At 38.4% G+C, this 64,012-nt stretch overlaps 1 protein-coding gene across 6 annotated transcripts; it reads right to left on the reverse strand.

The window, feature by feature from the left end:
* Window positions 1-11,717: 11,717 nt before the first annotated feature.
* SLC39A12 (solute carrier family 39 (zinc transporter), member 12) lies at window positions 11,718-46,788 on the reverse strand. 6 transcript variants are annotated; one of them, XM_014945777.1, is made up of 13 exons: window positions 46,646-46,788; window positions 45,179-45,531; window positions 40,980-41,261; window positions 38,310-38,517; window positions 34,983-35,185; window positions 30,174-30,345; window positions 27,444-27,616; window positions 26,012-26,164; window positions 24,616-24,723; window positions 22,250-22,313; window positions 18,898-19,056; window positions 17,319-17,506; window positions 11,718-12,191 (listed from the first exon to the last, which is right to left on the reverse strand). In XM_014945777.1, the coding sequence occupies exons 2-13, from the start codon at window positions 45,446-45,448 to the stop codon at window positions 12,063-12,065; spliced, it is 2,109 nt and encodes a 702-aa protein (XP_014801263.1). In that variant the 5' UTR covers window positions 45,449-45,531; window positions 46,646-46,788; the 3' UTR covers window positions 11,718-12,062. The 6 variants fall into 6 exon arrangements, with proteins under 6 accessions (XP_014801263.1, XP_014801241.1, XP_014801247.1 ...); XM_014945755.1 differs by lacking the exon at window positions 24,616-24,723 and having other exon boundaries at window positions 45,136-45,288; window positions 45,413-45,531; window positions 46,646-46,673; XM_014945761.1 differs by lacking the exon at window positions 24,616-24,723 and having other exon boundaries at window positions 45,179-45,288; window positions 45,413-45,531; window positions 46,646-46,672.
* Between the last annotated feature and the right edge of the window lie 17,224 nt (window positions 46,789-64,012).

Raw genomic sequence — 64,012 nt, forward strand, 5'->3', positions numbered from 1 at the left:
CCCTGGAACAGGCTGCCCAGGGAGGTTGTGGAGTCCCCTTCTTTGGAGATTTTCAAAACCCGCCTGGATGCAGTCCTGAGTAACATGCTCTAGCTCTAGGCAATCCTGCTTCAGCAGGGGAGTTGGACTAGATGATCTCTATGGTCCCTTCCAACTCTAGAAATTCAGTGAAATTCAGTGAAATTCAGTGAAAGCAAAGAAGGAATATGATTTGCAGGTGGCACAAAACTGGGAGAAGGGGGAGAAAGCAAAGAAGGAATATTATTTGCAGGTGGCACAAAACTGGGAGAAGGGTGCCTGGGGATTGTGCTGTCATCCAGAGGGACCTCGACAGGCCAGAGAAATGGGCAAACAGGAATCTCATGAAGTTCAACAAACGTAAATATGAAGTTCTACCCCTGGGGAGGTGTAACCCCACACACCAGTACAGGCTGGGGACCAGCTGGAAAGCGGTCCCTTCCAACTCTAGAAATTCAGTGAAATTCAGTGAAATTCAGTGAAAGCAAAGAAGGAATATGATTTGCAGGTGGCACAAAACTGGGAGAAGGGCCCGATGTGCCTGGGGATTGTGCTGTCATCCAGAGGGACCTCGACAGGCCAGAGAAATGGGCAAACAGGAATCTCATGAAGTTCAACAAACGTAAATATGAAGTTCTACCCCTGGGGAGGTGTAACCCCACACACCAGTACAGGCTGGGGACCAGCTGGAAAGCAGCTTTGCAGAAAAGGCTCTGGAAAGGCTGGTGGACAAGTTGGACGTGAGCCAGCAACGTGTCCTTGAGGCAAAAAAAAGATGAAAAGGCTCCTGGGCTGCATTAGGCAGAGCACTGCCAGCAGGCTGAGGGAGGGGATCCTTCCCCTCAGCTCTGGTGAGACGTGTCTGGAGCGCTAGGTCCAGTGCTGGGCTCCCCAGGACAAGAGCCACAGGGACATAATAAGTCAGTGAAGATTCACAAAGATGGTTGTTAAGGGTTTGGGGCATTTGCTGCACAAGGAGAAGTTGAGAGAGCTAGGAGTGTTCAGCCTGGAGAAGGCATCTCAAGGCATCAAAGGCATCTGATCTATGAGTATGGATACCTGAAGTAAAAGAGTGAAGAAGATGGAGACAGACTCTTCTCAGTGGTATCTAGCAATAGGACAAGAGGTGATGTGCACAAATTGAAATACAAGAAATCCTACTTAAACATAAGAAAAAACTTTTTTTATTGTGAGAGTGACCAAGCACTGGCACTGGTTGCCCAGAGAGGTTGTGAAGTGTCTGTGCTTGGACGTTTTCAAAACCTAGCTGGAACATGGCCTTGGGCAACCTTCTCTAGCTGAGCCTGCTCTGAGTAAGGGTGCTTGGACTAGACAATCTCCAGAGGTGCCTTCCCACCTCAACTCTTCTGTGAATCTGTTACTCTCCAGCCTGGTGACCAGTTTATCACTTGAGGACTCTAGTCTTTGCTCCAAGGACTGTTTCTGTATTTACACTTTATAGGCTCTGGAGAAAATGCATGAGAAATCTCTGGAATTTGGGCTAGCTGCTTCTGGACTAGCTTTTGGGTATTCTGATTTGCCATGCTGGTTTATAAAATTTGGCAGTACAACCTCCTTCAGACAATCTCTAAAAGAGAAGAGTGACCATGTTCAGATCTTTGAAAAATCAGGTGTGTGTTCTCAGGAGAGAATTAGATCCAGTTCTCTAAATCCAGACAAAAGATTGTCCCTTCCAATCTCAAAGGCCTCTCAGCTGTAGAGAGAAGGGCTAGATCAAGATATTTTTGCCTTTTGCATTAGCCATCCCTGGAAATGGCTGATTTCCGTACAGGGTATCTGGGGCTTTTAGCTGAAAATTCTATTATCTTCTACTGTCCTTGTGCTCTCTTCCAAATTCTAGTGCAGAGATAAAACCGTGACCCTAAGGAAGTATCTTTTAATATATCTAACCTCTGATAGACAAATTGACAAACTTACCAAGCCCGAGGGGTTACTTGAAGCACCCAGAGATGCTGCTTAAAACTCTTGGGAAATCCCTGGGTTTTGAGTTTTCCACCAAATTCTTGTAGAAGCCTTTCCATTTTCTTGCCTTCTGCATCAACTGATGGGATAATGTGATAGACGAGGCATGGAAAAATCTCATTTGGGAAGGAACTCTCTTCTTCATTAGATTTTCCCTGAGAGAGCCTGATCAATTATTTTCTCATTTAAGTAGGTAAGATGAAGCACTGTATAATTAGAGTGAGAAGAGAGAAAATAGTAGATGACTGTGTAGCCATCAGGCAGAGTTAAACAGAAGCATAATGTTGCCAGAACTGTTTCGTTGTCACTGATGGTTATTATCTAGCAGCCACAAAAATATCAAACATTACTTCTTTCCTGTCATTGCATGGAGTTCTGTCCTGTCTTATTTGCCTTACTTTATAGAGCTAAAAATCACAAGGACCCATTCACACGATAAGGCGCAGTACCACATCGTTTAGGGGTTTACTTTCCACTCTTCTCTTTTCCCTTGGAGCAGATTAATTATGGTAGAAGAATTTGCATCAGCCTATCTGTCACCAGAAAGCAATAACATAAGGCAGCCAGAACTGTAGGGTGGACTTACTGGAAGTGTATTACATGATGAGGTTAAACTTAACAAATTGAATTTGCTTCTATTTTGTTAAAAATCAGTTCCACACTGGATTAGCTAAGGAAACGTCATTGTGGTGACTGAAGGATGCAAACCAGATATAGGTTTGTTGAGTATGTTTGTAAAAGAGATGTTTATATCTCAGATTTTAAATAGACATAGGGGATAAATGAACACGCAATGTGTTTTTCATCAAACACACTGCCTAGGAACTTTCAGTGCTTGAGAAACAGTGCTGGGTTTCAGATGATCTCCTTATCATGTAGGATCTCAGGAACAGAGGCACTGTGCAGACTTGGGCTTTTTGTTAAAAAGAATGCAAAAGCCTGTGCTTTCTTTTGTGTAAAATAGCATAAAGCAGAAATTATTGCTTCACTGGTATAAAACTAACCTGAGGCTTCAGAAGTGGCGTGTGCATTTACATGATGCAAAGGAGGTCTCGCTAGTTATAAGAGCATGAGAGAGCAAAGTCTGAATCTAACATCTGACACTGCTTTGTGAACATAAATATAGTGAACGTGAACGTCCCTTCTGCCAAGGCCGTCTGTTTGTTACCATGTGAATCACCAACTTTGCTGGGGAACGAGCTTGACAATTATTCGTCAGACGTGGCCATTTCTGAAGTCAAGTAGGACACAAAATAAGTAGGACACAAATGCAGAAGAGAGGAAGGGCCCTTTTTACTCTTCAAACAGTCATTTTGAACCTACAAAAAAGAACTGGAAATGTAGGTTTGTTTTTACTGTCTTGAATCTGGGACATGTTTTGTGTTGTGAATTCTGGAGGAAGGGGGAAAGGTATGAAATATGTCTTATATGACACAGAGAGGGGAGAATCAAAAACAGCACTTGTTAAGGCTTTGGTTTACATTCACACTGGAACTGGAAACAGCAAGAACATATTCAAGTTCATTAGTAACTTCCTCAAGTAATGAGGAATTTTCAGTTTATATTGCCAAATTCAAATAACTCTCCGATATTAGAAGCTGTTTTTCTGTGTCTTCATATGTAACAGTAGTAGGCTGTAAAAATGAAAGTGGTGAGCAATTGTTTTACTGAGAGTTTGCAAAAGATGAGGCACACGCCCCGTGTCAGCTCCTGTGGCTCAGCTGGGAACCAGTAACTTCAAAAAAGAGCAATTGAAGACGTGTAAGACATCCAGTCGCTTACAGTCTGGTGCAAATTGACCACTCAACACCAGTGCTGGTATTTGCACCGTGCCATTTAAATCTTTTGTTGTTTGGTTTTGGTTTGGTTTTCTCATTGGGTTTTCTTTTTGTTGTTGTTTTCTTGAAAGATGGAGTATGCTTTCTGATATCAACAAAAAGTGGGTAAGAACCGCGCTTGCTCTAGTTATGCTTCCTTAGAATTCAGAGCATCCTTTCTGAGGTCCCTCTTGCTCATGATCCAACATATGCTATAATTATGAAATGTCTGGAAAAAGATCGTCTGACAAATTAGTTTATCTCCACCAATACTGAAACTTAATACATAGCAGAAATTATATTGGGGAAGAAATAAAGGGAGCAGAAGGGAAGGAAACAAAACCTCCCACTTCACTCAAGTGAAGTACATTATAATTCGAAAAAAACACTGCAATCTGACCTAAGAATTTTGATGGCATATTAAAATATTACATGCTAGAAAAGAATTTACAACAAATAGTTATGTGCTTTCTTAGTCCACCCTAATAGTGCCAGGAACACTATGGCAGACAGTCAGCTACTCTGCTGTCTAGACAAATGGCATATTCTTGCTAATTGCAAGTACAAAAAGCCAAATTAAAAAGTGGGTTTTATGGTAGTAGGAAATTATAGAAAATGGACGATGCTCTCATAAGCTTTTTTCCTTCTCATTACTTGAGATTAAGTTGAAATCCTGCACACAAAACTATACTGATTTCATCAACTATGAATATGTGTTTTCCAAAATATATGGCTGTGAACATATGGATCATATTTTCAATGCATGTCTCAAGCTTAAGAGTTATTAAAAGTCATCTGTTTGGTAATATTTAAACTATTTCCAGTGTTAAAGCTCAACTTCTTAGACATGGTATTTTCCAGCAACATTTGCAGAGAATTGCATGGGGTTTGTATTTACCAATGAGAATGAACTACAACGAGGAGAGGGTAATATATTTACATATTTGGTTTTGTTTTGGCATTTAGACAGCTATCTACAAGAACCTTCTCCTGGACACTTCCTTGTCTGGCTTTCCTGTTATTTATCTGTTTTGCCCTGTTCGTCTGGAAGTGGAAAGGGAGCTGCTCTGCATTCGTGCAGGATGATGAATCATTGTGCAATTTAGAGCACATTGTCACTTGTATTCATTTCTTTACCAAATTACAGAAGAAACCTTATTCTGCACTGCATCTTTTCCTCCGAAGCCTTAATCAAAGTGCACAAAAAAATGATCATCAGTGATGTCCTGGAGTTTGACAGACTCATTCTAATACTCACGGGACTCCTCATGTAGATGGAAAAGAATTGCATCCATGGCTATAGCTCAGCTGTGGGTGATGTGTTTTCTGAATGTTGCTCTGCTGTTCTGGGCATACTAAACCACCAGATGTGTACTGTCCACTTATGCCTTTCTAAAGTTGCTGATAATTACAGCTACTCATTACTGAGCTGCTGTAACATGTATATAGATGACGTTTGTATAGTTAAGAAGTGCAATACCCCCCACTTATGGATGGGGATGGCAACCATAAGGTTGGTGTGCTCCTACTCTGGAGTTCATACTAAAGCTTTGCACATCAATATGAAGTCCTAAAATGAGGACACGCTAACAGTTGCTAGTGATAAAACCACCCAAGACCACACCAACACACTTCAGCATGGAATACCAAAGAATGAGTTGCATTTGCATTCAGTGCTCACAGCAGTGTCTCTCAAATTTGAAGAGTCAAAGTGCTAGTACCACCGTTCAGATAATAGTATCTCTTTCTGTGTGGTTCTCAGTGAAACTTCCATTGCTCTGCTGCCCTTTCTGAAAATCAGAAGGCACAAACAGTTGCAACACATCGCTCCAAAAGCATCAGTGTGGATGGTGGAGGAGAACAGGTAAGAGCCCATGCCATATAGGTTATGATATTTGCACGGTGCAGACAAGCAGGTGGCAGGACAATACTAAAAAGTCCTTGCCAGAAAAGTCAGAAGGTTTTGATGTGAGGTGGTGCACTGGTGGATGCCATTATCTGGAATGCAATGACGGGGACACCAGGGATACTCTGAAACAATTGTCAGCCCTGAGATATGGCTGCTGCTCGCCCACCATGGACCCTGGTGAGGACAGGCTGGGCAGCCACCCCACAGACCAGTGCAGACATTGTCCTGGTGCCTTTCCTGCAGTATGAGGTGGGAGTCCATGGAGAGACAGCAGACTTTGGTGTGGAGATGGACTGGAGTGTGCCATAACAATTGACTAGTCTGTTCCCCTCTGCGTATCTCTTATCTCTCTGGGGCAGGTCAAGTTAGTTGAGGATGATGGAGGGCTCCCAAGCCAGCTTCTGTGGGACAAAATGATGTAATATATAGACACGTCTACAGTACTAGGTAGTACTAGGTAGTGCTAGGTAGTACTAGGTTGGTTGGCATTATCCTGGGCCAATACGTAAATGGCTGCTTGGCAGATTTAGGTTGCCAGGTAATCCTCCTGTGTTTAATGCTCTCTGGCAACGTCAGAGCTGGAAGGACTGTCACACCACGCTCCATTTGGGTGCCCTGTGGCTCTAATGTGGAGGTGGACCATCCTGGTCATGACACAGGACTTGTCCTTTATTTATGAGAGTATCATGGAAGGTTCCTCTGCAGAGAAGTGGCATTCCCGTGGGTCACCCTGGCTCCTGGGGTCCTGTGGATTATTGCCCTGTGGGAGCCCACACTCACAGGGTTATCAGCCAGATCATTTCCACCATATCCTTCACATCCAAAGCCAAGACAACTTGAACAGCCTGAGACTTTGCCCTGAAGTGAGTTCCTGCAGGACGATACAGAGACAGCCATAAAACATTTTGATTCTCCTGCTACCGCTGTGGAAGCGCTGCACTGAAAGGTGCCCCTCTGGGGTCCCCCTGCCTGCTCTGTCTCCTCTCACCTCTGCCAAATGTGGGATCATGCGATTCTCTGCAGTTCCTGCATCCCTCCCCACCAGGATGCTCCTCTGTGCTGGTGCTGGTGGGGCTGGGCAGGGACTTCAGCGCGAGCAGGAGTCCGCCCGTTGTGCTCAGCCCTGTTATCGGAGACATAAAAGGAAGAAGGCACTTCTTACACTCTCCTACGTGACCCAGAGCAACAGCTCCACATGGGGATTTTTTTTTTTGTTGTTGTTCCTTTGGGGAGAGCGGTGGGTCTCGTAAAGGTGGGGTTAGCAAAATAAACTGCAGGACTTTTTGTTTTGATTAAAGCCATTGTGTAATTACTGCTTGTATTCGCTGTAGTCACATTCCTATGGCTACACTCCCAATAGAAGGCAGCTGATTTTTAAGATAAGAAGAAGACTTGACAAAAGGTTACAGTAAAGCAAGAAAAGCTAACAACATTGATAAAGTATGCCCTTATTATAAAACTATCATCCCTAACCCTCACATTGATATAAACCCCATTTTGGTTTCGAGCTGCAGGCTAAAAATTGTTACCATGATAATATGCTTTCTCAAATGCAACGGCAAAGTGAAAGAAAAACAATCCAAATATACATCTCAAAACTAACCATGTTTTCTTATACGAAAAAGGCATTTTTTTGTCTCTGGAGAAATGCCACATAAAATGCAGTGAAGGAATAGAAGGCAGTATTTAAAACATGCAGATGAGCTCCAGAAACTTCTAAGGGCATTAGCATAGCTGGCTGCCAGGAAGGTACTATTTATCTTCGGAGTCACTGGGTAATGTGTAACATATACAGAAAAGAGAGGCACAAGGTCAGCTCTCCTATGCTTAGGAGCCTTGGTAGTTTGGAATTGGAAGTATTTTTTATGAGGCGCTCTGCCATTTAACTTCCAGGAAAAAATACTCCACCAAACAAATTCTTTCAACCTTTCCTTTTCTCTCCCATTTTCTGTGTAGGAAAGCAGTATATTTTCTAATTTTTTTCATCTTGAGAGTGCCTGAAAACTAAGAATAGATGAAAGAGAGAAATACTAACCAGCTTCTTCCAGAAAAATTCCTGTATCTATAGATTCATATATTTTAGGGTTTCAAAGGAACATTATGATTATCTAGTCAGAACTGCCTGACAGGCTGTAAAACCTCACCAAGTAATCTCTCCATCGAGCACATAACATCTGTTTGAGTAATTGCATACCTCTTAGAGAGATACCCAGTCATGATTTAAGGACTGCAAGTGATGAAGTTCTGCAGCCCTTACTCAGGGTTTGACTCAATGAAAACATTGGCATATTATGTTCTCTGTCTGTTAGGGTTGGAGGAACAGAAAGAAATACCTGGCTTTAAATAGAGCCTTGTTTGAAATCTGTATGAATAAACTCTACAGAATTTAAAACAAACAAGAAGAGAATGCATCAGAAGAATACTTGTGCACCACCACCTCTTCTGTAAGGATGCGTGTTCTTCTATCCTTTTCATTGGTCTCTTCAGAAAACACTGACAAAACAGATGAATCCTGCAGCTGGATCTCGTTGGGTTTACACTGATTCAGTTTTCTAATTCAGTGCCCTATAGGACTAGTTTTCTGTATGAGGCGTTTCTCCTAATATACAGAGTAGTCTTGTTTTATGTGTGATAATGCTCCACCTTCAGTGACTTTTTTAAGATATTAATGTCAAGAGAATTACAGCAGAGGCACCAACTTCAATTGGTGAGACAAGTTCTCCCACAGGTGCCATAGGAATTCAAGCTTCCGTACACTAACGGGATTTAGAGGTATTAGAAAGCAGCCCTGAGGAAAGGGACTTGGGGGTGCTGGTGGATGAGAAGCAGGACATGAGCAGGCAGTGTGCAGCTGCAGCCCAGAAGGCCAATCCCATCCTGGGCTGCATCAAAAGATACGTTGCCAGCAGGTCCAGAGAGGGGATTCTGCCACTTTACTCTGCTCTGGTGAGACCTCACCTGGAGTATTGTGTGCAGGTCTGGAGCCCTCAATATAAGAAGGACATGGACCTGATGGAGCGGGTCCAGAGGAGGGCCACAAGGATGATCAGGGGGATGGAGCACCTCTGCTACGAGGACAGGCTGAGGGAGCTGGGGTTGTTCAGCCTGGAGAAGAGGAGGCTCTGGGGAGACCTAATAGCGGCCTTCCAGTGCCTGAGGGGGCCTACAGGAAGGCTGGGGAGAACCTGTTTACAAAGGCCTGCAGTGACAGGACGAGGGGCAATGGCTTCAAGCTGGAGGGGAACAGATTTAGACTGGAGATGAGGAGAGGGTTCTTCACTGTGAGGGTGGTGGAGCACTGGAACAGGTTGCCCAGGGAGGTGGTTGAGGCCCCATCCCTGGAGATATTCAAGGTGAGACTCGACGAGGCCCTGGACAACCTGGTCTAGTTGGGGGTGTCCCTGCTGACTGCGGGGGGGTCGGACTAGATGGCCTTTGGAGGTCCCTTCCAGCCTGGGCAATTCTATGATTCTATGATTCTATGACTTCAGGTTTTCAGTCCTGACACCAGGGCTGAATGGTGACTGCCCTGCTCCCTCACTGACAAACCCCACAAAAGCACCTGAGCTCTCTGGCAGAAACAAGGACTAACCAACATTCTGATCAACATATTTGTGCCTGCGGTGGAAGCTGTATAAATATATTCGGTTGTTAAATGCGATCAAGAATCCTGACAAATACATATAGCCAAAAGATGGCATTTTTGGAACAGATGCGGGTGCAATATGTTCACAGATCACGTCAGGACGTGAACCTATGCTTGTACACAACTTTAAAGCACACACTGCCAGAAATCACTTGCCCTCTTTCAGACGCATTCACAAATAGCAAAAAAAAAATATTTCAGAATACAATAATATTGCCAAAACATGATCATGTTGGTAATCTTGCTTTCTGCCATAGTGAACATTAAGCATACATAAACACTCAAACTACAGTAGCTCTGCTCTTTGAAATAACAAATGTTCCCAATGTTCAGCTGCACCATCTGATACAATAGATTTTGCTTACGTCCCGTGGTGTCCTGCTATTGCTTGAATTGACTGTCACAGCTGAAGGTCATGGAGTGACTCGGTGCCAAAACAAACAGATGATGTGCTGGGAAGCCACTTTTTAAAAAAATCTTACCTTACTAAAAGCAAGCACAAACTCCTGAAAAATGTAAACTTTGAAAAGAGAAGCATCAGTGGTGGCTTCTCAGCTCATCCTTCAAAGTTAAACCAACAGAAAAAGCAGTCATAATATTTGCACCTAGATAAAACAAGCTGGGATTTTGCCGTGGGACTTAAAACAGCTCAGTTCATTTCCCCAGTCGGAGAGAGACTTCCTGTGTAACCTTGAATAAATTGTTTGGGACAAGGTTTCTGGAGGTATGGAAATGCCTAGATACACATTTAGATGTGCATTGGGGTATTTGGTATAGATTCTCAGAACTAACAAGTGCTGAAAATGAGTGCATATCTACTTTTAAAATTATCTTCAATTTTTTTTTCCTAAGGGTAACCTGTGGATGACTAAGGGTCCGTAAGCCCGTAATCTGTGCTTTTATATACAATGAGAATCAGAATTATTTTCACTTGAAATTTTGATGATAAGGGAGCACGGTGTCCATGAAGCCTTTGGGAACTGACAGTGCTCTGTTTCCCTCTGCAATGTGAGAATAGTTGTACCTTCAGTAGGAACTGGAGACAAATACAAAGAGAAGGCACACTGTGAGACAATCATACCATGTCATCATGGAGCCACATTTCTAGCTTGAGTTATTTTGATGATAAAGGAGCACAGTGTCCATGAAGCCTTTGGGAACTGACAGTGCTCTGTTTCCCTCTGCAATGTGAGAATAGTTGTACCTTCAGTAGGAACTGGAGACAAATACAAAGAGAAGGCACACTGTGAGACAATCATACCATGTCATCATGGAGCCACATTTCTAGCTTGAGTTAAGACAAGGAAAAAAAATCCACTTGGTGAATAAAGAATATATGTTGTTCTGTAAGTTGTTCTCCTTAATAAATATATGTTGTTCTGTAAGTTGTTCTCCTTATTTCCACAGGTCATCAGAGGAGGGAGAAAGAATGCATCTCAATTCTCATACAAAAATATAAATTAGGTAGGGGGCAGTCCTTGCACCAAAAATTGATAGAGTGCAAGTAGCAGAAATGGCACAGTTGAGTGTTGTTTGGGACCTCCTGGAAGTTGCTCAGCACCTCAGAATCAGGGCAGAATTTGTGTATTTGTTTCAGGCTTGATTCTGCAATACTAAATTAAATGAGTCATCTCAACTTATGGTGAAATCCCTTGAAATCAGGAGGACTAATTACACGAAAATCACTGAAGATAGAAGGAGTTGGAGCGGGGCCCTCAGGGAGCCCAGCTACATGCACTTTAGACTATTGGAAAAGCTCTTTCCACAACGCACACCTCCTGTGTATGAATAAGCTAATTGCTGACAGGAAGGGACTACTGGTGTTTATTAAACACGATGGCTCAGAAGCAACATCTGGCTCGAGGAGCCCCTTGATTTGAGGAGCCTGGAAGGGTTATCAGGGAAAAATAATTGAAACATATTTCTTGTAATAATTCATCATAGCATTTGCTATGAGCAACCATCAGAGGTGTGATAATGCAGAAAGTTGTTACTCTGACAGTTCCCCCAGTCCAACGCTTGCTGTCACAGGCTCCATCACATGTATGAGAAATTACTTGCAGTTGGAAAAGGCCATTCTCAGAATTCTAGATCATAAACTTCAATATTTACACTTGTCAGTTTTTTTACCTGCCACCGTGGACCAGTAAGATACGACTGTTGAGGATCTTTATGTTGACAAAGTAGATAATGCAGATATTATAACGAGATTGCTGTATGTCATTTAACACTTTAGTTTTGCTATACCTTTTAGTTTTATAGAAATACATTTATGCTTTGTACTAAGAGGCAACAAACTTTTTTTGCTTCAAACTATTCAGCTGTAGTTAGTCCACTTTAATTATTGCATATAAAAGTGTTTTATTATTTTATTCAATCAGACTGGCAGAGATCACTTAGAGCATTCAACTAGAACAGTCTCAGTAAAAACTAATCAAAAGCTCCTGTGAGTTTGAGCATGGGATCTGGTAAACTCAGTAACAAATAAAACATAATTCTAAACATTCATGTTTACAAAAAAAAAATTACAAAATCTGAACAATAAGTTAATAAAGTGAAATAGTTATCTACTGTTCAGATATAAAAATCCCAGCAACTTAATTTATATATCACTATAGCAGACATGACAAAATTGTGAATAATGCTATCCACTGTCATAAGTGACACTTCGAGATTTCCAACAGAAAACTTATATTTTAATTTTCTGTTCGTATATAGCCAAAAGTAAGAGGCAAAGCCAGCCTAATAGTAATCCAAGGTTCTGTAGGAGAAACATCAACCAGGGTCGCCGTGTCTGAATATGAGTCATTTCAGGAAGCTAAAAAAAGAGTAAGACACCAGAATGAGAGCCAGATATATCCATCTCTGGAAAAAAAAGTCTTATGGGAAAACAAGACCAACTTCATTAAAAAAGACTTTAAAAATGCTCAGTTTCTGGATATAGCTATTAATCTGTACTATGTTCTGTACATTGTAACAACACATATCTTGACAGGGAAATATTTAAATTAATCAAATTCTGCTCATTTTGCTTCTCTTACTAGCACCGATGAGAATTATAAATAAGATTCCAGAATTTTTTAACTTCTCAGTAGTTTTTAGTAATTTTATACAGCTGTCTGTAAGGAAATGCTTAGTTAGTAAAATTAGTGATTCCTCTTTGTGGGAATAAACTGGTTTGAGGTTTTTTGTTTCAGTACTATATATAGGGTCAATTTTGCTCTTACTGAAATAACTGGCAACACTCCTATTTACTCGGGCTTTAGTAAACATACAAGTAGAAAACAGGATTTTTAAAATATGCTTGAAAAAATATGCCTAGTATTTTTCTCTGTGAGTTTTAAATCAAGTAAAGGAGCAGCAGCTGTTCATAATCATATTAAAAGCTACTTACTTTGACCTTCCACCCTACACGGCCTCTTTTATCAAAGTTTTAAATAAAAGGTATGCCTCCCCAGACCCTGTGAAAATGATGCCTCAGGCTCAGAATCTCTTGGTATTTATGCTTTGTGTATTACAGACAGCAGGGGAGCCGGTAACGACCACTGATACTCTCACATCAACTTTGAAAATAACTATAGAGCAATGGCCTGGTACTGACCTTGGATTTTGGTTGGGCTTTTTTGTCTGGTTTTTTGTGAACTTCAAAACTCTCCCATCACGTTTCCTTCCTGCCCCACTGCCAGCCTGCGCTTGAGCGAAGCTATTTATTTCCTCTGCTCCTTTAGAGCCTCCTCGCAGGAGCTGTAACAGCATCAGCCACTGGGAGACAGTGGAGTGGTGCCGACCAAGGAGGCCACCAGGGTCTGTTTACATCTCTTTGCTATGCTTGTCCTTCCCCCTGTTAAAAGGGGGGTCTCTGGGTCTGCTGCTCCTGCGCTCCTCTTTCTCTGGAAGTTGGCACAGGCCCAACAGAAAACTGTGGTGAAAAAATCTGACTCGGCTCTGAAGTTTTGCGTAAAAATAACAGGCAAACCCAACGGCCCTGGGCCTTCGTAACAACTAGGCAGTGGTTTAAGTTACGGTATAAAATTTGTGCCTTAAACACAAATTAAACATAACTACGTGAGTTTCTAAGGATCATCAGAAACATTTAATCTAAAGCCAATGTAAACACCCCCGAGTTCTGATGTAAATCAAAATCTGAACTGACAGCTTGTAAGTGTTCAGAGCACGCGGCTTTTGTTTTGTACATAAGTAAAAACTGTTAATTAAGACCTAGGCCTAAATCCAGGGTTCCACTCTAGACCGTTGCTATTTCTACCTTATCCTTATAATCAGTCTATTTTGTCCTCTTCCCCAGTGCACGAGCGAACAAGTTCTCTAAACAGAAGACTTTTCCCCTTTCACTGCAAAAGCTAGTATTTTCTCTTACTGGTATTAGTGCCAATTTGTAAGTTACACACATACACAGTATGTTCCTAAGGGAGTTTTAAAAAGGAATTCTCAGCAGTTAGTACCCTTCCCGTGTCTGGTGCAGATCTCTGTTCCCTCCACCCAGCCCATGTGCATGTTATCAAGCACACAGACCATTTCTGTAGCCTTACCAGCTATTCTCGTTTCTCTCTTTGGAAATAAAAGCTGATTGCTGAGACAGCATCAGCTATGGTTCCCCAACGCTCTCTGAACTCCCCTATACTCAAATGTGTGTGGAACAGCAGAGAAAAGCTTGTTGTTTGGGAAGTACAAGCCTATTCAACTGGCAGATGCAAAACATTTCCCAAATTAAGAGAAGTCAGCACCACAGCAAAGCTGTTGGATGCCATCACACTCACTAACACTTGAAGTCCCTTTGAGGCAAAAGAGTTACTGTTAATCAAGGGACTAATCTATTCCCACTTCAGCTCATGTTTTCATCGTGAGCACACAAAAGATACAAAGAATTAGGAAGCAGGATGCTGAAAGAAGGCATGAGGGGTTCTCAACAAGGTGCTGGCTAAATAGGAGTTCTGCTAAGCTGGGTCATATATGGCATGACTGCTGCACTGCAACAGCCCAGTAAGTCACTTTAAATGTACTCCGTTATCTCCAAAATCACAAAGATTTTTAGGGTTAGTTGGAGGAGCTGTCAGTTAGTTACCCCAGGAGTGGCTGGCTAGCTCCTATTTCTTGATATCCTATTGTCTTTCTTGCTTCTGTCTCTTTCCTTTCAAATTAGCCAGTAAGTCTTTCTGGTCAGGAACCATATAAAGCAATAGGATCTGCCTAATCACTCAGAAATGACATCCCAGTCCTTGTTTAATACAATGCATGTGATTTCATAAACATTTATCCATAATGATACTCATGGCTACTCATTTAAGAGGCTGATGATATAGGATTTTCAAGTCTGTTCCCCAAGAGGAAAAGGGACATGTTTTGTCAAAGAAACAGTTCATTAGGATGTGAGTTGGTCTGTTCCATTCCATATAATGGTGTCTCAAGTTTCAAATCAGGTTAAAGGTATGTTAAATAAAAGGTATATTATTAATGAAAGGATCTTTGGAAACAGTGTGAGGTTATGATTATACTTTGACCTCTAAACAGATATCAAGTACAAAATAATATCTCACTATTTTGCTCATAAAATGCTACTTTTCAGGGGATTTAATTTTGGCTAAATAACTAAACCCACAATATTACAGGTTTTACTCATTTTTTGAATCAACAAAAAATTTATGTTGCAATATTATATCTGTGCATACACATTTGCAAGACAAAATACTGCTCCCTTTCACCTTCCCCAGTTACCGGGAAGATGAAATTTTGCGGAATTCCTCAGTGAAAAATTATGAAAGATATAAATTATTTTATCATTCGTTCTTTTCCTCAGACTTTTAAAATTATTAGCCTACCCTGCTTGCTAATGGAGCTAGTATGCCATTTTTAGAGATGAAAAACCTTTAATTAACCACAGAAGTAGTTTTGTACAACCTTGACTGTGGCGGCAGCCTCACTGTGCTGTCCTGCCAACGAACCTCCACCTCATACTCCTCAATGTTCCTCGAGGCAGAAACCAGTGAGGATGTTAGGTCTTATTTAACTGCTGCTCTCTTATTTATCTGCTGCTCTGACAAGCGCAGGAATATGTGGAAGCCCATAAAACAAATACTGAAAATTGTAGTTAAGCTTTGTACACCATTAAGTATTTGTACCTAATTGGCAGGAACACTGTTTGTAGATGAGAATGCGGCAGAGAATAAAAGTTCTTTCTGTGCAGAAAACTGAAAAATGCATAAAGCATGGCTGGTTTTCATTTGAGATGTACTGCACAAACATATGAAACTTTTCAGATCTACAGATTCCTGCAGTGCTACAGGGATATTTTTTAAATAAAATAATCCCTGTGATATTCAACACTTGTACTTCTGACAGATATAGGTGAGCAACCCAATGGCAATTCTTTTGACAAAATGCAGAGAAAGACTCTGACTGGAATCCCTATTGATAAAAGGAAAGTGAGAGAAATAAGATCCCCTCCCTCTCCCTTCTTTCTTCTCTTGACATCAAGATTATGGTGAAAAGCTGAGAACAAGGGCATACATGTCCCTGTCTCTGCCTGGAACTGTGCCATCTCTCAGGATTTACAGCTGACACATTGCTTGGAAGACTCAGGGAAAAACATGGTGAGGTTCTGGAAGCTCGTGGATCCCTGATGGATGTTGATCCTAAACTGAATCAGAAATACTCCTAAATCATCCTTAGCCACATTAGTAAAACCATACCTATTGAGTAGGTAGGCAGCTTCACTTCCTAATTTCTCTGTGTCAGAAAAAGATGCAACTTAGTACACGGTGTTCTTGCCTCTTATTTACCGCTTCAGTCAGGACTGTTGACACATCCACAATCCTTAGGGAGTTTCCTCATAAGCTCTTAGGAGCACTTTATGTTCATTTTACTTTTGTTACAGTAGCAAAAATAAATAGACTAAAATACAACTTAAGATCTAAGGTCAATTGTTACAACTAGATTGTCAAACAGGTTATAATACATATTGGGTTTCAAGTATTATGCTTGAAGCTGGTAAATGCTATCTCAGGCACGAGGTGGGGGGTGGTAGTGAACACAACAGAGAGACAGCCAGCCTTGGGAAAAACACACTAATAATTTATGAAGGGACAGACCACTTTTTTTTTCCCCACTTCTTGATCTAATCACTTGAAATATTCTATCTTTGTTCACAAGCAACTTTACATTAATACACGTTGGTTAAAGAGCCATCTGATACTTAAAATTAGCTGGCAAGTTAATTAAGTTCTGCATTGTTACAAGTGTAAAAATTAGCCAGCTCTTCAATAAATGATGTGGGCTGAGGGGTTCTTGCACAGTTCTTAGACCTTCCTTCTAGTGTATATCTTCACACTTTATTTTTCTGTACTCAGATAATTGCTATTGAACTGGAAGTATGAAAAATGTTGGGCAAAAATGAAAAGGTTGAGGCAATCTGATGGTTTTTGAATTGCTTAGGAGCTCATCGAAACCCTTCTGAGAAAGAAAGGCTGGCCAGGAAGAACATAGGATAAGGATCTTGCATTTTAGTTCAGAAACAGCAAATACATGTTGGAACCATGTGTGAAAAATAGATAAAGAAGCAAGGAGTAAAAAAAAAAAAAAGTAACCAACGTCAAGATTTAAAAAAACCTGGCAGGATCAAATGTTTGTTTACATCATAATAAGTAACTTTCAATTCTAGAAATGCATTGTTTACCTTTCCCCCTCTAAAAGTCCTTTATGCCTTTCTCGTATGTTGCCCTCTTAATAGCCTTTATTTCACCCTTTTATAAGTAATTACACCTGTTATAACAGTGACACCTTACAAAATCAGACTATTGTTCTAAGCACCCTACACACACGGGATAGATGACATGCTTTTTCCCACCAAGTTAATCCATCTGCATTTGTCTGATGCTCATCTGTGATGTGGCTATGTTAAAAGGAAAATATTACAACAGACTGAAGTTCTCACCATTTCTGCTAAAGACAAATACAAGAACATTCCAGCTGTAACAGTAAAAATCCAGTTTTGAATGCAAGGATCAGTTGATACAGAAAGGCCAATATAAAGTCCTAAGAATGCTGTTAGTGCACTTATAAAATTCATCAAAATTGCAGTCTTCGTGGGGAGCCCTGTACTTAGCAGCACAGCAAAATCTCCTGCGTAGAGAAAAAGACAGAAAATTTATGATGTAGCTGATAAATGTATTCGTAAGACTCTTGGTAATAAAACATGAAGGAAAATAGTAAGATATACACAAAGATAGTGAATGATGGAGGCTGCCCTTGGATTTCTGTAGAATTAGTTATAAACTCATCCTGTGAGAAAAAACATAGCCAAAACCCCCATATTGACTTGTATTTGTTTAGCTGTTCCTAAAGATAGCATACAGTATACAGGAGTGGCTTTCTGTTAGTTCTCGATGTTCTGTGACATTTCCAACTTGGATACACGCAAAAGTGAAGTCACATGCTTTCCCAGAGTTTCTAAATCTTTCTCGATTGGGAACTTGCCAGTTCAAATCATGTGAGGATATTTGCAGCATGGTCTTTGAGTGTTTCACAGGTGCTGTAAGGCAGAAAAACCTATGCCAGTCTGATTCTGGTTTAATTGCACTGATTGCAGACCTAATTGATTTTGGTGAATTGTACATCAGAATTGCATCACAGATTTTTCTTCTAAAATAAAGTATTTCATAACAGGTCCATAGTAAAAATACTTTGAAAATTCTTCTCTGTGAGTGTAGAAATGCTCCTTTGAGACTGGGGCACTACTGACCCAGAATGAAGAAGGTCTGTTGTTGGAGTTAGCTGTTCAGGATTTGGGTAATTTCTTTGCTATGCAAACAAGAGCTACTGGTTCTACAGCAATTCCCCATCCCACCTTTTTTGGGGGGAAGTTTTCTACAGAGACAGCACATGAAATCTCCAGTCATTTAAGAATAGAAATGAGAATCCGCAGTTCTCATCTCAAATTTGCCAGCACGTATATGTTACAAAATGTCAGGAACAAATTCATCCACACTGAAAGATTTACCACAAGGAGATAAATGAGGACAATGTTCAACTGAACTCTCTTCCTGTCCTACCTGCTAGTAAAACGGGTTGTGTATCTTCTTTTATTGTCTTTTTATTCTTGATTAGCAGCAGGAATGAAGGTAGCATGAGGAATACATTGTTAAACAGCTCTACTGCATATTAAAACTCTGGGATAGCCCATGGTGTCAGGCCCACATGGTTCTTGCTCAGAGCTTACTATTTCTTGTTCTGTGTACAATGAGAATAAAGGGCCACTCTGACCTGATGACATTTGCAGATGGAGATGGTGAGATGGGACGGTACCCAATATAGAGGGCAGAAGCCCCACCTCCTTTTTGTGAAGGGGAAAGAGAAGAATACAGTTTCTTTATATATCCATCTCACACATCAATGTTATAGTTCCTGATGCTATAAGCAAAAAGAATTCCCACTAAAATCATGCAGGAAATAATTCTTTGGAAAACCTGGAACCACAAAGCCAATCAAGAAAAATACACATATATATTTCTTACCCATTTCATGAGGAATTTCATGGCATAAAATAGCAATAGTCGTTGTCACACCTGTTTCTGTTGAGGACGAGAATGCTGCTCCCATTACCAAGCCGTCAGCAAAATTGTGAAGACTGTCACCGACCAGAACCATTATTGCTAACAAGCTAATTTTCTTACCTAGGAAAAAACAAGCAACTAAGAAGAAAAGCCCAGAAATTCTAACACAAACAGATCCTGTAATTATTTTTTTTTGTTTGGCGACTTCACATGTAACATTATGAAAATTGATAATAATCAGGGCACAATTGTGTTGATCTGTTTTGTCCTTCTTACTACACTTCCTTCAATAAATTTGAAATGAAAAAGTAGGTTGTAGAATAATTCAGAGATGCAAATAGCAGAAAGTAGCTTCTTATTTTCACTAGGTCAACAGTACGCTGGACGTTCATGGTCAGGCATCTGACAGGAGGGGAAAGAGATAAAAGAACTGAAATCAACCTAGGGAATTAAAGAGAATCTCTCCATCCAGCCTGTAACCCAGCCAGCATGTAGCATGCTGAATAGATTCATGGGGAGGAATTTTATCTCAAGTAGCAATGAGGCTCCATGTCTAGGCCTAGGAACATATAATTGGCTCCTCTATCCTCTACTTTATTCCTTCCATTTTACCCACAATCTTAGAAGCAGGACCTCCTAATGACTCTCAGGAAACGCATCCAGCTTCCCTCCACACAGAATGGACAGGACACTTTGCAAAAAGGGTTGTTTTATGCCTGAAGAAGCAAGGTCGTGATTTGGAACCTAAACATCATGTATTTTCTTGACTTTTGTCGGCCCCACACAGACATAATACGGCAGTCTAAGGAGCTAACGTGGAGCTGCACACAACTGTCTGAATACAGTTATTACGAGGTTTCACTTCAGTAATGTTTCTTCAGAGATGACCATTTTATAGTGACAGGGGAGATGTTTTTCTTACAGAAACTAGCTAGAACTGAAGTCTTCAGACTATTATAAAAAACACACACAGCACATAAAAGCCTAACAACTGTATTCAGAAAATCCTCCCTAGTTGCCTGGGAGCTCTGCGGGTTCAGAAAAATTGGCAGGCTTGTTAGATTTTCCTGCCAACTTACAGAGCCAGACATGGATGTCCCCAGTCTGCACAGTTCTTTCCAAACAGTATGGGCAGTTTATAATCAATAGGGCAGAGCATGAGTTACATAGAAATAATAATAGATTGCTGCACTACATTAAGTTTGCGATTTGTAATAAGCACTGGCTTATTACGAAATCATGGCCTGCCCTGAGAGATTACTGCTCCGCTTTATTCCAGTACCTGATTGTTGAAGATGATGTTCCATAATTATGGGAACTCACTCCAACGTTCTGTCTATAGTATAACTTAGGGATCAGGTTAACATTTTGGAGTAATTGCAAATACAAGCTTTGTCAACATACTTGACAGAAAGTTAAGAAGATGCATATATGTACAAATCTGAATGTTTATCTTACTTTCAGCCCGTTTTAAAGCAAATTTGTTACTAGCAATCATCTCACTGCATTGCTGTAACATAACTATTAACTTATTATCCTAACTATTTCTACAAAGCTTTTTCTTCTTAAACAATCCTACATTTATTTTTGATAGTTTTCTCTGCTTAAATAGGGGATTGGAACTCATAACAAATTGTATTCCATAATTTTCCCAAAGCTCATGGGTGGGGGACTTCCACCATAGATTATGTATTTTAAGATTCAAATAAGAGTTTAAAGCAAACATTTATCCATACATAGATCTTTTTTCCCCATGTTTTCATTACTCATAAAGCAAAAATATTTATAGTTAATGTAACATCTCACTGAGTATACCAAATTCAAAATGCTACTGTTCAATCTTTTCATATATTGAGAGAACAAGTGTGGATAACTAAGAATGAGAGGGCCTGTGAGAAACCACAGATTGTTTTCTTCTAGTATTTTCTTGCTTTTTGAGTTACTCAGTAGCTATCCAAGGTGACTGACTTCTCTCACGGTCCTACTTGACATGCGTTTAAAGTGAAGTGTGGCATTTCTGGAGATGTCAGGCTTCTCTCTTAGAGCTGCAGATTCCATACCATTTTGGAAAAAACCACCTGAACGTTTATCTCAGTAGCAAGGTATACAGGTATGTTTATGCATAAGAACTGTAACAACATAAACTTTTGTAAATATGCATTCTCTAAAAAACCCTAAACAAAAACATCCTTCTTTCACTACTATGGTTTCAATTACTGATTTCTAATATAAAGGTAAAACTGAGCTATGAGGAAAAAATTGAACCAAACAAAAAATTTACTGAGAAACTAGACCAAATTTAGTTATTTGGAACAAATAACGTTGAGATCACTAGAAATTTGTGCTTAGCAGGTAGTGATGATTGAACAGCATGGAAACATCTAGAGATGGACTAATAGAAACACAGAAACTGGCACTGGATTATGTACTGCTGGATAGGTGAGACTGAAGAAATGGAAATTAGATTTCAGATTCCTCAGAAATGGAAATGAAGCCCACAAGAACAGAGAAGAACCTAGAAGAAGATAATGACATTGTTAAATGTCAGATTCCTCAGAAAAGGAAATGAAGTCCACAAGAACAGAGAAGAACATTAGAAACCTAGAAGAAGATAATGACATTGTTAAATAAATGAAACTGTAGACCTGAGATCACAAAATAAAGGGAGTTGATTATAGTAAATAAACTGATTTCAATTAAAATGCTATTCTCTTAGCTGAATGATTATGCTCTATTTCTCCCCTTCTTTTTTTTTTTGAGTAAGCAGCAGCAAAACAGAGAAGATAAGAACTACTTTGAAGCTCTCTGAAGAAAACAGATTATCCTAAAATTGAGACCCATCATGAGCCCACAGTTTCATCCATGTAATAAATCATTACTGGTTTAAAGAGATTATTGCTTTACCGTGTAAGAGAAAAAGGAAGCAGAATTATATTAGTACAGTGAGCCAAAAAACCAATTGTGTCACTACCTTCAGGAATAAAAGCCTGAGCAAAGTTTACAATTATAAAAATCTGTATTGTATTAAATTTTGAATGTTTCCCTTTAAGCAAAGTCTTCAGAAAAATGGTTTGCAACAGTGAGTAAACAAACACTAAAGCGTGGACAGTATAAGATTAATGAACTTCACAATTACAGGGCTGGCAGCTGAAAAGGTCTTCAAGAAGATATTTAATTATGTAGCCAAGCATCATCAGATGTGGTGAGGTAGCATATAGCAAACACAGAGCTAGGCCAGCTTTACACTTTCAATTCCATTTTAGGTCTTAAGGCTTTTCCTGTTGCTTGTCTAGTCTTTTTTATTGATACTAACTTTTTTTGCTGATCGCCTTACTCTCTGGAGGAACTTCAGACGACTCAGAATCTTCTGGGCTTCTCTAGTTAAAAGCAAAGATAATGGATCAATGTTAAGGGGCTCTTCCAGCTGCTGATATAAATACAGGAAAATATCACATAAGTTCAAGTTTTTTTAATTCAAGACAGTTGCTGTTATTTGCATAGATATCATTAGAATCATTTATTGAGTACTGGCAGTGTGATTGGTACTGCAGAAACACATAAAAAAAAGAAATCTCCCTCGGCCAGAAAAGGCTAGAGTCTAATTCAGGTAGGAAGACAGACATACACAAGCACCTTTGTAACCCAAGAAAATCATGTTTCTGCTTGAATACACAAAAATCTAACCAAATGCAGAGCTAAAAAGGACACCATCATTCAAATTGTATCTCGTATCTTCGCATTTTGTCATGATGGGATGACTGTAATTTCCTGCTGGATAAGGAAATCTATAGGATTTCTGAGGAAAATGGCTAGACAACAGAGTCTTTTTGGAGTTCATGTTCTTCACAGTTTCTCTGTGAAAACACAAGACTAAAAAAGACGATCATAGGTAGGTTTCACACCCTTTCAAAATGTAGTTGTTTTTCCTTCAGGGTGGTACAGCCTCCAGTGCTTCCCCTCTTGGCCCTTAGGGCTTTGTCTCAGCATCAGCCATCACTGCCTGGGTATAGCAGCACAGGAGTACGTTCCACTGCAGTGAGTGAAATATACCCTCTTTTCAGCAAAGAAAGAGACAGTATCTTTGTCCTTAGCCTAGAGAATTAATTTGATGCAGCAGCCCTAATATTTAATTAATAGAAACTGTAACTGTGGGGAGAGAAGGAAGAACATGAGGAATCTGTCTCTTCCCCTGCCTCCCCAGGGCTTTTCTTTCTGACTAGAGAAATTATTAGAAATTTGTGTGAGTGAGATAAGCCAAAAAACTTTTTTTTGCTTGAAACTAGAAAAATGGATTTTTTTTTATTTTATTTTTTTTTTTTTTTTTGCCAGAACAGCCTATTAAAGCTATTTTAGCAGCCAGTGAAGAGTCAAAGGCAGCAGGAAGGAGTGCTTTGTTAGGGTCAGCAGCCACCACTCCTATAAAAAACTATAGCAGAGATGTGTACTGGCTGCAAAGCAGAGTATATTTCTTGGCTGGTATTAGCTAAGTTGTGATGTGAGATATGTGCTGTAGAGGCACAAAGAGGGAAGGGAAAGGATTTGGTTTTTGAATTCTACATTCTAAAGGAAAAATAAGAGTCTTTAATTCCCATGATTGCAGCCAGTCATACAAATTCCAGTAATTGTTCCACTTCTCTTATAATATTTATTCACATGCCACATCTTTGAACTCTGAGTCAAAACTGCAAGACTAATCACTGACCTGAAGGATTTATAAGCTTTTCTTAGTCAACCAGTGTTTGTCTTACTATTACTCACATGACTCTGAAAAATTGGCTGCGCCTGTACAAACTAGCTCGGCCAGGCTAGTTCATGTGATCTATACATAACTTTAGGGGAGTCTTGCATCTGAGAGGAAAGACGAGCTCATTCATTATCATAAACAGGAAATGATGACGTGGCTCACAAATTAGTAAACATTCTTCACTTGTCTGTTCACTGCATTCCATTGAGAGTTTCCCAACTGTGTTTGAGAGATTAACAGTGGCTTGTAAGGCTCCTGCCCATCACAACTGCTTTAGTAAAACAGAATTCACATTATAGAAGTTCTCTGGAGATTCTGATTTAAATCAGGAACCTATGTATCTAGATACTACATATAATATATATAAGCTGAAGAGATTTGTTGGAAAAAGAGAAAAAAGGTATAAGCTAATTTAATTAGCAAAGACATGTCTGTCTGGATATTCTCTGCAGACCAACAGAAAATTATGTAACTTCTTATGGGTCCTCAATACCCACTTGTTTACTGTTGGAATCTGCAGAAAAATGCCCAAGAACTGCTTAAGATTTCATCTGGTCAGTAATTATGCACTTAACTCTCACTGCAGAAAACCCTGAAGTTTTTCCCATGGGAGAGCATAATAAATTTTTAAAAACAAGGGAGGAGGAAATCTTCAAGAATTTTATCAACAAAGGGTAGTACAGGAAGTGTATTGTTCTATCAATCTGATACACACTTGAGAAAATTTATTGTAAAAATCTGTGTTTGAAATCTCTGTAAAAGCTCATTATAAACTTAAAAATCTAGAGATTCCTGACAATTATGTCACGTAATAAAGGACAAATCAATAAAGATTGGAAAATAATACTGATTTATTACATTAATTGGGTTCATTTTTTGAGGAACAGAGAAAGAAGGATATAAAATCAGGGAAGTATGTCATATTGGTAACCTACCAACTGTATGGTTGAAGTAGATTTGCCTCTGCCTGAACGGTCATTTAATTCAGATTCCACTGGAAGATCATGGGAATGTCCCCAGTGCCCATTAACTAAAGAAAGGCCCTGCTGAATGAAGAGGCTTTGCAATTAATTCTGAAACCCAATGAACACAGGTGCAGTCTCTCAGCCTTTAGTGAAATTTTAGCATCTATAGGAAATATTTATTTCAAAACAAAACCTGTTGAAAAAGATTGTTGGCTAGGATCAACATTTCCTAATGCTTATTTGGTTAAAAAAAACCAACAAAACAAACAAACAAACCTGAAAAATTAATCAGATAAATCAGTGTCAACAATAATGGTTTAATGAAACATTTTGTTTCAAAACTGAAGATTAAAATTTGAGATTGAAATGGATATAACAATTAACTTTTAGAGTTCATCTAGTTCTCTGTAGAACACGTTTAAAGATTTGTGGGATGATGATAAAGCCCTCCTCTCAAATAAGTAACAGAAAGGACTACTTTTTACCAAACAAACAAAATATCACCATCATCAAAATGTTCTCATTCAGTTAATTTCACATAATAATCTTATGGTTGACTCAGAGGTAGTGGGAATAGGGACTCATTGTTACATATCTAAATCAGGCCAGTCATTAAATACTCTCTGTAAAACAGAACAAGCAAAGTCTTAGACTTCTTAAGTGACATTAAGATAGCCTCCCATGCTGAGAAACTTAATGAGCCATCACACTTTGTGTTTCGTTGTATCCTTGTGCATAATCATATTTTCAGGCACCAGTCACACAGAAATAAAGCAATAAAATTACCATAAGCCGGGCAGTGAGCAAGGAGATACTATTAATTTAAGATGGGGTCCTACTGACTGCAAGGTACATATTAGATTTTCAAATCCGTTGGGAAAGGGGTCAAAAATTATCTGGAAATTTTAAGGTGTCATTCTTTAAAATATCTTGTGCTTACATCTATGTCTTCCTCCTCTTCAAACAGAGCCTAGAGTAAACCACTGTTTTGACAGTTTCATAGGGATAAGCACTCTTCACTTGCTCCACTGCTAGTCATCAAAGTATGCTCACAGAACACCTTCAATTAACTGTTTCCTTCTTGAATTATAAATATATGGAGCATGTTCACGAAGCATACAAATTCCGTAGAGCAAAGCAAAATAGAAGGTCAATCTGGTAGGAGCACTTTGCTTCATTTAACTCATACGAATGGCAATTATTTTCCACAATCATTTTAACAATGTGTGCCTGCAAAACTATTTTTAATGCTTCATTTAACTCATACGAATGGTAAATATTTTCCACAATCATTTTAACAATGTGTGCACTGTAAAATCCCAAAATAAAAGAGATTTTTTAAAGGATAAATTGTACAAAGCTTTACCTGGTCATGTGGTGTTACCAGGAGAAAGAAACACTTTTCAATCAGAAAAAAACCATGAATTCCTCCAATTATTCCCAAAAGTTTCCAAATATATTCTTTCCCTTCATAGAAATGTTCTACCTCTTGTGCTTCATGCTTATGTAAACCAAGAGTCTAAAAAAAAAAGAGATAAATTAAAAAAAATTACAATGTTTTGATTTTTGCTAGTTATCCATAATTTAATTCAAATTATTCTTAACATTTTCTTTTGCCATCCCTTTCAAATTTAAATTGTGATTCGTGCTAATCAGATAAATAGTAGATTTATTAGGAGAGCAGATTTTCATAGTAGAATTATTAGGAAGCTCTGCTAAACTTCATCATCTCTTGGTGTTGAAAGGAACAATATTTTTAGAGACAGTTTTATGAAAATGCCCTTTATATATGTGTATATATATATTCAGTATATTTTGTTTGGAGTATATCAGTCTTTAAAGTCTAAAAAGTTACTTGCATTGTCTTCAGATGTAAACTTCATGTTGAAAATAATTCATAAATCTTTCTGCTGGTGGGTGTGGTTCTGTGTTTCCCCAGTGGCACAGCATGGTAGCCCACCTGAGCTCTGAAAGTGAGCACTTTAAAGCTACTGGATACGTCACTTAAAACTGGTGAAGGGGAACACTTCTGCAGTCAAAAAGCATTTCTTAAAGAAATGCATTTATCTGACATTCACTGAGAATTGCCTTCCTTAAACCACTCTCCCAGTTCAGCTTCCAGAGATGATGTACTGAGTACGAGGAACATTTTGACCAGTCTCAAGGGCTGTGAAGCTCTTTTTCAATGACTGGTTGAAGTCTATTTATAACAGTTGTGTCATATTGGAGGAGACTCATTCAAAAATAAATGAATACACAATGGAAAATTGCTTCCGTTTTACATAATATCCTATTCTTAAAATTTATTTTATTAATTTAGGAATAAATCATAGCACTTATATCATTACAGTTTTAGGCAGCAGGATTAATTAGGCTGACAGCAACTGGTTTTCTGGAACAATGTGTGGAGGGGATTGGGGATGCCTCATACAACTTCCGAACAATTTCTCCTAAAAATTGTTATCAAATCTTCCTCATGAAAGAGTCTCACATGCATCTAGAAACCTGGCTTGCACAGGACCTGTGGGTTTTCTGAAAAGTATTTGTGAAAATAGGAATTTTGTTTTCTCTGAATTCATCATTTCTTGATTTCTGCTTCGTACTACTTGGATTCTTTATTAGAACTACAGAGTGCAAATGGAATTGGAATACTGGGTATCTGGTTCCCAAATTTCATGGAAAGCTTTACTCTTAAACTGATGAGCATCAGCCAGGTTTAAATGAGAATTTTTTTCTGTGTGTGTGTATGTGTTTGCACGTGTGTGAACGTTTTAAAAACACAACTGTGTATTACCTACCTGAGGAATAAGGTGTAGCAATGCATCTCCAGAAAGGGTCCCAACAGCCAAACCGACAAACAGCTGTAAAATGAGTGTATAGATTTCTTGACAGGAGTTAAATAAAATGAGGGTTGTACCCAACATAGATCCAATAGTAATAAGTAAAACAGCAACAGTGCTGTAACCATATTCTGTAGGGAAAAACAAATGAAACAAAACAAGGGCACTTTTAATCATCCAGTATTTGTGTTTTAATATTTGATTTGGATTTATATTTGGTTTTGATGCTATGTTTTGCTACCTCTGTGTACAAGCACACAGAGAAGTGATTCATTGTGCCACATTGATTTTTCTAGTCATGTATGATACCAATGACAGAACTGGAAGCCTAAAAAACATTCATTTTTTCAGGCTTTACAGGTAATACAGTCTGACACCTCCAAATTGCAGGCCTTAAAGTGCTAAATAGACTGTGACTGTGCATATTAGAGATACTCAGAGTAGCACAGTGAACATTGGGCTGCACTTGTTTCCTCTCTTAGCAGATTTATGCTACATCCTCATATGCCACCCTGTGAATCTTTACAGTCAAGACCATGTTATCAAACAAATCATATTCAGTAAACAAACCAAGGCCTAAAACCTCAAATTAATGTAGGCGTCTCATTTAGGTTCTAAGCATAAACTTTTAAATCCAATTTATGTTTACAAATGTGCTGTGGACATACATTCCTTTAGTTACTACATCAGGACCACCAACCTATTTTTCCCAGGTCACTGGGATTTTTGGAAGGTTACTCTTACAGTTCTTTGGAGTTACACAATGCTCACATTCCCAACCTTTTGCACAACATGAGTCCTGATTAATCCATAAGAAAGTCTTATGATGGAGGTAAAACACTGATGAGAAACAGACATAAAGGAACTAATGCCAAAATATCCAAAAATGTCACTTAATGTTTCACACTTTAATAGCACTGCAAGTACTCAGTGCCTCATAAAATCAGACAGTAAATTTCACAGACTGCACATCCAAATACAGGGGTATCGTAGATACTGAGGGAAGGTCAGGCCTTGGTGACTTAGCCAAAACAGCACAGCCTGTCAGTAAAATTGAACTGAGAATAAAATTAATGAGCCTATGCTCAGGTCACTAGGTCACGCACAGGTCAAACCTGAAGCCATTCATCTGTCTCAAGCCAGCAGAAGTGTCCCTGTGGTCATGGAAACCTTCCTTTGCCAAAAAGCACGGGGAAAGGGCTGCAGAAAGGGCTCTTATTAATTCCACTTTGTGTCTGAATATTTCAGCTTTGCTCATCTACACAGATCTCACCTTTCTGAGATCACTAAAATATCAGTGATTGGGCTGAGGGCCTTTAACTTGAGAGAGCCTCACACAAACTGTGAATTTGCCGTGAACCTTGTATGTGACCTGTGAAAGCTCCTTTCTTTGTCCCTTGAATCCTCATCTCCAAAATGGGCATATGCCTGTAGCATAGAAAAGATAAAAGCAGTAAAGACTGCAAGGTGTTCAGGTAATGAGAAGAAAGATATAAGAAAGAAGGATGCTGTCTTCTGGGGAGCTATAATGATTCTTCCTATTCTGTATGTTTCTTTCTCCTATAACCATTCTTGGCATATCCCTGGCTGTCCTTCCATGCCCTCATTTAACATGTTCTTTAATTCATGCTCATAGTTCCATTAATCTGTACACCATGGAATGATAGCTCAGTTTACTCCCTCAAGCTGCTTAACTTGTGTGGCTTAAAGTACAGATAGAATTTTGAGATGGAAAGTGCCATATGGATCATGGGCCAGCAGGACTGGATAGCTTACTATCTCCTAATAGATCTCATCATGCAGAGCTAGCCATGTAGATATTAGGATAAAGGCATTGAAGGCATTGATTGGTAGCCTAGAAGTGCTGCTCTAGATGCAAGTGATTATGGTTAGATGCCCATTACTTTTTGCTCATTCCTGGCTCCCAAATCTCCCATCAGAAACTAATGCCCCCTGTAATACCCCAGCACACCGAGGTTTGTAACCACTTCCCAGACATTGCTGGTTTAAAGAAAAAACAAAACCAGGAACCACATCAAAAAGTCCTTAGGTCAGATCAGATTCAGACAATTTTTTTTTGTAGGGTGGACTATGGGATGGTTACAGAAGTTGAATCAGCGTAATGGTAGGGCAGAAATCCCTGGAAGCAGTGGCATGTGAGGGCTACGACTACAACTGGAAACAATCTGATTATACTCTAACTCAGTTCTTGTTCCAGCTCTATCACACAAGTCCTGCTGCCCATGTGACTGGTTTTCTGGTTGTTTTTCTTCCCATAATAGTATCCCCAAAGCCTCTCTGCTGTAAAATATCACAACATGAAAAACCAGCAACACTCATACAGAACTTACCTACATCAAGCATTTGCCCCATCATGGTATAAAATGCCAGCTAACATAACCTTGGGGCTATATATAAAAGCAATATAATGGTTCTAGAATAAGCCTGATGGAAATTTCACAAAACAGGTCATTGCTGCACAGTAACACTTAGAAGAACCTGTCACACTTCAGTATAGTTTCATCATCCCACATGTATGCTATGAAATCATAGACAGCATAAATTACAGTGTGCAGAAATCTCATCATGTTTTTGTTTAAGGTTATTAATAAGCAAAATTTCCCCAGAATTTAAGTCCCTGCACCCCTTCACCTGAATTTTCACAATTCACATAACAACATAACTCACTTTCCAAAGCTGTTGGTGGAAGCTTTGTCTGCTTGGAGTCAGGAAGCTGACATGAACAACTTAAGAGTTGCTGAATGATGGCCGGACTGATTTGCTTGAAGTGATCCTTAGAAATGGAGTAAGAACTATTTTTTATAAATATCTTCACAAGTTCATTGGCAGAGAAACAAACCTATGCAGAAAAGTATATACAGTTACTGGATATGTCTTGTAAACCTGCCTTTATTGCTGAAGTTCAGTATGGAATCTTAGAATAACACAGGGTTCTATAACCTAGAAAAAAACCTTGAATTTCCATATACTCTTTCCCAGTTAAATGAATACAATTACTTCTATTTTTTTTTTTTCCTTATTATATACCAATTAAAACTTGATATCTCTAAATAGTTTACGTGCTAATAAAAATATTTTAATGCTAACACAAATCATATTCTGCTAATAATGCAAAGCACTGCCTGTAACAAAGCAGGAGTGAAATTTTTCCTTGGGCTGCATGTTAGTAAGATATGGAACTAAGTTGTTATTTTGAGGCTTTTGACAATGGCGTCTCACCTTAAGGTAAGCACACTAGAAGCTACATAGTCTAGATTTGCTTTAAAGATTATTTAATTGCATTATTAGAGGTACTAAAATTTTCAACTACTTTTTGTTCTTGTTAGAAATATCTCTGTCAAAACAAACCAAACCAAACCAAAAACACTTCTCTTGGGAGCACTGGAACATGTGTCATTTAACAAATTTTCATGAAGAATTGGTTTTTCATCTCCAGGATATAATGAGCAGTTAATATTTCTTCATTAGTTCTAGTGGCAATTTCTGTAGGAACTTTCAAAAAGAAGAAGTCCAGATCAAATATGCTATCTTACTTAGAAGAATAAGCTTCATTTCTCAATCCCATCTAACTAGTTGTGATTCAATTCAATTTAAATATAAATATTACTTTCATTTAAATTAATCTGCAGCTGAGAATCAGGCAGTAATATTCCTAAATACTATTTTTTAATCACTGAAGCTTAAATTTCTTTTGAAAGAAAACGACTATTTAAATAAAAATGTTGTAATTATTATTACTTGTAAATAACCCAATTAAAAAACAATGTCTTCCTGCCTTTGTTCATCTACTAGTAAAGTAAAATACATTTTGTAGCTCACTCAGAAACAGAACGGATTGAGTACTGACATATTTATTCTGAATATGACATTGAAGACTTCAGGACAACAGGCAATCTTGCCACCTGCATCTAGTCTGTCCTGCCTCCAGGCAGGAGAGCATGAAGACAATACAGGAACACCCATATTAGAAAAGACCTTCAGTTTGCCTGTTCTAGACAGTGAGTGACTCTAATAATAAGGAACGCCAACAAGTGGTATCAAGTCAGAAGTCTAGTTTGTGACTGGTTATGAGCAGCACTCCTCACTGGTCAGTACAGGGGCTGATACTATTTAATGCCTTCATCAATGACTTGAGTGATGGAACAGAGCGCGCCTCACCACATCCATAGGTGAGATGCAAAGGGGACAAGTAGTCAATATGTTGATGGGCCTGGCTGCTATTGAGATGGAACTTGACGAGCCAAAGAAATGGGCTGACGACCTTCATGAAGATCAGCACTGATGGGCCTGGCTGCTATTGAGACGGAACTTGACGAGCCAAAGAAATGGGCTGACGACCTTCATGAAGACCAGCAAAAACAAATTTATTATGCTTCAAACATAATAACCCCATGCATCAATAAAGGCTGGGAAAAACGGAGTGGAAGGTCCTGACAGATGACTTGAACATGAGTCACCAGTGTGCTCTTGTGGCAACGAAGGCTAACTGCATACTGGGCTTCCTTAGCAAGAGTGTAGCCTACAGGTAATGGAAAAAAACATATTGTCCTCCACTCAGGACATCTGGACTATGTCCAGATTAACATCCAGCAGTACAAGAAAGACATCGGCAAACTGGGGGAATTGCAATGGAGGACCACCAAGATGGCTAGGATGTGCAGGAAGAGGCTGAGGGATCTGGGTTTAATCAGTTTGGAGAAGAGAAGGGTAGGGGGCTATCTTCAGTCTTCAACTATTTAATGGAGATAATAGGGAAAATAAAGTCAGTGTCCTCTCAGAGGTGTACAGCAAAAGGATGAGAGGTAACAGATATCAGTTGCACCAGGAAAAATTTCAATTTGTTATAATAAAAAAAACCAAACATCAAAATGAGTTCAATAAAGCACTGGTACAGGTTTGCTAGAAAGATTATGGAATCTCCATCTTTGGAGACATTCAGAATTCAATTGGATATGGACTTGTGAAACTTCTGACCTTGATGTTGGTCCTGTTTTGAGAAGTAGGATAGACAAGTTGAGGTCTCAGATTACTAGGAATCTAAATTCTAACGTGATTACATTATCAGGAATTGTAAAAGAAAAAGAAAGATTTCATTTGGAAAATAAACTGTCCACCCACACTTGAAAAACATAATTCGTAATGCTTTTTTAGTAAAAGTAAAGTCTTGAGGTATGAGGACCTCCATCTATTTACAGGTTTGCTAGAAAGATTATGGAATCTCCATCTTTGGAGACATTCAGAATTCAATTGGATATGGACTTGTGAAACTTCTGACCTTGATGTTGGTCCTGTTTTGAGAAGTAGGATAGACAAGTTGAGGTCTCAGATTACTAGGAATCTAAATTCTAACGTGATTACATTATCAGGAATTGTAAAAGAAAAAGAAAGATTTCATTTGGAAAATAAACTGTCCACCCACACTTGAAAAACATAATTCGTAATGCTTTTTTAGTAAAATGTTCTTGTAAGTCTTGAGGTATGAGGACCTCCATCTATTCCAGCCGCAAGCCCTAGCCTTTTAAGCTTTATAACGCAGGGAGGCAGAGTAATAAATTTCCATTAGCAAAGCAACTACGTGTGTACCCCTGGAGGATGATACCGAAGAAACAAGTAAATTGAATTTGCATATTTTCATAAGGAAAACTGGATGGATGGATGGATAATTTTTGTTTCAAAAATCCATGTTTCTTTAATGAGGAATAATAAATGAATACATAAATATTGTGGCATAGTTTAATGGAACTTAATATTATTGCTCTTATTAGATCATCTACTACTGACTTGTTTTATATGCATTTTTTTAATCAGTAGAGACAATGATGACTTAAAAAGGAAGTACTGACCTTTGTTTTTTAATGTGATAATGTTTCCAAATATAATTCCTATCTAAAAATAAAATTACTGATCTTAATGTCATTAGCAACACACAAGCCGTAAACAAGTCAATGCCTCATAGGTAGTAGCATCTGTTACTAATGGAGCACAAAGGGTATCACAGGAATGTGCAAAAAGCGGGAGATAAAATTAGCACCATGACACTGACTCCAAAACTTCTAATGGAATGATATGTCAGAGAAAATAGCATAGCTAGAAAGAAGAGGATTGAAACAAAAAAGAGAAACCGGGACTTACTAAAGAAGACACATTATCTTCTCTCCAAATGTTTCTTTGTGTTTTTTTTTTTTCATCTATACAAAATATTTGGCGCTCGGTTTGACTCTCAAGCTTCAGATAGTTCCCCTGAACACTTATCTTTGGAGTTACAGTCAGTCTCAGAAGTTCAAGAAATCGATAATTGCATTTCATACATTCTTCTATTGCTGGAGAAGAATTTTACTTCTTGTACAGATGGTATCACTACTAATTTCTGTCCTCCATAATTTAAAATTAATATGAAGTACATTTAAAATGACCTTCATTTAAAATCATTTTGAGACCCCATTAAATGCCTCATCATGCTAATCAGCATGATTGTCTTTTGTGGTCAACCAGAGAGAAATAAACATATTGACAGAGAATGTATTCCAATTGCAATAAAATCACACAGATGAATATTTATCGGAACAGCATTTAACTAGATGCCATTTGTCTCAGTTTCTCATCATAAAATGACCACACAGCACAGTCAATTGCACATCTCTTATTCTCCTAAATGGAGAAGAAACACTGTCTTTGAGTTAAATTAAATTGAAAAGAACTGAAAATAATAGAAACATATTCTTTGAAGTATATATTTCAAACGTATATGTCAAAATACACACAAAGTATATACTTTGAAGTCTCCTTTTTTATGCCTAAGGAATGTCTTCCAGTCTAAAGGATGGAAGTCATTACTATCTTAATCCCAGTTATAAAAAAAAATTATTTATTTTCTAATATTTAGGGTAAGGGTAGAATCACCTGCAATGAGCCACTGTCCTTCAAACAGCTCAAAAAGGGTACTGGGTAGTAGCTAGAGTTCTGTCTTACAGACTCTAGACTATCTACAGGAGGCTTCTGGACTCCATAGATGGCTATTAAAAGTTTGGAAACGCCTAATGTTCAGTTTACAAAAGCCTTTTATAAACAATTTGAGACCTTAGTTTACTTTTTTTCCTTAGTACAAAACAACCCTTCTTTCTAGAAGGTCACTTAAGGGGCTCTAGAAGCTCTGTGACACAAGAGCACGAGAAATCTTTGAATCAAGAAAACGTTGAAGCCACGGTACTACAATCCTGTCTGTCTGATTCCACGTAATACTAAGCATTCTGTTAGCCCCTCCCAGCTACTTTAATAACATGTTCAACATCCATAAAGTTCTTCCCCAATTAATATTTAAACAAATATAAATATATAAAAATATAATTCAGTATAAACATGACTTCTTGAAACTAATACATTTTACTCTAGAAATAATGTAGCCTTTGCAAACCAATTTGAACTTTTAGCACTGAAATACTCTGACCAACACTACAATAAGATAAAAAAAAAATTAACCTGATCCCAATCTGTGTTCCTTTCACGGTCTTCAAAATAACCTTTCAGATAGTCTCCTTTTGTATTGTTTGCCTTAACTGGAATATTTCTGCTTCCAATATCTCTGGTTGCCATACTATAACGTCTTCTTTTGTGACTGTGGAATTGTCCATTTACAGTGCAAGTCTTTTTGGCGGTAAGCACATTGAGGAGTTCTTCTAGTTCTAGTAATTAATTAGAAAACAGATAAGTTAGCCTCGGAAAATACACATTTAAAAAGATAAAATCAAAGGTAATTCTCAAAATTTTGTCAGTTTTAACATTAATTTGACTCCTCATTTTAATATTTTTTTTTCTCCACCATTTGGTACTGTAGGTAATTTACACTTAATACCTCTCAAAGTTCAAGGCACCTACATACTCAGCCTTCCCTTCTTTACAGTTCCACACTCAGGTGTTTTGCCTACGACTATTTCAGAGGAAAAAAGATGTGACCGAAAGGCAAATCATCTTCCTTTTAATCATCAGTCTCTGCCAAAGTTATCTAAAAATTACTGCTAAATAGCTTCACCGTTCTTAAAATTTTCCTGTGTAAATGGAATACCATGCTAAGATGCCATGGACAGGTATTTTGATAGTCCAGAAAGACCAGGAAGACAGATCCTTTGTGGAGTGTCCTGAAAGCCATCATCAAGATGGTATGTTATCCTTCACGCTTCAGAAGGGGAACACAGGGCAGCGGCTTTTCTCTCTCCTTTAGGCAAGTTGCTAGTTTGAAGGCATGCCTGTTTGCAGGTCTGAATCAAGGAGGAGAGAGCCAAGACCCCTGGTGCAAACCTGAGACAGTGAGGGATGTATCCCATGATACAACTTGAGTGCAATGGTGAAAGGCTTGGTTATACGAGGGGGCATGCTCTACCCTGTCCTACCTCACCTTCCTTTGCCCCTGCATTTTCGAGATGAAGCCATAGTGACAGTTTCTGTAAACCTGAGTTTGTCCACTGGGAACAAAAACAGTCCCCAAATTAATTTCAAAGGAATTTAGATCAATGAGACTAAGTATGTTTCCATGTGATATTCCTTTATTTTTTAATGTTGTTATTCAGAAAAAGAAAATGGTATAATCTTAATGTTAAATCTTACAAAAAGTCTCGGGATAACATGTTTGTCTGCTTTCTTTGTCTTGCGTGGATCTGAATAGAGCTGAAGCTAGGTTTGTATTCTAAATGTAGTCAACTCTAATTTTCTTTTTTTCCATGCTGTCAGTTCCTTGCTCTTTCCTGCAGTTACTATTATGAATTTAAATAAATTTAAAGGGACACTTTTATTAGCCTAGGCTTAAAATATACATACATTGTAACAAACCAGTTACAAATATTTTTTTGTTTCTCTGAAGGACACCCTAACTCCACCAACCATAAAATCTAGCTATTGTCTTTACTGTGGCCTGAATTTCACCATATATAGCTATTTAGTAGCACTCTGCCCAGATGGCTCCATCCATTCTTATGAGTCAATTATTTTAGAAGATCTGGCTTGGCAATTTTAAAGGAAGGGTTTTGCTGCAAAACCAGTTTATGAAAGTATAATCCAGGAGTCCAAGTTTAGGCCTGAGGATTTTGTTCTGTTTTTTTTGTTTTGTTTTTTTTTAAAATTTATTTGCTTCTGTGATTCAAGCACAGAATCATAGAATTGTTTGGGTGGTAAGAGACCTTAAAGATCATCAGGTTCCAACCCCCCTGCCCTGGGCAGGGACACCTCCCACCAGACCAGGTTGCTCCAAGCCCCATCCAGCCTGGCCTTGAACCCCTCCAGGGATGGGGCAGCCACAGCTTCTCTGGGCAACCTCTTCCAGTGTCTCACCACCCTCACAGCAAAGAATTTCTTTCTGGTATCTAATCTAAATCTCCCCTCTTCCAGTTTAAACCATTACCCCTTGTCCTGTCACTACTCTCCCTGACAAAGAGTCCCTCCCACCTTTCCTGTAGGCCCCCTTTAGCTACTGGAAGGCTGCTCTAAGGTCTCCCTGGAGCCTTCTCTTCTCCAGGCTGAACAGCCCCAGCTCTCTCAGTCTGTCCTCACAGCAGAGGTGCTCCATCCCTCTGAGCATCTTCATGGCCCTCCGCTGGACCCGTTCCAACAGGTCCATGTCCTTCCTGTGCTGAGGACTCCAGAGCTGGACACAGAGCTCCAGGTGGGGTCTCACCAGAGCAGAGCAGAGGGGCAGAATCACCTCCCTGGCCCTGCTGGCCACACTTCTCTTGATGCAGCCCAGGATGTGGTTGGCTTTCTGTGCTGCCAGCACATGTTGCTGGCTCATGTACTTCTGTGTAAGTAAGTGCAAGAGTGGTAAAAATGCTTTTACCTATGCTTAATTCAACTTTTTCAGCTGTTTCAACCCATACTTCATGTAACTTCTTGAAAGTGTTTTGAAAAGCTTGTAACATGTTGCTCTTAGCAAACAAGAAAAAGTAGATGTCTCATAATAAACCTCTAAATCCATAGTAGGCCCCTGAGTTGATGGTTTAGCTTCTTAAATTGCTAAGCATGCAGAACCTTTTACAGAAATTACTAGCAGCTGCAGAGAACTCAACACTTGTGTTTTATTTATTATTTATTTATTTTGGACCATGAGAACTCTCCTATACTTCTATTTATTTATGGTAAAGTATCATTCCTGATCCGTCTAGCAACAGAGCTCCTGAAGAAAACGGACTTTGCATGTTCCAAACTCACTGACTAGGTACTAAGATCAGAAAATGGGTAGGGAAGCACAAACCATAAAGATGTTTTCAGGCAGATAGCAGAGGGTGTTTGGTCACTACTCTCTCTGACAACAGTCTATTTCATCTCTTCCGAGGATACATCTACTCTCAGGTGTGAGCGACTAAGATGACTAATCTGGCCACCGTACATGAATTATCCCATCTACCCCTAAATGAGTCTTGCAGTGTATAAAGATCTGCAGAAAGAAGCAATGTAAATGAGGCACCAATGAACTCTGCCCTCACAGCTATATTCCCACTCTCAGAGCTCCCTTGATAGTTCAGACTGTGCTGAGCAATTAAGTAATAAATTAATGTGATGATACACATTTAATAATCTCAGTAAATTTTTTTATACCTCTCAGATAACTACCAAAATAAGGAGTGTATTTTAAATTTATTTAAATGTATTAATTTTATCTATTTAAATTTTTTTTCAAATGTAGAAGTTACTACTTAACAGCTCTAAAATGAAATGGCATTTAATTCTAAAATTAAATACAAGAAGTCCTTGAGGCATTTAAAGACAGTTTACATCAAATGTGCGTTCCAAAAGGCAATGAGAGATGAATAAATACCTTACCTGTCACGTGGAGCTCAGTGGTACTGTTTAGAGAATTGAAAATATATTTTATAAAGAATTCCGGGGAGGGCAAACTTGCTTTCCCCATACAGACTCCTTGGAGAGCCAGAGTAATGATTAAAGCAGCCAGGCGCGGAAGAGTGTTTTCATCGGCACCATCTCTGTCCATTATATCAGCATTTTTCTCCAGAGTACTCACATCAACACACTGAAATCAGGAGAAAACAGCATGAAGACAGCCCTGGTCACCTCCATTTAAATAATCAGAGTGACAGGAGGAGAAACTGGAGAGAACACTTTCACAGACAGCCAGAGTAGAAAAAATACTAAGATTAAAGCTGCAATTGACATCAGGACAGCAAATGCAGAGCAGAGGACATTTTCAGGAGAATAGGCACAAAATAAAAAAGCCTGAAGTTTTACTCAGTGTCTGACGGGGAAGAAATATAGTCCTTCATTCAGGCTATTTTTACTTAGTGGTGTTGTCATGCTGTTTCTATTATCCCTGTGTCCTCCTCGATTGCATCTACATCTACTTTCAAAAAGTGGCAGAAAAGGGAGGAATTTTTGTTAAGGCACAAGAAATTGACTCAAATAATACAGACTTGTAACTCCTCATCTCAAACCTCAGAAAGAATTCTTTTAATGTTTTCAGTTCCTATGAAATGGAGTCAATAATTTATTCTGGGGCAGTTGTCTGGAGACAATGTGGAAAGATATAATTCTGCAGATAAAGGGTGGCTTCCCTGCTGGGTGACCAAACAGGAGCAGCTGATAGTCGTGTACACCCCCGTGTGTGGGTCGGAGTGAGGGACCAGGGTACAGCTCTCTCAGTTACTTGGAAACTTATCCCTGGTTTGTTCCATTTCTGCCTTTCTTGTTTATTATCACTGCAGATACAGGGATTTGAGAGGGGGGGAAAAAAAGGCAAAAAAAGTATTTAAGTTCATTTGTCTCTAACTCATATTAACTAAATTGAAAAGTCAACTAGATGAGCCAGTATAGTAATAATTTATTTTACACATACTCATCTCTCTCTATATACGCCTTAAACACTGCAGACAGAACGTTGGCATTTCTTTTCCTGTCCAGCCATTACACACTTAAATTTCCACCACCCAAAATTTCATTCTCCTTTCAAATAATATATTGGGTGCTACGATTGTGAAAAGGATATTTTCTGTGAAACCAAAACATATAAGAAGCCATTAAAAAGGCTTTTGTTCTGTTACTACCCTGCATCATTGTTCCTTTTCCATAAGTCAAGTGTTGTGATTCTAAGCATTGGACAGTCTAGAATGTTTTGAGTACCTTTCTTAAAAGAAAACACAACCTTTTCCCTCATGTCAATGAGCAGAGAAGTCTCAGTTGCTGAACAGGCTCGACAACTATTTATACTGCCAGCATAAACAAACAGACCACACAGTAAAGCACTTTATGGATTGTTCCTCTATCTTCACACGCCAAATACCCACCCATGCCTCTTTACAGTTGCCCAGATACCATTGGAGCTCTTGGAAGTCGGCACGTTCACCAAGACTCAGAACCAAAAGCACTGGTCAATGAATAATTTATGATGGGAAACGATTACACAAAGAACACAGAAAGAGGAACTGGAGGCCCTCAGCATTCTGCAGCATGGCCAGGACTCCTAGCCATCTTCTCTTTGTGGAGAAAAGCATGGTGGAAATTAAAATGTAACGAAATGAAAAAGAAAAGGGCAAATTCAAACTTTGCAATAAACCAAATTTAACTGTATATTGAGAAGGGGCTTCTCACAGCAGGTCAGCCTGTACTTTAGGAGTTATCTAACCTGGCAAAAACTTATTTTATTGCCCATTACAATGAAAACAGTTTTTCTTTACATTGTGAATTCTACAATGTAATTCTATTATTTATACACCCTACTTGAGATAAGGAACAATAAAAACTGGTGAGAAAACGTGCTGCCCATTTTCTGACTTATAAAGGATGTTTTTACCTCAATATACTCAATATGCATTTTTTAACTTTAAATGTAAGCTTATCTGTATCACTCTTTCTACAAGCCATATTCATGCTGGTAGATAACTGGTGATAAATGTATGTGTCCCAACTGAAGGAAACCCTCCTATCTTTGGACAGATTCTTTATTGCACCGTGCTTTGGATGGACATGGAAATGCAGGGCCTGGCAAGGATCTCATCACAGCAGAATGATTCATTATTTCTTCTATACAGCCAGATCTGGTTTGGAGCTGTTCTGTTTTAAATACAATCACTACTAGTATATCTACACTAATAAATACAAGAGATAAGACAGTATCTTCTGTCCTTGAAGCCAAGTGCAAGATTTTGCACCTACACAGCTATGCTCTCAACCATCCCCGCTAAGAAGGGCAACTGCATCTTCATTTCCTATTAGGAATGGTCCCTACTATGTTCTATCTCCCCAGTCCATCTCAGTGGACTCTGTGGAAGTGGTAAGTAGCACATACCAAAAGCTAGTCACAGGGAAGGCTACTATTAAACACCATGTACAACAAAAGACCAGGGTTCAGCCTACACTCTCAAACTGTCATGTACAGTTTTTTTGGAGGACCACTATAACGACAAAATGTCTGAACTAGCTTAAAGGCATTATATCAGCAATAAACATGAAGTTATTTTTTACTTATTTTTTTTTTTTTACCTGGGTTTCAGAAGTTTTAAAATGTTGTTTTACTGCAGCCAAAATATCTTCAGTTTCATTCCGTGAAAAATAATAACAGTCTTCATCATGTCTTAAACTAAGCATACTCTGTAGGTAAAATTTATAATCCTTATTTTTCAAGCTGAGTTCTGAAGAACATGCATCTGTATTATGAAGAATGTAGTAGAGAAGAATAACAGAAATTCTCTCAAATACTTCTTCACTGAGACGATCTTCTAAATCTCCACCAGCTATTAGTAACAAAGCTTCGGGTTCAAGGCACTGTGAAAAAATAAAAATAAATAGAAATTCAACTCAAATAACACATTGCCAGTCATCTGCAAATATAATTAGAGAGGAGAATATGAGAATTCAACTCTTATATTTAAGGGATCAAACCTAAGCCTACACAGGTGCAGGCTGATGGAATGGCAGGAGGAAGCTGCAGGTAATTCATTGCAGTTCTGTGGCTGCAAGATCACACTGTGGTCCTTCCAAAGCCCCTCCTGTTTTTAAGAAATGCCAAGTATCCAAGGGATTTAAGATTTACTAGAAAATTGGAATAACCTGATCAATCATTGTAGAGATTTGAAAGTTTTCCACTGCCTTAAACAGATTTTATTTCTGGTTATAAATATGTTACATAAGGGCTAGGGCTACTCATCTTTTCACTGGTGTATTCTATGCAAGTTTATATATGGTAAGACAAAGACCACATCTGGACTACAGTTAATTACGGTATGTAAACCAAAGTTTTATCATACTCAATGCACTGTTTAGAGACTTGATTGACCCTGCAGTTATACAGCTATTTTTATTTTTACTCAACTAATTTTATTAAGCGGAGCAATTCAGTCCAGTGCAGAGAGCCCGCATAAGGTCTCAACATCATTTAGTCCTCAAAATGCATTTCCAGAGGTACTGACATGATATAATCACCCCGTGCAGGCTTTCTATCTGAGCACAGATTTTTAATACATATATGTGTCTGTGTGTATATATATGTATATACAAACCTCTCCATTTTTCTTGATACAATGACACTTTACAGAAACTTTTGCCAGTTCAAGCAAAAGTTATTCTTTAAAATTAGACAAGAAGACTAATAGAGTTCTATGTCAGACTATGGGAAATAAGATACTGAATTCCAGAGTCAAGAATCTTTCTTGAAGAGATCCTGTAACTATTGTCACTCACTGTGTAGCTGTTTTTTCCCCAACTGGCTCCTTTCCAAGCATGTTATAGGCATGTCAGCTAATCTCAACTATTACGGTAGTGCAGCCAGACTGTACATTTCAGAGAAGAAACTACAACATATGAAGGTACTATGGGAGGATCAAAACTGCACTCTAATAAATTCATGAATCCAGACAGAAGCTAGTTTATCAGACTGAATTGTTTGTGGCTACAAAAAATGCCGTGTTGGTTGGTGTAGCTCACCTTGTATCCTAGTTCATTTACCTACACAGAAGCTGAGTAGAATCAAACACACACTGTCTTGTTCAGAAACCAATGTTCCTTGGAGAATCTGAGAGAGCTGCTACTTTTTAACTGAAATAATTCTAGCAACAATTCTCATTAATACTTAATCTTAAAAAAAAAACCCAAAAAACTGTGGAAGATAATCACCAAATTAAATATTTATACTCATAGAGTACAGTATGGTCCACTGTGCCCTGCCTACATTGTCTACCAAGATCTATAATTCTAACATTTTCTAATGCATGTCTCTGAGCATTACTATTTGGGCTAAGAGTAATACAGATATTTTGTTTTCTGTCCCAAAAGACCTCAAGTTAGTCAACCAGCCTTTTCAAACACTCAATAGTAATACAATAAACATACTGCATGTAGCAGAAGATTTTCAAAGACTTCCATAACATTTCAAAACCCAGTGAGGATAAACTGTAATCAGTAAGGCTGTTGTTTGCTCTTGCAAGGAGGATGACTGAAAAGGCAATTGCTAATTGGAAAGACGCAGGTGCTTTCTAAAAGATGCAGCTACTCCTCAGTATATGGGTAGCCCATAGAGAGTGACCCTTGAGCAGATATCAAGAGGATATAAATTGGTTCATCTTTGTTTATTTTGCTGTCACTAATATTTTACAGACATAACCATCTGCATGGCCCTGGTTTAGAAATGCTTATTTGCTATAAAAAAGAGGCTAACTTTGAACCTCAGGCACTGAAGCCTGAGTTTGTTTTGTTTAAGAGACAAAAAGTTAGAGAAAATTCTTTTACCACTGCAATAAATATATGATTTTTGCGTGCTTAGTAGATAAAGAAGTGTTAGATGCCATTCAATAGCTGCCAGCCCTTGCTCAAATACTCTTGGGCCCAATATGTAACAATAATCTCAAAAAAGGATCTAAAAAAGTGTTAAACTTCACTGCTTTTAAATACCCATTGGAGACATCATTAAAAATGAAAAAAAAAATAAAAAAATCTGAAGACAAAGTCATGTGGTATGACTGGAATCCTGGGTTTAGAAGGGAATGTTGAGTCTGAAATCAATTTGTTAGTCCCAACAAGTATGGGAAAGAAAATGCCAAGCTAAGGTGGGGCATTCTGTTTCAAATTTTGACGATCTTGGAGGACAGTGCTTCTCGCAGGCTTTCTCCTACCTTAGTTTTACCAAATCGTATTAAATCATCTTGGAAGATTTCAGCACAGCGCAATGATGCCATCTCTCTCTCATGGATTTCCTATGGACAACTGTGTTCATGGCAGTGGATGTCTGCAGTGTTACTGACACATCCAGCACTCAGAAATATTGGATATGGTGAAAGTCCTCAAATTCCTCCCACAGGAAATTTCCAAGATGAAGCCTAAATAGGCTGCAAGTCCTGACCAAAGAAAGCCCCAGCTAAGTTTCACTTAGATATTTTCCATCCAAGGACACAGTGGGCATGCTTTCCACAAATACATCCCAAATACAAGAAAAAAATACAGCAATTCAGAGAAGCCAAACAAAAGGGGAGAACAAGAAGGCCTAGACCCCTGTTTTGTGAAGTTTAGGAGGACTCTATAACTGTTACTGCTTAATAGATTCTCAGCTTTGGATCTGGGACCATGTATGGTGCATATATATTGCCTATATGTGCAAAGAGAAAAACTGCACAACCGTCTCCTTCACAAAAATTACCCATTTAGGGAATAACAGCCACATACATTATCTATGTAGGAAAATTCGCATTGGGGCTCATATGAAAAAGATGAGACTTTGAAGAAAGGACCAATTAAGTGAGTAGTTGTCTACTGCTCAGGAGAAGAAGTTCGTTCCACTTCGTCGGCTTGGCAAATTGCCAAGACTAGTATATGGTGAAAGCATTCACCTTTCTGACCATCCTCATAATTCTGATACAAAGTGACACTCTGCCATACACAGATCACTGAAAAATGCCAGAGCTAGAGTAACACTAATTAAAGACAAGACTGACCAAGCCCTTTGTAGTCCCTTTCAGCTAAGTTGCTTGCTTACCACTGTCTCCGTCCTACCAGAACCTACAGTCGTCTTACACTTGTTTCTTTCTTTGTCAAATCAGGAATCAGTTCTGAAAATATTCTCAACTCAACTAGACAACCAAACCTTCTGTGAAGCTGTACCCTGGACTATTTCCAGTTTCAATTGGGATTTATAGATTCATTGTTCTGCCTTTGATTTTCCCTGACTTGACCTGCTTACCAAAGCGCTCCCCTAAACCTTTAATATTTCAGTGAAGTGGCACATAAATCTGAGAGAATCCTGTCTGGGTTTTATATTTATGAACTAAAATCCAGAAGAAAAAAAAAAGGGGGGGCAGAACTAGTCGCCAATTTTTACCTATGTCTCTCCACAGTGGAAATCCTCTGTCCCAAATACAAGCTCATGCTTTTATAGTTAGATCAGTGTAAAGTAGAAAAATCTTTGTTGGAAAATAAACACTTGACAAATTTTAAAGGAAAATTATTAGTGCAATGCAACTGAAGCATGGCGTTTTTAAGGAATGTCTGTCATGTTTGGAATATCTCATCATGAGCTCAAACAATAAATATTAGTAATTCAGAATGAAACAATTAAAGCAGGGACAATTTTTTGCTGCAACAACAAGCCCTTTACATGTTTAGGTTTTGTACTCAGAAGAGTATCACTCTAATAAATAATTTTAGAACTCACTGACGATCCTGTAAAGATATTCCTCATTAGTTGAAGCACTAACCAGATTACAATCCTCTTGCGTGCCATAAATCCGCTGTGGGCACTCAGCTCTCTCCAGTAACATTTGGACCAGTTCTCGTGAGTGGTTCACGTGGAGCTCAGTGTTGTCAGCTGAAAGAAGGCGTAAAACTTCCATCAGATAGCCTCTGCTGGGAGCATAGCTGCCATCCTGCCCAGGCTCTTCCCCAGGCTGTCCTTCAGCAACGAGCACGCTGAATATGAAAGCAGAACATACCACCCCAAGAGCTGGACGCTTGGTCAGAAAACACATCTCCTCTTCCTGCAGTGCGTGATCTGCATTGAATGCCGGATTGTTGTTTGCACTTCACAGCTTAAACTTGAAACCTGAGGAATCTGAATGGTAAAGGGGAAAAAAAAAAACCCCAACCCTTTAATTAGTGTGAATGCAATATGTTTGAAAGGATTTATTAATTGGTCGGCTAAGCTGATTTGCAGTGACAAGCTGTTTCTGAACAACAGGGAGCCTGTAAGGACTTTACAGCCCAGAACAGCAGGAAACTAAGACAACCATGGCCTTAAAACTTCTGCAGAATTACCATCAAGAGGTTGACTCAAAGTGCCTTTCCCTTCTTGTAAAAGTAAAGTGTATGGTTTTCATTTCAGTGCTATGTTATTGCATTCACTAATAATCCTCTTCAGTAAGAACAGGAAAATACTATAGCTTTCACTTTCATTCCATTATGAAACAGGTTTTTAGTAGCAAAAATAGCTGTAAATAAAGATCACCAGCCTAATTCTGATACGAAAGGGCAGTAATTATGTTATACAGCAATGATATAGAGCAGGCTTTATTTTCAAAATACTTCACCAACATTACTGAACTCCAGCTATCAACACAAAACAAGAATGAGTTTAAAAATTACTGATATTTTATGATCAAGGAGTTACAAAACTGAGATCATAATTTTATTCATAAAACTCAGTGAATAAGCAAGACAAACACACCAAAAGGACCAAGTTTAACTTGTTAACTCCAGATGCAAAAGATATTTTGTACTGTAAATGTGTCTTGTCACTGTCCTTCCTATTACACCATTGCCTCTGCATTTACAATAATCTTTCTTGATATAGAAGTGCAAGAAACATAAAAGAGTTTAACTTCTGCTTTCCACAAAGAGACTTTCATTTTATTGATGGGCAGATGCTGGCAGTGACATACATTTTCAGATGATAATGCACGTGTTAAACAGCCACACATAAGTTCAGCTTCTTTTAACGGTGTTAATGGGATACATCTGGGTCTTATTTTAAAGGAACCTCTGCTAACAAAGTATTTAAAATGACAAAAAAACCTGCTGAATTCAATTTGGCATTCACTCAGATAAAGGTTAGTATGTTTTTAGATGTTAGGAAACCTTTCAGTGTTTTGATATATTTCACTGTTAGCAGTTAGGAATATGTATCATTGTTACAAGGATACACTTATTTCTAAACATTATTTTCTTACCTTCTGAAGGGAAAAAGATTGCTTGTGTATCTAGCTTTGTGGCCTGCTGAATCCTCAGAACTATTTAGCTGCTGGAAGTCCAATGTTTTTAAAATTCCTTGATGGTGCTCTGGAAGCTGAAGAGGATTAGTTTATTGCTGCCTTGAAAAGTTTTCAGTTGCTATGGAGAGAGCTGCTCTTAAGGTAACAATGGAGGTGGATAGGAATTAGTACATGTTCTTCTTGGCAAGTTCCAAGCATCACGTTATTGAATGTATTTCACATATTTTAGTACTTATTTTATGTAAACAGTCTCTACTTTATTTTAGCAGTGCAGGATGTATAAAATCTATTGAAGAATGTATTTCATTATGAAGGATAATAAGTGCAAGCAAACTAACTGTTCTCTACATTACTATATTATGATACAAACCTGAATTTCTTTTTTTTCATCAAGACATTTCTTCTTTTTGTAAATATAATCTTTTCAGGTACCTCAACTGAAAAATGATATTTTTCTTTGGGAAACACTGTCCATAGAGAACGGCCTCTTTCCTCCCTGCTTGTTCTGTGCCACACTTGCACCAATTAAAGAAGCGGGGATAGCTCCGACTCTGGTGAAAAAACCACCTTCTTCCACCCCCCTCAGATTTTCCAGAGGGCTGTTGTTATAAAGTCGACATTTACATCCCCACGCCACGATAATATTATTGCACTGGAAGTTACTGCAGTCTGTCACAATTTGACAGATTTCCACAGCAACAGGTACACCAGTCACACCACTCTCCCACCTTCCAAAACTTCTGTGCGGTAGCGAAGAATTAGCATCTCAGTTGGCTCAACAAATCCTGTGAAGCAATGAGCCTGTAGTAATAGAAATGTCATTATTCTCTTTAAAGCTAGATTGATAAAAAAAATCCAGGGTTCTAAAATACCAGTAATATTTCCCACAAGGTGGTGAACTCAAAGGGAACTGCCTTGTTTTAGTAAGGCCAACTGATAAAGAAAATAAAAAAAAAAAAAACCAGACAAAAGCAGCTTAAGAGGAGTGCAAAATGTAATCAAATGTTCTCAAAAATACGAAGTACAAGTACATGGAAGTTTGTATAAACTCTTTTATGATCAGAGCTGAGCCCTACTATTTGATTCTCAAGCACAAAACATACCCATAGATTTGTATCAACTTACCCCTTATTTTACTTCATAAATTACAAAGGATATTTATCAAACTAACATTGCCAAATATGCAACTTTATGCAAACAAGAATTACAGAAATTTTGATCTCAAAAAATTATTTTTATATGAATGACTGAAAAGCAGAAACACATGATAATATGCATCTCCTCTTGCTTTTATATAATTTGCTCTCTGAAACAAAGCTAACTACGTCCAGATTTGTTCCACTAATAAAAATAATTCCTCAGATAATGAGGGAATAGCTTCCAGCATTTAATTCCAGGGGTTGCCCAATCTCCAAACAAACATATAATAGTTCTATCTGTATATAATTTGGTGTTTTGTGTATAATTAAAAATTGAAACTATGAATTCATTCTATCCAATTAAAAAGTGCAGAGGGTGAATTGTTTCAATTCATTGAGAGAAGCTAATGTTTAAAAACACATTTGATGATTTATAACTGTTAAAAGCTGCTGGGAGAAATTTACATAATAATACTCATATTAACATTTATATTACAGAGCGTTGGTAAAAAAAGGAAAAGTTCAGTGTACTAAAAAGCAACAGATAATGATTGGTACAGGGCACTATGGCTGATTTCAAAGGAAAATTCACTTCCTTTTGTAAGAATGAGAAGAAAGTGTTGCAAACCTCTGGCTTGTGAGTTTCTCAGTGGTGGCAAAATCACTGATGGTGACTCAAGCCTCAGTCTCTGCTTTTACCCCTGACACCAGAGCACTACCTGCCTTCTCAGTCGTGCCCCTGTCGCCAAAGAACTTTTCTGTCTACACAATACTTCGATTACTACTTTTGAAGTAATTCCTAGCATCAATTGCTAAGTTCTCTCTTCAAACCCTTCTCTACTAGCATTAGTCCCCTACTACCTGCCCATGCTCTTGCTGTGCCAACTGACAAGATAGGACAGGGGTAATAACAGAGCTGTCTAGTTAGACACCTGTTAGAAGTTTGCTGAGATACAAAGACAGAAAGAAATCACCGGTACAATTTAATGTCTTAAAACCTTCTGAAGCACCTATTACTATTGTTATCTCACGTGTTATAAGTCTCTGCCTTTTTGGCTCAAATCTCATAGCATTTCTTCTGGTGATTTTTAATAAAGGGGATAAAAAGGCCCTGCACAATGCTTGTAAGCCAGTGACTCTTTCTTCCATGCGTATTATCATTCTACAGTAAGCAGAGAGTCCTCAGAGGAACTGGAAAACTGGGGAAACTCAAATTGAAGCAGCTTACCATCCTAACACAGCAAGATTGTATATAGCAAAACCAGAGGCATGATGAACTCCCTGATTAAATCAGCAAATGAAACTTTTTTCTATTCTACACTTAGTTAAAGAGCTTGGCATGATCACACAAGGATCTGAGCTCAAGAATTTGCAGAAATAATCAATCAGTTTGAACAGTTACTATGGAGGGATACTCGCAAGAGAGTAACTGCTGACAGGCATAGGTACACTTCCCAGGAAAATAAGTAACACAAGAAATAAGATAAAAAGAAGATTGATATAAACGGGAACTTCTCAAAACTCTTACTTTCATTTCAGGATTGGATTCATGATCTCAGAAAATCACATATCAAGTTTTCTCCATACCCCAATGCCATCTTTTATGGCTTAGTAAGCTCACAGAGTAATATCCTAACTTCCGTTCTTAGTGAACAGGACTGAAGGCAATTTCCAAGTGGCATGACCAGACATGGAACATGATAAGCACATTCAGCAGGCGCTCTTTGGTTACAGATTCTTTCTTTATTTATTTATTTTGTTTTAATTTGAAGTGAACCAGCAAGGCTTACTGCAGCTTATCTTGTTGTTTCTCCCACCTACACACCTGCTGCGAGAACAAATGCAAGTTGCCCATTCACAAATGCCATGAATCACTGCACTCTGCAATTTACTGGTTTTCAAAGGATCAGTGAATAAATTATGTAGGAATAGGAAAACTCTTTAGAGAGCTCGCTCTGAGATGACAAGGACATTCCTATGAGCTCTACCAACCTGACAAATGGCCTAATTTTATTTGTACAGCAGAATGGCAGAGGATGGGGGCATCATTTTAGCAAGACCCCTGCTGAACTTCACAGCTCACTGAGAATTGCAGCTATATAACTCTTATCCCTTAAATACTGTATAGCTTGTTTTGATGGACTAACAAATGTGGGTTTTGCCCTTTTACTAATCGCAGCAATTATGGCAAATGGAAGAGAATCCTGTGGTACTGCAGATTTCCTCCATGTTATTAATGTGATGTGTGCACACTGCTATAATTACAGCCATAGGCAGCATATTGACATATGAAAGGACTACATTTTGCATGTAATTTTGATAGAATTTCAAGATATAAAGCATCTTTGCCAATGAATTAATGCCAGAGTGCTGTAATAAATAATGTCAGTGCTTTAAAATTACCACAGTCTGTTCAGCTTCACTGGCCTCATGTCATCCCTAACAATATCCCATATATTGAGATTGCCAATGAATTAAAAGAAATGAATGCTATTATCTGACTTACATATATTAACATAGAGTTATATATATTAATATACGCCTCTGGAACAAGCCTTGTATTTAGTTCAGGATTGTGAAATTCACCTGTTAAAAGAAAGCTTCCTAAGAAGACCTGGAAATCTAGTTACATTAAAAGAAACCAGAATGAACTCATAGGTTACTTCCACTTTAGGCCTGCAAAGCCTTATGTTTTGAGAAATGCACCTTCAGAAGTGTTTTCTCGTATATTGCAGAATTAATTTGTGACATTTATTGTCCTAAGATATTCCTGGCATGAAAGCTTATATGGGTTAACAACAAGAAAGTGTTCATTAATATGGAAGGTGTGATCTAAAACCTCATTAATTGCCCCCATCTTACTACAGACTTCTCCCTCACATAACCTCTCCATTGCTGACTATCTGGCTGTGTTTCCAAAAAAAAAATATATATATATATTGGGATGTAGGGGTAACCATCAAGACTACTCAACAGAAACATTAATTATAATCAAGAACTTAGTCACAGTAGGAGACGTGAGTATCTTAGGCAAAAAAAAGAGGGGACTTCAGAAGGGTGTATATGATGCTGCTAATTTTTAAGTTAAAAAAATGTATGGGGAAAAGTGCTCGTCTTCATCTTTAGAAGCCTAACCAACATCCTAGGCAGCCTAACTTTACTTAAGGTACCTAAAGTACAGCCATAAGGCCATCAAGTCAGCCTCAGCTATCTCACCTCCTTTTACACTAAATAGAAGCAGAAATCAGTAACTAGGTTTTTCACTGCCTATTATTTGGTTATGTCCTGCAGCGTTATCAGACTCTACTATGTGTATTGTTTGGGTTTGTTCCTTTAGATTTCCAAAGACATTAGGCTCAAAAAATGTCTTATCCAGTCCAAAGCATTTATGGTCCAACCGCGTATGTTAAACTATAAATGTAAATGTCCCAAATTAAATAGTATGAAGTATTACAACATAGAACACTAAGTAATATTTTAATGGGGAAAAAAAAAAAAAAGGTATTTAAATTTAAAAGAAAACTTTTGACAGTTTTGCTGTTCAACTTGTAGCACACTGACTTACGGATTGTATGTTGCCTCTTCAGCCATTGACTTCTGACCCCAACATATTGGAATGTTCCTTTCCTGTTGGATAGCCATCATCTTATGCTTGAAAACCACTCAAAAGTCCCTTTATATAATTTGTCATATTTCACAAAACACTTATAAATAATTTTTACTATTACAGAAATAAAGATAACAAGTGTTTACTCACATTATTTTCTATTTTTCAAACTACGACTCAGTGCTCAGTTGTTCTAAAGAAATTCTCCTCACAATAGGGAAGATTCATTGCAAGCAAACACCATGGTAATTGTTGCCTGAGAGAAGACTGATGTTTCACAAAGCCTTCTGGTCTACCTAAAAATGAAGGAAAAACATAATTTTCTGGGTCATGAACATAAGCCAGGGTGAGGGAAGGGGAAGACAGCTTCTTTCCCTCTGTCTTAAATTCAGGAAGATTGTAGGTGGCACCAACACTGACAATAGCTTACAGAATAGTTGAGTGATTAAATGGGCTTCAAGTAACAGATGTTGAAGCAATAAAGGTGAATAGAAAAAAGGAAAATCCAAGAACAGAAGGACAACGAAAGCAGCAGTATTGATAGAAAAGAAATTTAACCAAATACAATCTTGATTGCATTACAGTAGCTTAATTTCCACCTTTATTAAAGCTACTGACCAACTACTATCTCCCCAGGAAACCCAGTATTATATCCACTGTTCAAAGTTTGGTAACAAGAACTGTGAGAGGGGAGTTTGTTATCATAAAAAATGCTCATACTTTATGAAAGAAAGTTATACTTTTAAAAGTTGGTTATCTACATATAACCATAGATAACATAAATGCCAGTATACACAATGAATGCACATACGTAACACTTGAATTATAAAATAAATGGTTGCTTTTTCCCAGCCTATGAGAATACATACAGAAAATACAAAAACAACTATTTAAACTTTGCAAACATAGTTTTAGTTAATGCACCAAACGTTCTTGTAGCATTATTCTATCCAAGTTACAATAAGAACAAGTCTTATTTTCTCATCCTCAAGACGCACTGTTCGTTCTGCTCAGTGTTAGCCACAGAACTTTGTGTATCCCTAGTTCCTGGAACAGAATTGCTGTATTTTAATAATACTTCAGTGAATTCAGCATCTCTTTGCCATTGGTTAGGTGGTTTGTGCTGTTTAGTTGTGGAAGAAAAAAATTGGCACCAGAATAACTCACTGTACTGAGGTGAGAAATTGGCATCTTCCTTGGTTCACTCTCCTGTAAATTAATATTCAAAGCAGTTTATGAAGTGTATAGGAGATTTTCTCATGATGGGCAGCAGCATCGCTCATCTATATAAGCAGTTTATTATGTCTTCATGTTCTCTGTACACCAATGTATCTACAAGGAGTATGAAACAAATCCAAAGAATATGAAAGAACAACAACAACAAAATAGGTCTAATTCAATATGATTATTCTGTTTCTGTAGAAATTAACAAAATACAGAATTACTCCTTTCTAGGTGTATATATGCATTGAATAAATTACAATATTGAAAATATTTAAATACTGAATGTTGAAAATATTGAACATATTTAAAATAATGCCAATATAGGTGTAGACTGTAAGAAAAGTATTTTGCTTGATGCAATGATACTGCATCAAAACACTTGGCAGTAGAAACCCTTTCTCAGATTTTTTCAATCATCTTTTATTGTACTCAGACTGTTTCTAGGTAAGTAAATATTTGTATTTGCTCTGGCAAATTCAGCTGGAAGTTACTGAAAATATATACATAATCAGCCAAGACTGAAATTCAAGTTTGCTCCAATCCAAAACAAAAGCATTGAGTAGATAGACTAATTATAAAGACAGTTTTACTCCTAATTCCCACTAGACTGATCTTTCTTAAGAACTAAAAATCTGTTAATTTAATGTCCTTCAGCTTTTGAAGTTAACAGCACTGGCATTACTAGTGTTCCAGCCCATTTTCAAATATCTTTTATGGTTTCTCCTTGTTTTATCTAAGTTATATCCAATGCTCATTCTCCATACTTACAGAGATGGTTTCAGTTAATATCAATGCAAACATCACAGAGGACGGTGAGTTGAAAAGCAGACTTCAAGCATGGACCTTGGACTCCTCCTTTGTTATCATCTCAAAACCTCAGCTTATTGCCTGAACACCTTCTGATATCTCCAGAAAATGAATGAAGCTACAGTACAGTTTTTTACATAAAGGCTATTCTTATATCACAAACAGTAATGGGCAGATCCCTTCACTGACTAGTGAAGACACACATAGGGACCCTAGCCATGATGACAATAAGGAGGACTAAACAAAATAAATAGTGATAATACAGATACATTTTGGAAGTAATACAAAGAGCTGGGTTTCAGGGCTGAAGCCCATCTCTGTCAGGTACCAGAAGAGAACATCCTCTGAAGCAGCTGGGTGTGGGAAAGGTATCACACCAGTGGGCCCTGAATTTCATCAAGCATCAAAAGCCTTGTAACAGTCAGCTGCAAATGATCAAGCACAAGTCTTTGTAACAACATCACTCATTGTGATGTCGGTTGATATTTTAAGCTTTAATTACCTATTTTGAACTGTTACCACCCAGACAATCTACGACTAATCAGTACCTGTAACCTCCCACACGCTGTTCCATGAACCGCTTGCTTGAATTTTCTATTTAGTTCTAATTATAACCTCCTATACAGGAAACAGTAACACTATTATAACCTCCTATACAGGAAACAGTAACAGTCTGTGTTAAAAGTTGCCTTTCCATCAAGACAGCAATTGAAGATTTAAAGTAAATGACTCTTCCAAATCCTGAACATTTGTGCCCACAAAATACTGGTTTGTCTTCATGATGCTCCATACTGTATGACTTGCACTCTCCACTTACTGAAAACTGCTCTTTGAAAACATGATTTACTGAAAGTAATATGTCTTGGAAAACTCAAGATAAACTAGAAGTTGCCTTCGTATAGTTCCAATAAGAAATTACTTCTTTCTTTGCACATATATAACTTATTCTGTTACATAGAAGGATTTCAAAATAAGTTTCCAGTTCACAGTTTTTAAGGACAGAAAGGATCATCTAAGATCATTACACAGTTTTGCATAAAGGCAGAACATAAACTATACCCAGGAATTTATGAAATAAGCCCAGTGTGTGTTTGCACTGTAAGATACATTTATGTACAAAATTCAGGTCCTATCAAAAGCTTCATTTGAGGATCTAACTCATCCTCAGCAAAGTTTTTTCAGACCTGTATTGTCCTCAGCTTTGACACTATGTGTCTTATTCCTCGTGTGGATTTCTTTAGCTTCAGGTATTATGTTTTTTCACTTTAACTTCAGCATGACTAAACATCCAACACAGTAGAAGAACTGTTACCAACATAAGCATATGCTGACCATTATCATGTCAACTGGTAACTCTGACCATTATAGGTCAACATTTTCTTAGATAAAGGAAGGAGATTAATTTTAAATCTCATAATAAGACATATTTCTAAGGCTCTCATAGCCTTCTCTTAATATTATCACAATTTCTCCATACATCTTATTGGAACTTCAAGTTTTTATACATCATTCCAGTGATGGCTTACCCTGAGATTACATACAAAGAAAATAGAATTTCCTACTCAGTACATCTCAGCCTTTGTATCTAAAATTTTGTTCACCATTTCACCCCCAGTACTACACTGGGCATTAACTTTCAGCCAATTATCCACTATGTTATCAGGTCCGTGTTCCTGGGCACCGTCCCTCAGCTTATCAGTGTGACTCTTTTTTTTTTGAGTTTGGGAGCCTTCCTTCGATTGCTAAAATTCTCACTGTTCAAGTCCTACCTCTCGTGTTCCCACCATTTTTTTCTAGCAGAAGTTCTACCTTCTCAATAAATTTTGGACATAGTAGTTTCTTTTTCTTTTTACTACTGAGCGCAATGTTGAATGGCATTTGATAAAAAAACCCCTCTTGAAAGTCTATTCTCCTAATTTAAGGTAACAAGTCACTTTCAAGTCCTTATATCTTTACTAACTTGCCATTCGTGATTAATTTAATTGAATCAACATGGTTTTATGGGATTCCACAAAGTAATTTATTTTTTTTTTTAATTCCAGAGTCATTCAGGAATTAGGTGAAAGCTTCATGGAAGCCTAGGCTTCTGCACTGCTACCTCTGCCAGACAAGTTTATAGTCTCATGAAAAACCTGTCACAGTTGGTTTGTTCAGATCTGTTTCCCATATAATCATAATGATTAGTATTAACTATGCTACTGTTTTAACTCTTCACTGACTGCATTCTACAGTGCCTCTCCCCGCTGCTGGCTAGGATTAACGTCTGGTGAAATGCCCTGCTAACTCTCTGCTGAGCAAGTGCTTGTACTTTGATTTAGCAGCTGAGCTAGCTCTCCTGTGTGCTGGGGATTTATCCTGAAGTGCTCCACCTGAGTAGCCTGTGAGCACCAGAGGCAGAAACTTTCCTGGAACTGAGGGATCATTTGCTACAAGCAAATGATCTGCTTAGTATGATGCTAATCAAGCCTGCTACAGCTCTGCTCTTGCTGTGGTTCTTGCTCTTGCTCTGCCTTCTACACAGTTGGAAACGGACTTCGAGATATGCAAGAAGAACATTTATCCTAATCCCCCTTTTCCTCACTGCCCTTTTTAAAAACACACACCTACACACACACACAGAGGAATGTGGAAAATCGTAAATGTAAAGTGCAATCTTAGTTTTCACGATTTACCCAGCTGAACTTAAAGTGAGTATTATTAACAATTGGATACGCTTGCTTACAATTAACAACATACAATTTGCAGCCCAGTCTAAGGCACAAAGTAGCCAAGTAGAACCAGTCAATGGCTGGCATTCATAAATTTGAAAAAGAAAGCCTAAGTGGATTAGTATGCAGAGCATTAGTGCACTGAGGTATTTTTTTTAATTAACTCTCTACAAGGAAGTTTATGGGTTTTTTTAACTAAAATTTTATTTCAAAATTCTTTTTTGCAGAAATACTGAAAAGAATTAGAGGAAGCTGACGGAAATCTATATAAGAAGAAGAAAACAAAGATTCTTCATAAACCAGTGGCAAAGTGAAAAAAAGGGAAGTGTGAGTCCGTCTGGGGAACGGTACATTGAACATATTGGATTTCCTCCCTGTTTTCTGATGGATGACTCTCATTGCATTGTTTCTGTGCCTCCTTTTGAGTGACACGGAACTCTTCCAGAAGCAAATGTTGTCAATTAAAGCATATATACGACACAGGCATATTGACTGTCTGCACACTATGCTCACTGGGCATGTATTAACTCCAGTTTGCCCTCACTGCATAAAAAAATCTGAGAGACACCTGCCAAAGACTATATTTACTGTCAATTTTAAAGAGGAATGTATATACACGTGAGAGAGGGAAAAATACACCCTGCTCCCTTTTGGCATGTTCCTTTAAATTATCTATCTTTAACATATCTATAAAGCTGAATTACATCTTTCAGGATGCAAATGTGTAGCTCTGTGTTGATTATTTAAAGAACTACAGACTTTACCATAAAGCTGACACCCTCAACCTGCCTAAAACTCTTTGGTATTTGATCTGAATATTTTCCATAAAAGCTAATACATAGTTCCACAGAAGCTTTTTAACGTATGTATGATTCTAATTCTCTTTCACTTTTTTTCTAAAAAACCCCAACTTTCCTGCCTTTATTATACACGAGCATAGTCTTAATTATTTACCTTTTCTCTTTATTTTTCCCCTCATTTAAAGAGGGTTTGTTTTGGTTTTTTTCAGTGTGATCTCCTGAGGAAGTGAAGCTTAGCAGTCAAGTTCTGTGTGTAGTCAGAATTGATCTTATCTAAATTTGGTGTATGTGGAAGTCTACATCTTTGCGAGTCACCCCAGGCTCCCTGTATCGTCACTGGAGAGAAAGGCATTTTAAGAGGCAGTTGTCTGGCCTGTTCTAGAATAAACTTCTGGATGAGAGAAATTGCCCTCAGCCTCTCTGATTACATTTATGAATATATTTATTCCTGAAGAGTTAAGACATCTTGGAGAGATAGCCTTTGTTGTAGACATCTGTACTATCAACTACATTTTGCCAATTAAATCCCCCCCATCTCTGTGTGAATTCCACCACTCCTTTCCATTCCAGTAAGTCTTTAACAATTTTACCTCTTTCAAATATATTTGACAGAGGAGCAAAAATCTCAAAGATATTTAATTCCTGCAAGTTCTGTGCAAAACAAAGGCTAAAAGAACCATTCTGGTAGTATCTACATGCAGGAAAGCTGCAGACATAAGACTCTGCTACAGACATGAAAGAAACTCTAAGAGAAACGTTATCAATGCCATAAACCATCTTATTCAAAATGAAGAATCCAAAGAAAAGATGCACAGCCACAATCAGTTTTCATTACATCTGCTACTTGTTTAATTTATAAAGGCTTTTACAACAGTTTTTATACTCATGAAAAAGAATTCACTGATGGAGAGGCAGTATTACAGGATATTGACCACTAGAATGTAAATGAAGCAATCCCTAATAAAATGAATCTGTGGAACTAGCAATTTATGATCTCAGGAAAAAATATGTCCATTTGCTAGTCCAGAACCATATTTTATTTAATTTGTTCAAAGAACAAAACAAAGTTAATAGGGTAGGAGGTTCAGTGACTTTTCTATGAAGTGGAAACCACAGTAATTCTAGCCCCGAGTTTAGAAAATACATATGAGGATAATTTTCTCTCATTAACGAAAAGAAATGCTGAAATGGTCATCAAGGAAACTGAAATAAAAGATTAACCCTGGGTTTATCTATTAATTTATTTATTAATAGTTTTTACTTTTACTGTTTGAGGTACATTATATTAAAGATGATAAAAGCAGATGTACCGTAATCATCTACTCGATATGCCATTTTACCGCTGCTGCCCTCTGCTGTATGGAACAGTTTCCAAGTGTTTGTATTTCGTACGAAGCTGGTGAAAGATAAGTTTTAGAGAGAGATTCAAGTGCATATGCCAGATTGCTTTTCTTTATTCCTTTAACTTTCCGTGAAGTTCATTTGGGAACAGAGGAATGTGACTTTTCAGTATGACTTAAAATTAACAAAGTAAATAAATGATTATCAAAGATGATATGTGACATATGATATCTAGAAGAAATGTATTCTCAAATTTGTTTTGTAAAGTAGAAAGAATTACTTCAAGAGATATTTTGACTCAGTTAAACATGCTGCAATATCCCTGGTGTTAATGTTAATGTCTTGTTAAATGTCATCTCTCAATGAACATCACAAATGAGGAGGCAGTAAGAACAGAAGAAAATCCAACATTAACTATCTATGAATTCACATCCTTTCAGTACAGTTTGTCTCCAGTATTTCTCACGTTCTCTCATTTTTTTTTTTAAAATCCATCCATCCATCTGTCCATCTCCCTAGCTCAGGAGAAAGTCTAATCTTAGATGCTATACTCCCAACAATAATAAACCTCTTATCTGAGAAGATGTAACCTGCACTGCAGGGTAGCCTAGTACATTACCATGAGGCAATATGCCTCTGCAGGCACACCTGCAAATGGGTACACATAAAACTACCCAGGTATTTAGCTAATGAAAGGCACAGGCAACTACGAAGTGCTTGTCACAGAATCTTAATAGGATCCCAAAACCTCCGCTTAGGCTTATCAGAAATTTAGCCATAACTCACAAACATGAGGCACTTTTTGAGGAAATTCTCTTTCTTCTCATGGATCTTCTGTTGACTAATGGTTTTGTTGAAAACCCTGCAAGAGCCCATGGCTTTAGTTAATTTTATTCTGTTTAATAAAGCTTAGTATTTGTCATTACTTTTTGATGGAACCGAGCATCAAACTGCCAGTCAAACCTGATGAAGAGAAGGACAGGAAATGAAACGAATAATCCAAAAGATACCCAGAGCAGAGGACCATAAGGGCTCAGAAATACCCCACTGGCTCCGAGCAATGTTTTACTTAGCTCAGCATTCTGTTGCAACAACAAAAAATGCTATTTAAACAGTGCATGAAAGCCTGCCACTGTCTGTGGTCTGTTCTCCTCACATTCCCAGCATGTGTGGTCGTTAGAATCAGCTGTTTGAAAGCACACCCATGACTGTTGCCTTTACTATATGCTTATAAACCACAACTTTGCCTAAACTCTTTTTGCACTGCCAGCCACAGAAGACCCTGTGCCAAAAATTTTCAGAAATTCACTACCCACTGTGTGAAAGAACATTTTCTCCCCCCTCCCTTTTAAACCAATCTCCTATTAGTTTCAGTTAGTGCACTGTAAAATTTGATCAATAACAGTTATGTATCCATTTTATCCACAACCTTCATGATTTTGTAACCATCACGAACATCCCTCATCAGCTTTCCCCAGTCCAGATTTAAGCATTTTCCTTCTAGTTTCTCTCTCATAAAGCAGCTGTTCTATCCCTAAATCATTTTACTTGCCTTTGTACCTGTTCTAACCCTATGTCCTTCCCAAGATGTGGACACCCCAACTTCAAACAATACTCAAGATGTGGGTAGTACTCCACACTCTTGCATAGCTGAAACTGAATGTACCTTTTCTGTTTATTTCAGCAGAACTAGCAGAACCCTTTCCTCACGTATTCCTGAGCACGTACTGGTAGCAGGCATTAGATTTAGCTAGCCACTTTAATATAACACTGCTTCTGGAACCATTATACTGTTTTGTAGGTCATTTTAACTTTGGTGTTGATGCATACAGACAGTAATCTGCAATGGTTTTTGCCCTTCTCCCACACGCTCAATAAGGTGCTTGTCTCCAAAAATCAACAAAAGGAAAATGTGTGCCGAGTCAGGAGGGTGGTACATAAATATAACATGCCATACACTAAAGTTTGCAGCTCCTGAAGCCTACATCAGTAAAAAACGTACCATTAGTTCTAAGAGTCCTGTCCCACATCATGTTCATTGCAATCAGAAGTTAAAAGGAGATGCCTCTTGCTGCTGACATGACAGTAAGCTCTAAATACTGATTTACCCGGTGACTAGTTAAGCATTTTAAAGGCATTTACTTAAACTACAAATAAATGTTGCTTGGATTTACCACGGTTGCAGACGAACAATGCATTCTGTGTTCTTGTGGAAATTCTTGTTTCTTACCATTTTCTTGGTGTCTCGAGGAATATTGTTTGTGAGCCATCATTAATTTCATGCATCACTCAACTCGGAAAAGTCAGAGTTGCTATTGCTTCCTGTTGGGCATACCTTAAGAAAATTACCTGAAGGCTTTTGTAAAAATAATTATTTATAATCCAGGTATTTTCCACTTTTCCACTTTAGTTTTTTAACAAACTAAAATATGACCTTGGGCTGAGTATGAACAGAATTAGTTCTAAAGAATAAAGTTCAGAGTTGATACCTGACAGGTTTTACTTGGCAGCACTCTCTCCAGTTTTCCTAAAGAAATGATGCTTCAAATTACTTTCTCTCTCTCTCTCTCCCTCCCCCCATCCTGAAACTCCTGTTTTTTCAAATGCTCCTTCTCAATATGTATCTAACCGACTAAATGCAATCCTTGGTGCACTTAAGGAAATATCATGCCCCTAAACTGGAATTGTTAAATTAAATTGCTTACTTTCAAGCTGTTTACAGAGAAGTAATTTTCCTTTTAAGTTGTCTTTCAGGTTTCAGCTAGCTCTATATAAACACTGAATACAGCCTGCTTTTGTTTTCTTCTGGCTTCTTCAGCAATATAGCACATTTTCAATGTACAAGTCACTTGGAAACACCATTAGTCTAAAAGCAAAAGAAATTAAAACTATGTATATGTAGTGCCTCATGGGAAACATGAGTGTATTTTCTTTAAATTGTAGTGACTGATTCCTGTTGTTGTTAACACACCAATAATAATACAGGATAATGTGGCAAGAGTGTTTTTATGTAAGTGCAGTGACACAGCACATCTTGCTGACAAAGGGTTAAGAGATGCTCCACAAATAACTACGTCACTGCCCAATGGAGATTAGAGCTGTTACTCCTCGTTAAAAGAACACATTAAAGCTACTTCAGGTATCACTAGTCTTATACTTTCCAAGATCTCTGAGTTTGTACCTAAACAGGAACTGCCCAAACTAGGAAATAAAAGGTAGACATATCCTATCTTGTCAATCCTGGCTCATTCTGCTGCCTAGGTGTGCTAGGGTAATATATCCAATATATTACTTCCACTTTTAACATAGGTCAGGAAAGAACTGCTCCGGAGTGAGACAATGTGAGAGAAGACTGGCTAAATATAAAGGTAGTCCTCTGCAAACTCAAGTTATATTTTCTTATTTGTCAGCATGAACTCCAGATGCTGTTTACTAGTTATGGTAGAGCTGAGCTGATGGACACCAAGACGTTCTCAGCTGCAGTGAGTATTGTGACCTTCCGAAGCAGGGCCACACACGAAAGTGGACATCCCTTGCTGTGGGGATTTACAGAAGTGTGACAGTAAACACAGTACTACACGCTAGAACGGAGGAAATACTAGCAGTACTAGGTAACACCTTGCTGCTTAAGGGTGGTAAATTTTATGGCATAGCTAACCTTTCTAGCTAACGTTAGGCTACATGATCTTTACCTGTATGAAGGCACTGGCTGACAGCTTCCTTTGCAGGACCTATGTTCCCCATCATCTGCAAGATAAAACACACCGTTGTTTGACAGGGATGCACAGGGGTCATCACTGATGTAATTTTTAAGGTTTCTTTGATCAAGAAAGTTGCCATTCATGATTTAATTGTCATGGTCCTCTTATGGTGGCTATAGTCTAGGCTGCTATATAATACCACACAATCCCAGCAGTCAGAGGAATCTGGCCTTAGCCAAAGGCAGGAAACTGGAGAGAACAGTGGTACACCTGGTCACTTTTGCCATAATTTTTTCTGTAAATATGAAGTAAACGTTTTTGGAACACATTTTCTAGCCTCGGCTTTAACTCAAATTGGGAACTCATCAAGGATAGTATTACCCAAAACTACAAATCTTAAACTGATGCATAAAGCATCTTCAGAAGTAGTCAGTTTAATAAAGAATCCATTTAATTTGGTAAGAATGGACCTCTTAAATCATGTTCCACAGAGGAACATACAGAAAACATTAAGGATGACAACAGCATAATAAAAAACTATTATCAGGACAAAGAATTAATTTAGAGTTTGATTACATACTATTGTACAAATATGGAAGACAGCTGCAACACTATCACTAAAACCTACCAAGCTTTCATTTTTAATTTTCACGTTAAGCCAATGAATACTCATGGTATCAAACTTGTAGCAATTCTGCAGTTCATTTCTCTGCTATTTGTTTTGCAACATCGCCATAAAAATCCAGACTAGTAGAAAATGTCACAGAAAACTAGCAGACTGGGAAAATTTCCCTTCTTCACACATTGATTCTTACTCCCTATGCAATAATCATAGAATCATAGAATCATAGAATGGTTTGGGTTGGAAGGGACCTCAAAGATCATCGAGTTCCAACCCCCCTGCCATGGGCAGGGACACCTCCCACCAGACCAGGTTGCTCAAATAGCCATCCAGCCTGGCCTTGAACACTTCCAGGGATGGGGCAGCCACAGCTTCTCTGGGCAACCTGTTCCAGTGTCTCACCACCCTCATAGTAAAAAATTTCTTCCTGATATCTAATCTGAATCTTTTTTCTTCCAATTTAAAACCGTTTCCCCTTGTCCTATCATTACCCTTCCTGGCAAAGAGTCCCTCCCCAGCTCTTCTATAGGCACCCTTCAGATATTGAAAGGCTGCTCTAAGGTCTCCCCGGAGCCTCCTCTTCTCCAGGCTGAACAACCCCAGCTCCCTCAGCCTGTCTCCATAGGAGAGGTGCTCCATCCTCTGATCATCTTTGTGGCCCTCCGCTGCACCCATTCCAGCCGTTCCATGTCCTTTCTGTGCTGAGGACTCCAAAGCTGTACACAGTATTCCAGGTGGGGTCTCACAAGTGCAGAGCAGAGGGGCAGAATCACCTCCCGAGACCTGCTGGCCACAATTCTCCTGATGCAGCCCAGCATACGGTTGGCTCTCTGGGCTGCCAGCGTGCACTGCCGGCTCATGTTGAGCTTCTCGTCCATAAGCACTCCCAAGTCCTTCTCCTCAGGGCTGCTCTCCAGCCAATCTCCACCCAACCTGTATTTGTGCCTGGGGTTGCCATGTCCCAGGTGCAGGACCCTGCACTTGGCTTGGTTGAACCTCATGCAATTTGCATGGGCCCACCTCTCCAGCCTGTCCAGGTCCCTCTGGATGGCATCCCTTCCCTCCAGCGTGTCAACTGCGCCACCAAGCTTGGTGTCATCAGCAAACTTGCTGAGGGTGCACTCTATCCCACTGTCCATGTCTCCAACAAAGATGTTCAATAGTACTGGTCCCAATACCGACCCCTGCGGAACACCACTTGTAGGTGGCCGCCACCTGGACATTGAGCCGTTGACTGCCACCCTTTGGGTGTGGCCGTCCAGCCAGCTCCTTATCCACCATGTGGTCCATCCATCGAATCCATGGGTTTCCAATTTTGAGACCAGGATGTCGTGTGGGACAGTGTCAAATGCTTTGCATAAGTCCAGGTAGATGCC

Source organism: Calidris pugnax, unplaced genomic scaffold (assembly GCF_001431845.1).
Source record: "Calidris pugnax isolate Ruff unplaced genomic scaffold, ASM143184v1 scaffold19, whole genome shotgun sequence".
Taxonomy (NCBI): Eukaryota; Metazoa; Chordata; class Aves; order Charadriiformes; family Scolopacidae; genus Calidris; species Calidris pugnax.

Coding starts and splice junctions, on each gene's coding strand:
- SLC39A12 (XM_014945777.1), bottom strand. CDS start 45,448: ATGTGTTTTCTGACCAAGCGTCCAGCTCTTGGGGTGGTATGTTCTGCT. Junction 38,518..40,979: donor TTAAAACTTCTGAAACCCAG/GTAAAAAAAAAA, acceptor TCCTGATTTCAG/TGTGTTGATGTGAGTACTCT. Junction 30,346..34,982: donor GGAACACAGATTGGGATCAG/GTTAATTTTTTT, acceptor TTTTCTGCATAG/GTTTGTTTCTCTGCCAATGA.